The 72,089-nt window shown below is 37.6% G+C and overlaps 1 protein-coding gene across 2 annotated transcripts; it reads right to left on the bottom strand.

The window, feature by feature from the left end:
- Window positions 1-20,145: 20,145 nt before the first annotated feature.
- On the bottom strand, window positions 20,146-23,781 carry LOC131042469 (AP2/ERF and B3 domain-containing transcription factor ARF14). Of its 2 annotated transcripts, none has more exons than XM_057975763.2 (2): window positions 23,550-23,781; window positions 20,146-21,872 (listed from the first exon to the last, which is right to left on the bottom strand). In XM_057975763.2, the coding sequence occupies exons 1-2, from the start codon at window positions 23,637-23,639 to the stop codon at window positions 20,382-20,384; spliced, it is 1,581 nt and encodes a 526-aa protein (XP_057831746.1). In that variant the 5' UTR covers window positions 23,640-23,781; the 3' UTR covers window positions 20,146-20,381. The 2 variants fall into 2 exon arrangements, with proteins under 2 accessions (XP_057831746.1, XP_057831748.1); XM_057975765.1 differs by lacking the exon at window positions 23,550-23,781 and adding an exon at window positions 23,414-23,541.
- Between the last annotated feature and the right edge of the window lie 48,308 nt (window positions 23,782-72,089).

The raw sequence follows: 72,089 nt of genomic DNA on the forward strand, positions 1-72,089 counted from the left end.
TCTCAATAGTCTAGATTTATTGTTTTAAAAGTTTCCTTCTTTTCCCTTTCCTCCAAACCCATAAGGAAGAGACGACTTCTCAATCTCGGAGGTCATTCCGTGAAACCCACGCAACTGGTCCCCCATCACTGAATTTCCCATAAGGCTGTTTGTTTCCAAGGTAAAATTTAGAGTCAATAGTCTTCATACAAAGGTTGATGTCATCATGTAGGATTGTAAAAATGTCTTCATAATATCTTGATCATGGATGCCATCTTGAATGCTTGAAATTGGAATACTTGACCTCTCCTTCATTGCCTTGATTATGCTTGATCGCTTGCTCACTTGAATTCAAATAATTGAATGGAGAGATGTAAGGCTTTCTTTAATACTTCACCTCATGAAACATGCTTGAAATATTGAAGCAGGATGACATGAGAAGGGAATTCTTGTCTACACTCTTTGACCATTGAAGGGTTCAGAATTGGGCATCTTTAGGTTGGACAAGGGTGCCTAGGTGCCCTTGTCAAGCCTATCAGGGATGAACAAAGAACCACATGGAAAGGTGCAAATGAGGGTACTTGTGTGAATAGAATCAAACATAATTAGAGCATGGAAGGCTAGAATGATAAAGTGAGGCCTAAGTGAGTATGAAATTGTATAGGGATATAGTTCATGATGCTACAACTTGCGCATATGATAGTTTGTCTGCATAAAATTATTTTTATTTCTCATCAGACCAAGTATTGATTGGCCCACTCATTAATACTACACAAAATAATATATTGTAGCGATTCAACAAGGTTCATCCTATAAGGGTTTGTTGTTGTAGGATCTTTCAACCTTGAAATTAACTCCTCAAGTTCTTTTGTATTATTTTTTATTTTTCCTAATATGTTTTGTTGTGTTCCTGGAGGACATCTACGAATTGAGGGAGGCATTTGTTGTGGATTTTATTCAGGGGGGTTTTCATGAGGAGGTGATTGAACAATATCATCATTTGGGGATGCATTATCAAGTCCTGGACATTAAATAAATTTTAATTTAAAAACCTAATTGAATCTACCTATTTAATCCAAATTTGACACAAAGAAACTATTGGCATTATGTGAACTGGTATGAGGACATAATGATATTGTGTGTTGTCATTGATGTCAATATGATGAAGAGAAGAGAACCGGTATAACACTGTGAACCGGCATTTGTGCCAAAGTGAAGCGGTGTGTTTGTTCAAGGTGAACCGGCATATGATTATGGGAACCGGCACATGGAAGCATTGTATAACTACCAGTTGGTAGTCTCAACTTCAGGGTTTCCGGTTGAAGTGCTTCAAGCCTATGTGGCTCAACTGGTGATTTTGTGTGATGAGTTAGCATGGTAATGAAGAACAGATCATGTTGCCACGTAAGCCTTGTGTGCGTGAAGGATCGTGCATGAAGGAGATTGTTCCTATCTACCTTGGGAATGTGTGAAATCTATACATGGTGATAACGTGTGATGGGTTATCAACTGCCATGAAATTGGTGGAAAATGAACGATAGAGAATATCTTGAGATTGGATCAAGACTGTTGCATTTAATGTAGTGTGCTCAATGGTTAGGATTGAACCGTTTGAATTCCTTAACCTAACAGGTTTAGGGTTTAGGGTTTATGCTACCGACCTATCTGCTTTCCTATAAGGTCGATGTTGTGTTTCTTTTTGAGGTTGTTGGCAAAAGTTGTGTGTGTGTGTATCCAAGAGAAGAGATGCGTGATTCTTGCCAGACCAGAGGAGAGAAGTGATACCTGCAGAGTGTAAGTGCAGAAGGTGAAGAGGAGCTAAAGCGGATCTACATTGGCATTGAGTGTTGTTACCAGATCATTGTAATACCTATTGATCTCTAACCACCTCAACAGTTGGAAAATCCCTTAACAGGGTAGCTTTAACTGACTTGTTGTAAATCCTTTAACAGGGTGACTCAAAACCATTGAGTTCTTGAAATCCTCTAACAAGGTAACCTTTAACAGGGTTTAACCCTTAACCGGGTATTCTAGCCATCCCTTAACCGGGTGATCCCTAATAGGATCGGTTCCTAACAGAACCTATTGTATCAGTCTTTAACTGGACAAGGCTCCTAACAAAGTGGACTTCTAAAGAGTTCAAAAACAAGCTTGTGGGTATTCATCCCCATCGTGGTTTTTCCCAGTTGGGTTTCCACATGAAAAATATGTGTGTCATATGTGATGTCTTCTTCATGTGATGCTATGTTGTTTTCTGTCAAGCAGTGAATCATGTTAATGTAGTTGTTTATATATATATCTTTGATGATAGATTACCTATTCATGCATTAGGGCGAAATGGAAATGAAGTGTTAGATTGTATGAGAAGATAAGTGTCAACCGGTTTATGCTTGTCTCAGTTATTTTGAGTTTTGTCGGTTGTACTCTGTTTAAAGACCAATGTTACTGTTTGTCTATCAATGCACAGTGTCTGCTGACAAACCAGTTTAAGATTGTGTTTTTGTTTGTACTGATTCACCCCCCCCCCCCCTCAGTACCAGTTTGGTACTATCCATTCATCATTGAGTTATCAATTGGTATCAAAGCGTCCTCCAGGTCCTCTGTGTTATAAGCTTAACCGCTTGAGGTAAAGATCCCAGTCTAATGATGAAGAGGGAAGGCCCAAAGTTTAACAGAGAAAACTTCAGTATATGGAAAGACAGAAAGAAGATATACATCAGAAGCATGGGTGCTCAACACTGGAGCTATGTTGAGAATGCCTATATTGCCCCTACCAGTAATCTCACCGATGACCAAAAGAGAGAGATGCAGGAGAATGGGCAAGTCATGGAAGCCCTAATTAGTAGTTTATCTGATATTGAGTTTATTGATGTCCAAGATAAGGTAAATCCCAAAGAGGTATGGGATACTCTTGAAAATATCTATGGCGGTGATGAGCATGTAAAACAAGCTAAGGAAGAAATCCTTAGAGGGAAGTTTCAAGACATGCAGATGGTTGAAGGTGAGACCATTCAACAGTATGGAATAAGAATCAAAACCGTTGTTGGAGATATCAAGAGTGCAGGTGGTAAAATGGAAGATTCCACTGTGGTAAGCAAAGTCTTGAGATCCTTATTACCGGTCTATGCAATAAGGGTTGTTGTTATTCAGGAGCTGAGATCAATAAACAAGACTAAGGTATCCCTAGACTCCATCATTGCAAAGTTGATAGCCTATGAGCTAAACAGTTTTGATGGCAGTGTTCAAAAGACTGAATCAGCTTTCAAAGCTTTTGTTGTACCATCCAGAAAAGAAAAAGAAGCTAGCACTAGCGGTGAACCAAGACAGAGCAGAGAAATGGATGGTGAGGAGATTCTGATGGCATTTGAAGCTCTTCTTGCCAGGAAATTTCCTAATGGAACTGGCAAATACAGAGGTAAGCTTCCTTTGAAATGCTTTTCTTGTAACCGGATAGGACATATTGCTGTAAACTATCCTAATGGCGACAATAAGGACAAACCGGAAAGGTTCAAGAAATTCAAAGGAGGAAACTAGAGAAACTGTTTTGTGGCAGTTGATGAAGGTGTCACAGATGAAGAATCAGAAGATAAAGAAAATGAAGATATTGTGTTTTTTGTTGTCAAGGAAGATGTGTCAGACAAGAAGGCTCTTGTCTCCTGGTTTGATAATTCCAATGAGTGGATCATTGGCAATGGATGTTCTCACCATATGACTAGTGACCAGAGCAAGTTTCTATCCTTGGAAGAGTATGATAGTGGTGTGGTTCGCTTTGGTAATGATGCACCATGCATGGTCAAAGGTAGAGGGTCCATCTCTCTGAATGGAAAGAGTAGTGCTGACAATGTGTATTGGGTTGATGGTCTCAGACACAACCTTCTGAGTGTTGCCCAGCTAAATGACAGTGGTCTCACTCTGGAATTCAAGAATGGAGTGTGCAGAATCAAAGGAAAGAATGGTGAATTGGTGGCCACCGGCATGTAGACCAAAGGTAACCTATTTCAGCTAAATGTAAATATAAGTACATGTCTTATGGCTAAATTTGATGATAGTTGGATATGGCATAGGAGACTCTGCCATGTAAAATTTGATAACATTGTGAAGCCTGGTAAGATCAAGGTAGTTAGAGGGTTGCCGGTGCTAAGAAAACCGGATAATACCTTGTGCAGAGAGTGTCAATTGGGGAAAATGTCTTCCTCAACCTTTAAAGGTAAACCTTTCACTGCTGACAATTTGCTTGATCTTGTGCATACTGATCTGTGTGGTCCTATGAAAACTAGGAGTGTGCAGGGTGATAGGTACTTCATGATTCTCACTGATGACTGCTCAAGAAAGATGTGGGTCACATTCTTGAAAGATAAGTCTGAAGCTTTTGTAAAGTTCAAAGCTTTCAGAGCATTAGTGGATAAGGAAAGCGGTAAAAGGATCAAGTGCCTGAGAACTGATCAAGGAGGGGAATTCACTTCCGGTGAATTCAACAAGTATTGTGAATAACATGGCATCAAGAGGCAACTGTCTACCCCCCGGAATCCATAGTAGAATGGCCTAGCAGAGAGGAATAACCAGACTGTGGTTGAAGCAACTAGAACTATGTTGATTCAAGGAAAGGTAGCGCACACCTTTTAGAGAGAAGCAGTGAGCACTACAGTCTACACAATGAACTAGGTACTCATCAAGAAAGGCAAGGATAAAACTCCTTATGAGTATTGGACCGGTAAGACACCTGTGGTTAGCTACTTTAGAGTGTTTGGTAGTAAATGTTACATCAAGAGGAGCGAACACCAGAGCAAATTTGATGCGAAATGTGATGAGGGAATGTTCCTAGGGTATTCCACTAAGAGAAAAGCTCTCAAGTGTTTCAATAATAGGAATCAGAGAATTATGGAAAGCATCAATGTAAGAGTTGATGAAACCTCTGAGAAAGCTGAGGAAACCGGTAGTGAGCAAGTGGTAAATGAACTGGTTGTAACCTTCTGGGAACCGGTTGTCAGTCAACCGAGTACCAGTAATAGTGTTCCTACACCGGTAGATGTAGATGTTGATACTGATGGAGATGAGGATGAAGAAGAAAAGCAAGAGGAATCTATCAAGACCATTCCTCGGTATGTCAAGCTGAATCATGATCCTAAGTAGATCATAGGAGATAAGGATGCAGGAATCCTCACAAGAAGAAAGGTTAGAGAAAACTCACGTATGATCTCTGAATTTGAGCCTAAATCATTCAAAGAGGCACATAAAGATGAAGACTGGATCAAGGCAATGGAAGAGGAACTTGACTAGATAGAGAAAAATGGTACATGGTCTTTGGTACCCAGACCGAAGCATAAAAATGTCACTGGTACTAAATGGGTTTTCAGAAATAAGCTGAATGAGGATGGTACAGTGATTAAGAACAAAGCCAGATTGGTGTGCAAAGGATATGCCCAAGAAGAAGGAGAAGACTATGGAGAAACCTTTGCTCCTGTAGCTAGATTGGAAGGAGTTTGTATGCTTCTTGCATATGCAGCTTTTAAAGGATTCAAAGTATATCAAATGGATGTAAAATCTGCATTCCTAAATGGTGTACTTGAAGAGGAGGTGTATATAGAGCAACCAGATGGGTTTTCCCTATCTGAAGATAGTGACATGGTATGTAGGCTACATAAAGCCTTATATGGTCTAAAGCAGACACCTAGAGCATGGTATGAACGTCTGCATTCCCATCTTGTGAAGATTGGATTTGAGAGAACAAGCGAAGATAGCAATATCTTCTTGAAGTCTGAAGGAGATCATATCCTGGTCTGTGAGGTATTTGTTGATGACATTATCTTTGGTGGAGATGACAAGATGAGTCATGAGATTGCAGATGAGATGAAGAAAGAATTTGAGATGTCACTCATAGGGGAGATTAAGTTCTTCATTGGACTACAGATCCAGCAGATGAAAGATGGAATCTTTATCACTCAGTCCAAGTATGTCAAAGAGGTGTTGAAGACCTTTGGCATGGAAGATAGCAAAACGGTTGGTACATCGATGGTGACCGGTTGTAAACTATCCAAAGAGGATGACTTAGTATTGGTTGATGTGAAGGAATACCGATCAATGATTGGTAAGTTGCATTATGTAGTGCATAGAAAACCAGATATTGCACATGTAGTTGGCATTACTGCAAGGTTCCACAAAAGCCCAAGATAATCCCACTTGGTTGCAATCAAGCGGATTCTTAGGTATCTGAAGGGAACTATTGATTATGGATTGTGGTATCCATATAGCAAGGATTTCAACTTGAAAGTATACATAGATGTTGATTGGCCAGGTAATGTAGATGACCGGAAAAGCAACGCTTGCGGAGTCATACTTTAACATTTGTGCATTGTCTTATTTTAGGGTTTTTGCGTCGCATTAACATTTCTCCTATGTTGCGCACTTGGTCTTTATCATTTGCGAGCATCGAGTCCTTCTTCGGCATTCTTCATTTGTCTCTCTTTCGAATTTGGTCTTGTCGATAATAATCTTCAGTCATGATTTTGGTCGATCTTATCCTGTCGCATCAATGTGCATGCTCATTTAGCATATTTTGACATCGTCAATTCGATTTTGTTTTGGACATCATCAATCCTAATCGATGATAGAATTAGGGTTTTGTCCTCTGGTCAATCTTGTCACCTTGCGATCGATTCGCCATCGATCCTTGTCAATCTTGTCATTTTGTGATCGATTTGTCATCGATTGTTGTCATTTTCAATCTTGTCATTTTGCGATCGGTTTGTCATCGATCGTCATCCTTTTCAATCATGTCAATTTGGATCAATTAGTCATTGTTCCTCATCAATTGGCGCATTTATCAATCAAATCATTTGTCAGCATTGGTCCTTTGTCAGTTAGAATCATGATCAAATTGAATCGATTCAATTATCTTTCATCAAGACCTAATTGTCGTCCTTGCATTTCTAATTCATCTTCTAGGGTTTTTATGATTTGTTCATTTAACCTTGTTAGTCATTTTCCCTCTAGGTTAAATAATTTATTTATTTATCCTAAGTCTTCTTGTCACAATTAAATGATTTAATTGGCTAACTAATTTCTCCTCTCTTTGTGAATTAATTAATGAATGAAAAATTATTAATTAATTTACCTAATTTTCCAATTTACTAATTTCTCCTAATTCCTAATTTTCTAATTTTCATCAATTTTCTAATTTCCTAATTTCTAATTCATCTAATTTTCTATTTTCTCTAATATTTCTCCTAATTTCATGGGAATGACATTTCAATCTTGTCATAATTTGTCATAATTTGTCAATCAATCAATTTTGACATAGCAATTTGTCATAATTATCAATCAATCAATTCTGCATAGAAAGTGTCAATTTGTCATAATTTGTCATTCTTGATTTGAAATTTCCTTTCAAATCTCTTCATGCTAATCTTGTCATCTCTCCAATTTGTCTATAAATTGGATGAATTTCTTCAATCAAAGATCCCAATTGATCACATTTTTGAATCCCCGAATCAATCACGCTTCTAGTACTCTTGTGCTACCGTCTTGTCAATCTTGCTTTCACATTATGCTTATGCACTTGAAGGTGAGATCCACAAAACAAAGCTATTTGAAGGAGAAAGAAGGACAATGGAGAATCATGGAGGAGACATCTGCATTTGTGATGGTTTGTGTTTGAATTGAATGTTTCATTTCCATATCTCTATTGAATGTTTGTAGGTTTTGTTATCATTGCAATCTGGTTTTGTGATTGAGCTAGGCTAATGTTTATATTGCTTTGATGATTTCCAGATTCCTATCTACAGTTGGCATTACTGCAAGGTTCCACAAAAGCCCAAGATAATCCCACTTGGTTGCAGTCAAGCGGATTCTTAGGTATCTAAAGGGAACTGTTGATTATGGATTGTGGTATCCACATAGCAAGGATTTCAACTTGAAAGTATACATAGATACTGATTGGGCAGGTAATGTAGATGATCGGAAAAGCACAACCGGTGGTGCATTCTTTCTTGGTGGTAGACTGGTCTCATGGATGAGTAAGAAGCAGAGTATGTTGCAGCTTTCATGAACTGCACTCAGACAATTTGGATGAAGCATGTATTAAATGGCTTCAAAGTTCCTGTATCTGGACCAGTAAGTATATTTTGTGACAATACTAGTGCAATTAACATCTCCAAAAATCTGGTTTTACATTCTAGAACCAAGCACTTTGAGCTTAAGTATCATTTCTTGAGAGAAAAGGTTCAGAACAAAGAGATTGCACTAGAACATGTTTCCAGTAAGGAGCAGTTAGCAGACATATTCACCAAGCCTCTCCCAAAGGCTACATTTATGTACTTAAGAGGTGAATTAGGGGTGTTGCCCCTTCAGGAGGTAAACTAAAGGCATATGCTCCACATCAGTTAGGTATTGCATAGTCAAATTTTTTTTGGGATTGATGTTTTGAAGGATGCTACTCCTCAGGGGGAGCAGCATAATGGAACAGGGAAGCTTGTGCCTCCACTTTGGCATTGTTGTCAAAGGGGGAGAAGATGTGAAGTAGAGAAGATCTGTAGAAATTGGGGGAGAAGATGTGAAGCGGAGAGATATCTTTGTATATTGCCATCAATGCCAAAGGGGGAGATTGTTGGCATTATGTGAACCGGTATGAGGACATAATGACATTGTGTGTTGTCATTGATGTCAATATGATGAAGAGAAGAGAACCGGTATAACACTGTGAACCGGTATTTGTGCCAAAGTGAAGCGGTGTGTTTGTTCAAGGTGAACCGGCATATGATTATGGGAACCGGCACATGGAAGTGTTGTATAACTACCAGTTGGTAGTCTCAACTTCAGGGTTTCCGGTTGAAGTGCTTCAAGCCTGTGTGGCTCAACTGGTGATTCTGTGTGATGAGTTAGCATGGTAATGAAGAATAGATCGTGTTGCCATGTAAGCCTTGTGTACGTGAAGGATCGTGCATGAAGGAGATTGTTGCTATCTACCTCAGGAATGTGTGAAGTCTGTAAACGGTGATAACGTGTGATGGGTTATCAACCGCCATGAAATCGGTGGAAAATGAACGATAGAGAATGTCTTGAGATTGGATCAAGACTGTTGCATTTAATGCAGTGTGCTCAACGGTTAGAATTGAACCGTTTGAATTCCTTAACCTAATAGGTTTAGGGTTTAGGGTTTATGCTACCGACCTATCTGCTTTCCTATAAGGTCGATGTTGTGTTTCTTTTTGAGGTTGTTGGCAAAAGTTGTGTTTGTGTGTATCCAAGAGAAGAGATACGTGATTCTTGCCAGACCAGAGGAGAGAAGTGATACCTGTAGAGTGTAAGTGCAAAAGGTGAAGAGGAGCTAAAGCGGATCTGCATTGGCATTGAGTGTTGTTACCAAATCATTGTAATACCTATTGATCTCTAACCACCTCAACAGTTGGAAAATCCCTTAACAGGGTAGCTTTAACCGGCTTGTTGTAAATCCTTTAACAGGGTGACTCAAAACCATTGAGTTCTTAAAATCTTCTAACAAGGTAACCTTTAAAAGGGTTTAACCCTTAACCGGGTATTCTAGCCATCCCTTAACCGGGTGATCCCTAATAGGATCGGTTCCTAATAGAACCTATTGTATCAGTCTTTAACTAGCCAAGGCTCCTAACAGAGCGGACTTCTAAAGAGTTCAAAAACAAGCTTGTGGGTATTCATCCCCACCGTGGTTATTCCCAGTTGGGTTTCCATGTGAAAAATATGTGTGTCATATGTGATGTCTTATTCATGTGATGCTATGTTGTTTTCTGTCAAGCGGTGAATCATGTTGATCTAGTTGTTTATATATATATCTTTGATGATAGATTACCTGTCAATGCATTGTGTTTGCTGACAAACCGGTTTAAGATTGTGTTTTTGTCTGTACTAATCCACCCCCCCCCCCTCTTAGTACCGGTTTGGTACTATCCGTTCATCATTGAGTTATCAGAAACAAAAAATACTTCTTTGGCCTCCCTGACGTCTTGGCAACATCTTGATGATGACTTCAAAAAGATGAGATGAAAAATTGCCTTTGTACAAGAATGTGAGTGTGGAATACTAATGTGAAGTAACACGACCACGGATTGGGAACAACATAAATAAGAGGAAAAAATATATTTTTTCTTTTTATGTTCACTTTTACATAACACAAGAACATTATAATCCGCCCGTGTTATGCTCTACAATGACCAAGCCTAAGGTTCAACTACTCATAACTATAGCATGAGTGTTATGGTCCCATAAAGTGGAGTGACTACTTTTTAGTTCCCCACCTTGCTACATACACCCATACTCACAAAAGATCTCTTAGATTTATTATCAACAATGAGAAAACAAGGGTAGCACAAAGTGTCAATAGGCATATATGCTCACATGATGCAATCAAATCTCAATAAATTAAGATTGAAATATTGGTCTCTCCCCATCTATTTGCTTGACATCTCTTGTAATGTTTTTTTTTTCAAAAATGCTTCTAAAATTGAATATAACCTTTCAACATCCTTCCATTCCTTCCTAAAAATGAATTTTTAAATAATAATTAATTACCCATTCTCTCCCTACCTTTTGGGGTCTCTAAGCCATAACTTGTTGAAAGGGCTCTATTGTTTATACTGCATGGTGTGTGTTGTGACCATTTCACACATCGCCCCATTGGAATGGGGACCCCCTTTTTTTTTGCTTTTGTTTTGCTTTCTCTCTACTTGTTCTCCTTTCTGCTTTTGGAATTTTGAGTGAGTGATTGTTTGTCTGGGCTAGGGCTAATCCTTAAGGGTTCTTTTTTGGTATCATTCAAGCTAAGTCCAGTCAAATTTTGGAAAATTGTTAAATGTCTCCCTAGAGAATTGAGATTGTTAGAATGAGGTATACCTTTCAGGGGAGTAAAATAGGTCTCAGGTTAGGTCTAGATTGAATGAAGGTTTTTAGGGCAAAGTCCTGTTTGTTTTCGAGTCTGAGTCAGTTAAGCATGGTCAGTGAAGAAAGGGAGTCTAGTCGGCCAAGTGAAATAGGGAATGGAATAGATGATGCCTGAAAATGTTAAATTCGCTCCTGACCCTTGCTGAGGGTCCAGGGAAAAATTCTTTGTAGACTGGATTTCCTTCACAATTTTGATTAAGTATTGACATCTTTGAAGGTGAAATTGTGTGTTCTTGCCTGGAGAGGTTTTGATCGATTTTTTGAGAGCAAGATGATGCCTGAAATGGAAAATTCGCTCCTGACCCTCTCTGAAGGCCCGGGGCGAACTTCATCCTAAGCACAATTTCTTGTTTTGAGAAGACTTGCTAACTGGTTCCTGGCCTTGAAAATAACCTGACTTTGCCTTGTGAAGTGGTTTGAGACTTAAATTTTGAGCAGTTTAGCCTAAAATGAGGATTTCGCTCCTAACCCCTGCTGAGGGTCCAGAGTGAAAATGTTGTTTAAGCTTATTTGGCACTGACTTTGGCTAACTTGTTTTGTGCAGGGTCTCCCAGAAGGAAGATTGGACGTCACTTGATGCAATTGAAGGTTTGAAAGCATGCAAATTGATGATTTTTGGGCAACAAAGGCAAAATCGCTCCTGACCCTTGCTGAGGGCCCAGGGTGAAATTTTGATTTTCTTCATTTTGCAGTGAAAAAGGATCAAGCTTTAAACATGAATGGAAAATGAACAACTCCCTCTACCCGCCTGGAAAAGTTTTAACTTGAAATGATGAAGGAGTTGTCCTAAAACATCAAAATCGCTCCTGACCCTTGCTGAGGGTCCAGGGCGAAAATTCCTATTAGAGTCATTTCTGGCCTTGTTTGGTCAAATTGAGATATCAAAGGCATGGTGAATGGTGAAATGAGCATGATGAAGCCTCCAAACTTGTTTGAAGATCAAAGATGAAGGAGTTTTGCCCAGGAAAGGCAATTTCGCCCCTGACCCTTGGCGAGGGTCCAGGGCGAAATTCTTTATAAACACATTTTTTTGACCTTTCTTGGACATGAAATCCTATTCATAGCACAATACAAGATGAAATCTTCCTTAGCAAGGAGGTTTCAAGGTGAAAAGTGAAGCATTTTGGTCACAATTGCAAAATTTGCCCCTGACCCTCTCTGAAGGCCCAGGGCGAAAATTCTAAAAACCTACTTTTTCCTCCAAGTTTGAATGAAGCTAAGCCTAGGCATGAGTGTGAAATGATGTTCGAATTGCCTTGAAGAGAAGAAGGATTGTTGAGAGTGAGAGTTTTGAAGGCAATTATCAAAATCGCTCCTGACCCTTGCTGAAGGTCCAGAGCGAATTTCCAAGGTTCTCTCCTTTTTTTGTAGAATTAAGGCAAAATCTTGCTTGGATAGGAGAAGGACGTGATGTGTTATGCCTTAGAGGTGATTTGAAGTCAAAAGAGTGAAGGAATATGCTTGAAACCAAAAAGTCGCTCCTGACCCTTGCTGAGGGTCCAGGGCGAAAATCATAAAACCAACATGTTCCCTTCAAGGTTGTGCTAAGGCAAGGTTATACTAAGGTAAAAAAGGGCCTACAAAGACATGATGAATAAAGATTTGCTTCCAAAAATTGATGATCCTGGGCTAGGAAAGAAAAATTGCTCGTGACCCTTGCTGAGGGTCCAGGGCGAAAATTTGAAAACCGCTTATTCTACCTTGCAGAAACAAGACAAATTTGGATGGAGGGGATAAGGAAAGGCATTGCCTAGCGATGAGTGAAAGTTTCAAAGAAAAATGATGATGGATTGAGCCTAATTTGCAAAAATCGCTCCTGACCCTTGCTGAGGGTCCAAGGCGAAAAACTTGGAAAGAGGATTTTCTTGCTTAGTTTGGAGGCATAAACATGATCTTGCTTGGTGAAGAAGTTTTTAGATAAGGAAATGAGGATTTCTAGTCAAAGTTGCAAAAATCACTCCTGACCCTTGGAGAGGGTCCAGGGCGAAAAACACCAAAATCACACTTTTTCTCCTAAGTTGGATTGAGCTAAGTCTGGAATTCAGTGAGAAGACCTATTTGAGATGCCTTGAAGAGATTGTGAACTTTGAAAAATGACAATTTTGAGCCAAATTATGAAAATCGCTCCTGACCCTTAGAGAGGGTCTAGGGCGAAATTCCTCTAAAAGCATTATTTCCTTCAAGATTTTTGATGAAGTAACTTGGTGGTGCAAGGAAATTGATCTTGGAAATTGCGTTGAGAGTTCAACAATCAAAGCCAAGGTGGATTACAACCTAAAATGAAAAAATTGCTCCTGACCCTTGGAGAGGGTCCAAGGCGAAATCCACATTTTCACCTAAATTCCTCATGCAGAATGCCAAAACTTGAAATGCAAGACCTTAACTGGGTATGAAATCATCAAAGCTAAATTTGGAAAATCACTCCTGACCCTTGGAGAAGGTCCAGGGTGAAATCATCATGAAGCTTCATTAAGCCTTGTTTAAACATGGATATTCCCCAATTTGCACTAAATCGCCAAGGTACGAGATATTCAAAGCTAAATTTGGAAAATCACTCCTGACCCTTGGAGAAGGTCCAGGGTGAAATCATCATGAAACTTCATTAAGCCTTGTTTAAACATGGATATTCCCCAATTTGCACTAAATCGCCAAATTTGCTAAATTCGAAACATTTGGGAAAATTAAATTTAAATTCGCATTAATTTAAAAGCATTTTTGCATTTAATAAATTAATTTAACCTTGAAATAATCAAAATTTTACCTTGGAGGATTAAAATTAATTTTTTTAAATTTAAAATGAGCGCTCAAGGCATTATTTTGCAAGTCGGCCACCCTTTTTTGGATATTTTATTTATTTTTTTACCTCTTTTTTGCCAAGTCGGACTTGAAGGGAGTAGGGTGAGCACTCTATATAATGGAGGAGTGTTGCTTCACATTTCAAATCATTCATTCATTTCTTCTAAGTGTGAAATTGAAGAGCAAATTGGAGGAGCGAAATATAGCTTGTTTGGAGCGAATTTCTACTAAGCGTGGATACTAAGGAGGGTGGAATTTATTCTTTTTGAAGCTAGAGGAGGCGCAATTCATCCAAGAGAGGGCTATGATTTAAACCTTGCCTAGCAAAATCCATCTTTCTTGCATCATTTTCAAAGGTCTTAGAGTTTAGTACTCAAAAGGAGGTATGGCGAAATTATCCTAATATCCTTGTGTAAGACTTGATTTTTGGGCACTTTTTTTTAGAAAAGTCTAAGTGTTGATTAGGAAATGATAACTCTAGATTTATCATGAAGTTTCCTAATTAATATCTTAAATCTTCCTTTTGAGTCTTATTTTCTATCCTTTAATTCTCAAGGACTAATTTTGAAATGTTGTGTAGGTATCAAGATGGCGACTCCTAAGGCTAGAGTATCTACTAGTCGCTCGGCTCTCATCAAAGAAGATCAGAAGAATGACGAATTGGAGACCAGGATTGTGTCCAAATGGAGTAATATCGGAGACACCAAATTAGGAAACTTCAATGTGAAGAAGTTTCGAGAGGTACCCTACATTGGCAAGCCATCACCTATTGCGAAGAAGATAATTGAAAGTGGCATCATCAAGGCGGCAGGTTTCCCTCCAGCAGTCAAGTGTCATGAGCTGATGATCGAGTGTGCCTGCCACTATGACTCACAATCAAGGACGATCGTATCCAGGGAAGGGAACACCTTAGCTTACCTTTCAGAGGAAGCTATAAGTGAAGCCCTTCATCTTCCAGAGCATAAAGATATGATTTACAAAAGCCTAGAAGGAGCCAGGTCGATCTATGAAGATGATCCTGACACTTGTCTGAATCTCATCAATAAGAATTGGTTGCTCAAAAGTCGGCCTCACCTGAACAAGATTCCCAATACACCGCATAGGATCGACTTCCAGGAGGAATACAAAGATTTGATAACTTTGCTCAATCGAGTTACAGGGGCTCCTCAAGCCTTCTACTTTGAAAAGTGGGTGTTCTTCTTCATTCAAGTGATAGTCCAAGGAAAAGGAATGCTTCATTGGGCCAGAATTATTAGCAATAGTCTAGACGTGCAGTTGAGAAGGCTAAGACCCACCAAATCGTTCCACATGAGCTCATATGTTATGTATGCCTTAATTATGAGTTTCGAGTATGCAGGGCTACCTCACAGAGGAGTGATCGGAAGAGGACCCGAAGAAATGAGAGTTTGTGATTCCTATGTTCATCTGCATCATCCGCCTAGAAGTGACTACAAGTTAGTCAATGATACCTTCACGATGAACATTACTAGGATATTGCAAGGTGGGATTCATAATCAACTATCTCTGGATGCACAAGAACTTGTGAAGAAGTATGGTGCATGGTTCATCCAGTTTCAAAAGTTTACATACATTAGAGTTCATGGGTGTCCTTCACCTCCCTACATGTTGCCGAGGTATCCGACAGACAAGATAGTGCTACTTGAGGTAACTAGACAGTTGGCAGCTTATGCAAAGGTATCTAGACACAAGCATGGAAATGGAATTCCCATGCCCATCATACTAGGGAATTCACTTGAAGTATGTCCTAACACTCAAGCCTCAAAAGATGTAGAGAAGAAATTATCTTTATATTCATTCACATCCTTTGCCTCGCGGGAGAATTTTGATCCTCACGGTTATATGGAGGAGACAATTGGTAAGAAGTACAAACATGAGTTTCAGGTGGAGGACTTTTGGATGAATCTCCCAAGTGATTTAGAGGTTAGAAGAAAGATGCATTCCAGGCTACCTTTAGATTTCATCAGGAAATGCAAAGTTTATAGAGTAGCTTATCAAGCCCAAGATAATGGCAGATACCTCCAGTCGTCCTATGACAAAGAAGATAAAGGAGCGAAGATAGATTGGAATGAGCCTGAGGTTTTAGATTTGAGAGCTTTGATGGCTCCTGTTTTATCGTGTACTCGCAGATGGGTGGATGTACAGCATCAGAAGTTGAGAGAGCAGAATGTATCAATGACTTTTACTTTGGAGGCAAGACCAGAGGAAGGAGAAGCAAGCGTAAGTGAGAATACTTCTCATCCTAGAGGTGCAAAGAGGAAAGAAAGACCTGAGAAAAGGGAACCTTCCAAGAGGAAGCAAGAAGCCAATCGTGATCACCCATCAAGCACATCTTCTCGACATGAAAAGAAGGCAAGCCAAGGAGAAGATCAAGGGAAGATGGTACCTGAAGTTGATGAATCTATGGAATCCATGGTACAAAATGACAAGCCAGAAAAGGGACAGACGCCTCAACATTCATCAAGTCAATCTCCCCAAGTTGATGCTAATGAGCTACATGAAGAGAAGAATGATGATGAAGCGACATCTCCTCTCCGAGAGGATAGACCACTGCCTAAAGAAATACAAGTAAGAGAGACAAGATCTGCCATCCCAGATTGGTTAAAAGAGAGATTGACAAAGGTGATTGTGGTTGAAGAAGAAGAAGATGTATTTGATTTAGAAAGCCTCATAGGAAATTCTCAAGAGGTAATGGAAAAGAAGAAGGCCACAAAGATGTCCAAGGTAATAAGGGATGAAACATGATCCAGGAAATTGCAAATTGCTACACCGGTGGTGGACAAGTATGAGGGTGAGATTCTTGCATATGAGTATGACTTAGAAACATTTGAGCTTGGTCCACTTACCACCGAACAAGCGATGGAAGAGGCAACCGATTCATTTGAAGCACTTAAAGACAAACTTAAGGAAGAAATGGAAAAGAATAGGAAGCTTGAGAGAGAGAGAGGTGCTTGGAGAGGCTATTTTAGTCATCTCAATCAGCCCTTGAGACATCAGGATCTAGCAGTATCTCCTTTACAAGCACTTCCTCTTGAATCAGTTGGCGAAGCAGAAAGGGTTAAGAGCTTGGTTCAGCTTATGAGCTCTTGGATTGATAAATCCCACGCGGTAGCCATTGAATTTGCAACAAGAATGATGAAGACAATTCATCGAGCTATCCAAGTACTTGAGATTATCCATAATCTAATGATAACTGTAGTCACTTTCACTCACACTAGGGATGTTATCATTCCTGTCCTACAAGTAATAAGGCAAACACCAAGACGGAACCTAGCACAAGAAAAGATAATGGATGGAGGAACTCATAACCTCCTATAGTGGTCAGCTCTGCTCCAGATGAAAGAGGTCCTCTTTGAAGACATCAGCACCAAATGCAGTCAAGTTGAAGGTATCATCCATCCAATTCAAGATAAGATGTTCGAGGTGTTGTGTACCATTCTTGGCAGGCGGATCGAGATTGAGACAGATGTGGACATCCAAGAGTTGGAGGAGAGAGTCAAGGTTATCTTTTGCAAAGAGGAGAACGCCATCACAGATGATCAACGAGACCTAATGTTCACTACCATGTTCTTGATTGAGAAGATCAAAGAACTTGAACCTGGATGGGAGACAGTTCTTCTCACTGCCTTTGATCAGGTCATTCATTTGGAAGAACGGATGAAGAATCTTCCTGAGATTCCCATTGCTGAGATTGAGGGAATTGTGTCCAGATTCATTGGATATGCTAAGAAAGAGCATAGGAAAGGGAACAAAATTCTAGATGAAAAGTTGTTATAGGATGATGTGGCAGCTTAATTCCTATTGGTCTATGTTTCCTCGATATTTGTACCAATTAAATATTGGCTATGCATTTAATGATGTTTATCTAAATGGGGACCTTTTTTGTAACAAACCCTAATTAGGGTTTAGGTGTCAAAATCTCAGCCATTGATCTTCTTTCGATCTGGGCCATTCATTGTATTTGAGGATGCTATATATACCCTCACTCATTTTCATTTTGATAGTAGTTGAGAGTTAATAGTTAGAGCTTAGAGAAGAAAGTTATTGTGTAGCAAGATTGAGTAGTGAAGAAAGGATTTTGAACAATTGTTGTCTATTTGGCTTTGAGATCAATAAAATATTGAAGTTATGGTGTTTTATTGCAATACTTGTGGCTATCTTCATGGTTGTTTATCTTCTTGAATCATTCTCAGTCGAAGTAGTATTTAAGTTCAAGTTTGAAGGACTAAGTGTTGTGCTTGATCTTTGGTGAGATTCACGTTCCAAACCACTAGCTTCTTACTGATTGTAAGGACGCCTTGTGTGGTCAACTGGAGATATTGAGATTGCTTAAACATTCAATCATTGTTGAAATATTGATATGTATCTTTATGATAGTATCTATATCCTTGATGATTTGAAAATCACTAATCACCTTAGAAGATCGCATCAATTCCAGTAGAGTTGTAATTTCTTGGCAATATTGAAATTGGTAGAATCTTACCAAGTCTAGCCTACATTGAGTCATTTTTAGGATTAGATTAGCATTCATCTCTTGAAACCCTTATCTTTTGATCTTTTTTTGAGAATCTGTTAGTATTAGGAAAATCCTGTTCCTGCAGTCAAACGAGAGTAACACGGACCAACTTTCTCAGAAAGTGCGTAAGACCCCTTGAAGAAACAACATTTACAATGACCATTGGTGCTTATCCACACGTAGAGATCCTACAACGAAGAACCTTGAAGTCACCCTGATTGATCCTTTTCGCGATATCTTCAGCATTCAGAGGCTTTAATCAAGAGAGGATAAGGTACCATTTGGGTATTTTATTCTATGTTTGGTTGTGTACAAGATACATGTCAACAGTGTGGCACTTGAATCATGAGACTACTCCAATGCTCTCATCTTTTTCTCTTGCTTTTGGTTGCTAATGTTGTGAAGCAAGTTTATTCTCTTCTTATGATATTTTTTAACTTTCTATATTGTTCAATATCTATTTTATTTTGCAAAATCTACAGTTTTTTATTCTTATTTATCAAATAGTCACATGAGGGTATAGCTTCTTATAGAATATGAACTAATAGATTTCAATTTGGTTATCAAATCTTAGGGAGAGGTTGGCTCGATATGTGAATTATGGGCAAAACTTGGGCCAAAGGGGTTGTTTTTCATTGTATTCCATTTTTAATCTTTCTTATAATCTAATGATTAGGGGCATAAAGGTTTTGACTTTGATTTGTATGATGGATTGATTTTGATTTTAAGATTTCAAGGTTAGATGTGGATTGGTTTTAATTGTTTAGATTGATTTTTGATATAATATTTGGATAAGGTCTAGGATCTTGCATAACTTGATAGTAGAATTGATCAAGGTCAAGGACCTTGAGTAACTTGGTGTTTTGATCAAATTCACTAACTTGATAAGGATTGATTTTTTTATTTAAGGATGGTGACTTGATGACCATTTGATTTTGGTGCACAACTATCAATCTTACATTTTTTAGATCTTTTTGGAGGTAACATCTATGCAACCTTGAGAATGTAAATTTGACCATATTTGTTAATTAATTAAAATTTAAAAATGTTATATTATGATTTCCAATTAATTAATAAATGTGTGCATTATGGAGGTTAGATAGACAGTTGAAAAGTTCAAACACCAATATTATGGGTCATACATAATTGCAAAATGGATTGATGAAGAGACCTATGAGTTGTAGCTACCACCAAATAGCAGAATTCATAATGTTTTTCATGTGTCATGTTTGATCACATTTGGGGTTGGAGAGATGGTTGTCTTTTTGGATACCTCAACAAAAAGCATGCTTATACTTATATTGTATCATATTTGATGAAGCGGCCCTCAAACCTTAGTTATAAGTAGGGAAGAAAAGCTCAAACCTTAATATTATGGGTCATAAATAATTGCAAAGTGGATTGGTGAGGTGACCTATGAGTTGGAGCTACCACCAAGAGCATAATTCATAATGTTTTTCATGTGTCATGTTTGACCATAATTGGGGCCCGGATAGGTAATTGTCTTTTTGGATACCTCAACAAAATGCATGTTGACATTGCATGATATTTGATGAAGTGGCCTTGAAACTTTAGTTATAAGCAAGGAACTAGCTAAATAAGCAATAGTGGCCCTGAAACCTTAGTTATAAGCATGGAACTTGCTATATAAGTTATAGTTAACCCTAAAACCTTAGTTATAAGTAGACAACTTGCCAAATAAGTTATAGTGGCTCTGAAACTTAGGTTATAAGCAAGGGACTTGCTAAACAAGATGTTGTAAAACATGGAAATGGGTATCCAGCCATCAAGATGCACCATGATACTGATGGTTGGATGTTACATAACTGAAGTGATGAGGGCAGTACAGTGAACAAGTTACAAATGATCCTCATCAATGAGAACTCAAAACTTTAGCATCCAGCCATAATGCCATGGTACATTACTGATGACTAAATAATTGTTTATTATGTGAGGCATCCTAGAGACTGGATAGCCATTTCCATTTGAAATTGCTACATAAAATTTTAAAAAACGCGAAATTAAGATGCTCGAAACTGGAAAATACATTTGCCCATGTCTGTTCACAAAATTTTAGCAGCAAACATAGTGAATATACAGAACAATCCCGGATCATATCTCTATATCTTACAATTTACAGACAGAGATCTCCTTCGGAGATCGATCATGACCACACATGTCGGCACTGCTTTTTCTCGACCTGAAATTCAAACGGCTCCGCCCCTTTTCGCTTCCCACTCTGAGAATCCCTCCATTGCTCTTCCTCATCTACACTAGACGGAAAAAGATTCAATGTCAACAAAGGCATCGATCGACCCAAACTGGTACCAAACAGAGAAACACCCGAAGACGAAGAATTCTCCCTTCCAAGCTCCACAAATTCCAGCGACGAATTCCTCGCATCGATTGACAAAGAAAAACATTTCCCGTCCATTGACGACGATTTCATGGATGGAGACGGCTTCAAACAATCAAAACTAGAACAACCCGGTACTATGGGAATCGAACTGCGGGCGACAGCTGTCAGCCCGACCGGCGGCGGCGAGCAGAACGCCTGACTCCACTGCCGGTAGCCCGCGAAAGGCAGAAAAAACCCACCGGGAACCGCCAGTTTGGGCGGCGCAACCGCCGGCCGCCGGCGGAATCCGATAAATAGAAACCTGGCGCCGGCGGCGCGCTCGAAGCTCACGACATCACCAGCCTGGAGGCGCTTCTCCTTAACGTAACGGCTCCATCCCTTAGTGAGCACATAGCTCTGGCTGCTGTTCCAGTATGAATACCTGAACCGCCATGTTTTCTCTGTGGAGTCCTCAAAGCTCATCAAAATGCCTTTTCCGCCCGACCCAACATCCAGAGGAAAGTATTTTTCGGCGTGCTGCTTTGGAATCACGAGGCGGTTGAGTTTTCCCACGTCGCTGGGCGTAACGGTCTTGTCGAACATGTGTTCCCTCGGGAGAATTCCCATGTTTGCCCTTCGGGCGGGACTCGAACCCGTGGTCTGGGAGTCGGAGGTCGAGGAATTTCCATTCATGGTTGTGCTGGTTTTTTGGGTCGATTGGTTGAGCTCGTCTTGGAAGGTGTGTTTTCTGAGCATGTCGACGATTTCGGCCTTGGAATGGCGGCGGAGGAATTGGGCCTCTGGGTTGTGCTCGTCCAGAGGGGTGAAATTGGTAATGGCGTCCCGACCCCGGAATTTGAAGGCGGCTGTGTCGTATGCCCTGGCGGCTTCTTCTTCGCCGTTGAATGTGCCCAGCCAGACCCGCTGGTGTTTTTCGTAGATTTGGGCTCCCCAGCGGCCGTTTGGCTGAGGGACGACGCCTTTGTAATGGGAGGAGGGAAGTTTTCCTGGTTCTGTCCTGTGGACTGCTGGTTGTGAGGGGATATTATTGGGTGTTGTTGTGTTGTTCTTGTTGAGGGAGTCTCCTGAAACTACGCTGCTTATTCCGCTCCCCATTCGGTCTAGGAGGATGGATTCAGATGGGGGGTTGGAGTGGGAGTGGGAATGGGAGGAGGAGGAGGAGGAGTCTGTCATGCAGGTGCTTCCGCCCTCTTCTGCACTGCGCTCGCTGGTGGAGACCGTTGAGCTTTCGATCTCCACTACGCTGCAACAGCTCCCCAAGGTCAGGCCCACGTCTGGACATGGGTTCATGTTTTTCTGCAGAAACACACAAACCCAAATGTCAGTCAGGTAAGAGAGAACAGAAATGCTTTCTAGAAACACAACCTGATTAAAAAAAAAAAAACCTCACATAATCTAATCTAGAAGAATCTAGAAGTAGCAGTCATGAATGGAATATATGAGTTACTCTGGTCTGTTATTTGTGAATCTTTCTATTCTGATTGTTTTCTATCATTATGATGATGGATGAGTGTGATCCGAAATTTTGATGTAAAAAAACTTCACATAATCTATAATCTAAAAGCAGGAGTCATGAATGCAATACATTTGTTAAACTGTAACAAATTCGGAAACTCGGATTTGAATGGCATGAGAGAACATAAACAGCGATGAGCACAAATTGATTTGAAAACAAACTCTTAAACAATCTAATCTGCAGTGATGAACAAAAATACATTCAAGAAACAAAATCTGATTCGGAAGAAAACCCTCACACAATCTAATCTGCAGCAATGAACAGCTCTTTCTCACACAATCTATTCTGCAGCGGTGAATGAAAACATGTTAAACAATAGAGGGCTTGAAAACAGGAAGGTAATTACAGTAACGCCATCTTAAAATTGGAGCTTTTGAAGAAAAACAAATCCAAATCTCAACAGTATAAGAAAATATACAATTTGATTTCAGAAACAGAATTTGATTTGGAATAAAACTATCACACAATCTAATCTACAGCGAGATGAATGAAAAACTCACACAATCAAATCTAAAAGTAGCGGGAATGAACAAATACATTTTATTAAACATGTTAAACAATAGAAAGCTTAAAAATGGAAAGATAATAACAGTAATGCCATCTTAAAATTAGAGCTTTTGGAGAGAAAGTACAAATTCAAACATCAATAGCATAGCATAGGAGAGAGCACAAATACATTCCAAGAAACAAAGATCTGGTTCATAAAAAATTCTCACACAATCTAATTCAAAAACAATAACGAAATATAAACGAAAATATAATAACAATAATATCATCGGCTTTTTTATTTATTTTTTATTAAAAAGATTATTAATAGTATTTATTCAATGATATATTAAAAAATGGGATTCAGAAAACTGATTAAAAAATTTTATTTATTGACATCTTGGATCACACTGCACAATCTACATAGCATTCTTAATGGAGTGTGATCTAAATTGTTTCTATAAACATATCTAAACTAGAAATATGATGCTTCTGTAATCCATATGAGTAAATCTGAGTGCTTCAAGATTAAACTGCATGAATTTTCTTTAAAGAACATCTAAACTCACAATTTAACTGAGCTGCGCATTCTATTTCCATCCAAAATTATATTTATACTTTCATCCAAAATTCTATTTATACTTAAAAACATAACAAGTAATAATAGAATATGAACTATTTTTGCAATCCTATCATCATTTTGCTATGGCTCTGATAAAACAAACCACAAAACAAATCTTAAAACTGTAAAAGCACTCTTTCAATCTAATTAACTGTGAAAACCTCATATACAACAACACAGTCCACAATTCACAACAATGGCATCCACACCCACCTGGCTCATACTGACTATAACCAACAATCTAACAAATCATCATAGAAAAACACCTGTTCATCTTCACCAAAACAAACTCTCCCACAGACCACCATCACCAAAAACAAACCAACAACACAAACAACCCTTTACACACCTTGAACAGGAACCCTGATTTGGTCGGATCCATAACTTCTCCAGGCACAATCACCTCTCTTGTTTCCAGCGGACAAGGACGTATACTCATAAGGCTGCACACGAACTATGAGTGTGTATATTCAGGGAATATATACAAACACTCGGATAGTGCAATGATTTGAAGAAGAGACCAAAGGTTCCTTGAATACATCGCCAGCTATAAGGAAATACACCGTGACAGAAGGCTATATATAAGAAATTTCAAGAAATATCTACTTGTTGGTATTCATAACACACAGTTAGAGGTCAAACAGTTGCAGCAGCAGCCAGCAAGAAGGGACCCACAAACAATAATCCATGGTCGATGGGGCAAACGCTAAACTGGCCCAACTAAGTAGTAGCTCAATGTACGGGACGGTATGAATTCATTGCTAAATTGGACACTTGTTACACTAGAATATCTCTATGTATATAGACTGGCTAAGCAATAGAATACAATACAGCATTCAGCATGCTTTCATGGTGGGCCCAACTGGGTCAAGTTGCAGGATATGTGCGCCCTGCAACAAACAATGACCTGAAAACCATTGACAAGTTTACAGATCCCGCGGCACTGCCCTGTTTCTCAACACGGATCATTACTATTTGACTCTTCCTTGCTGACCTCACAATTTCTAAAGTTGTTATCTGAATTTGTGAAGTGAAGTGGATAATATTTTTTTCTCTCCCCACCGACTCTGTTGTTTATTCTGGAATATACATGTGTTTGTTTCACTCAAATTCTTCACAAAGTACAAACTCATGGAAGTTTATATGTTAATGTTTATTAAAATACATATGGGATGGGTTCCTCTCTTGTAAGTTCTGAGATTGATTTTTTTTTCTAAATTTATCTAATGGATGGTAACTTTAGATTCCGGTTTTTCATTCTGAAAGGTTTATGGATTAGAGAGAAGATTTCCATAGTGCATGGTAAATTCATATGTGCTTCTAGATTGAGTTGATGCAAATTAGTTCTACACAACTGAATCCAAAAGCACATATGAGGTTTAGGGATCCCTGTCTTGTCTAGGGGAAGCGTACCAATAGCCGTTATAGCTAACTTTGTGCACCCACAAATTCTAAACTGTATATTAGATTTTGATGATTCTTTTTTGGTTGTCTCTGCATACAACTTAACTACTTATAGCTATTGTTTTGGCTTATGGGTAGTAACGATGCATGCTATGGGATCTGTTACGCGTGCAAGGGTCGAAAAGTACACTTTTCAAAGTGTTCCCTGATACCTGTTTAAAGATGCCCCAATAACTGTGCACTTAAAATTGCCAATACTTATGCACAAATGCCCTAGTAGTTGTGTGCTATGGGTACCAATAAAAGTGCACAAACGGGCCAATTATGATCCCAAAAAAAAAAAAAACGAGCGGCTATTGGTACATGTGTAATCTATTAATGAATTTATAGTTATTTGTTTTTAGATTTTTTTAAAGCTAGTAATTGGGGGGTTGGGTGTGCAAGGAGTGAACGATTATTGGAACATGTGTTGTTCCCCTAGAGCTAAGTTCTAGATCAATGGGTTGTCTCTAATGTTTCCCCAAGAAAAAAGACATACACACAACACTGTAAGAAAGTATGACACTCAAGTGGATATGGATGGATAGAAACACTGGAATAGAGTTCATGGAATTGATATGTAACAAGTCTCCTCTTTTTATTGACTTGATGAACAATTAGGTAATTAATTGTTGTTGGTATTTAATTTAAAAAGTCTTAATGTTAAAGTGGATAAGGTAGAAATGTAGAAAAAAAATGAATAAGAATTAGAATAATGATTGTTAATCGATAAATTAAAATATCTTAGTCAATGTAGACATCTAACATGTATTATTGGCATCATTACATTAGATTTATCTTCTACATCCATTTGTAATATTAATTAAACAAATTATATCTGTTTAGTTGATCTTTTTTTATTATTGCAATATTATTTAAATAAATTACATTTATTTATTTAATTAAACCAATCATTTCCTTAATATTCTTTCATAAATTAAATAAATACATCATATTTATTTAATTAATCGAAAATTATCCTCAACATAAACTCAACCTTGAAGAAGGCTCCAAAAAGGTATATTATTTCAATCCTCATCTTCCATCAAAAGTAAGAAAAATCCCCACCCTCCATTTTTTTTTCAATTTTTTTCCTAATCACGTGCATGAATCACAATTTCCAACGTTTAGACATCTCATTCTCCCTTACAATATTGTCAAGTAGAAACCTAACATGTATTTGTCATCACATTTGATTTATCTTGGATGTTTCTTTGTAATATTAAGTAAATAAATTAATCAATTAGATTACTCTAATATTTTGATGTACAATTAGGTAATTAATTGTTGTATTTAATCTTAGGTAGTTAATTTTTAAAAAGGAAAAATTAATATTAATGTGGATATAGGTAGAAAAGTAAAAAAATAAATACATAAGAATTATAATAATTATTGGTAATCTATTCAAAAGTATCTTAGTCAATGTAGACATATAACATTAATTTTTGTCCTCGTCATTTCAAATTTATTTTGTACATTATTTTGTAATATTAATTAAGTAAATTATTTTTGTTTATTTAATTAATTAATTATTTTTCTTATAATATCTAAACAAATTGATTATTTAATTGAAAAGACTAAAGATTTTTGCTAGATATTAACTAAATGAATTACACTCATTTATTTAATCAATTAACTTAACAAAGTGAATAGAAACATTGAAATTAAGTTCATGAAATTTATATGTAATGAGTCTCCTCTTTTCATAGATTTGATGTACAACTAGGTAATTATGTCGAGAGGCATCTACAATGACATACAAATATCCATAAACAAAAAATTGATTTTGAGTAAATTTGACGTGTAGATGACAAGTAAATGCATGCATGTTTCAGTTTCTCTATAAGTATTATTTTATTACTTTGAATAAAATATAATCATTGCCACTTGTCTCTAAGTATATGAAATTGTTATATCTTTAATGAGAGTGAAAGAATGCAACATTATTCAGCTCCATGTCCTTCTTGACAACTAATAAACATGCAAGACAATTACATGATATCTCTCGGCATTATTTTACGTATATTTTTTTTAGAATATAGGTATACTAGTTAATTGTGATTGGTATTTAATCTTCCATGTCTAGAACAATTTTTTATCGATAGTTCATTACAAAAATATTTTATATTAAAGTGGATATAGATAGAAATTTTATATAGGTAGCTAATTACTAAAAAAAATATTTAATGTGGAAAATAAATATATGAAATTAGAATAATGATTGTTAATTGACAAAATAAATTATCTTAGTCAATGTAGACATCTAATATATATTTTTTCTCGCAATTGGACTCCAGTGTTCAGCTACGGCTAAACTGGCTCCAAAAAGTCACAATTTCTACATAACATGAAGGTTAGCCGAAAATTACAGATCTTGGTCGTGCTCGATAGAATTAGTTGCGTCTTTCGTTTTTAAGAAAAGTGTATAACACAAAGGTTAGTGAGTCATTTTGGAGCCAGATTAGCTGCATTCCCAGTGTTCTTAGAGTCTAATTGTGGATTCTAGTTGTGTTGGGTGTTTTGTGCCTAAATGTTCCAGTTGTGGGTGTTGTGGGTTGAGTAGTGGTGTTAAGTCCACCCGAACTCCACTTTGTCTCGTAAGAGCCATCCGATGACCCGATGTCACTCAACTTGACCCATTTTCACATGGTTTCATCAATTTCTCCTAATTCTAAGAACATATGTAGATTTCAACTTCACCAAGGGGTTTAGGGTGTTCGAGGCTTTGTATAGTCCAACCAAGAAGCTCTCTAGTTTTGGATGAACGCACATTTCAAGAACGTTAGTGTGAGTTCACTTGTCCAAGAGGATGCCAATGTATCCTAGGGATGCATGCACAAGTCAAGGACAACTATGCACCATGCTAGTATCCTTAATTCATGCTAGTGTCCTTTCAGGACACTTGTGCAAACTCACTCTAGTGTCTTCAAATGTGTAAGTCTCTTGCCTGTTTAACCCCATTTTTTATGCATTGTAAAGGTAGTGATGACAAGTAACCCTTAGGGGGGTATTGAATAGGTTTTGATTGAGTTTGGATGATGATGGGGGTGTCTATTTTCAATCAGGGTTTCACCAAAGCCTATTTGTGACACCTAGGACTTAGCAGTTTGTCCTATTTGACTAATCAAGCTTGGAAACTTTGGGGATGGTCATGTGTGATCCTAAACACCTCTCAGACCATGTCTTGGGCTTTGGAAGACCTTTCCCCTTGTTGTCTTGAAGTTTTTATCATTTAGTCTTCTACTTGTGCGTAGTTAGTTTGCGACAGTATGGCATAATCTTGAGGTTTGAGCATTGTTAACATATATGTTATGTATGTTCACACAATTAATTTTAAAAAATATTTCCATATATTCTTTTTTTGACTTTCTCATATCCTCTGGGGTTCCTTGGTAGGGTATTACATCTAGTATAATAGCCCATGTTCAAACGCTAGGAGCTATGATGTATATGTGCTCATTATGTTTGGCGCGAGTGATGTGTGTTTGCTAACTTTAATATGAATGTAAATTGATGCAAACAATGTAATTATTTTTTAATCGTATATTGAGAACACTCCAAGTGGAGATTGATGTAAAGAAACATATTGATATGATTAGAGTGGACTTTAGTGGACCGGTGTTGAAACTAGCCACCAAACATGACTATGTATGCTCCCCATTAATGAGCTATATTAAGAGGTTATCATAGGAACACTTCCATTGGAGATTTAAAATTTGCATAGTTGTGTGCCTTATAGTTGAATATTGATTTAGTCATCTCCTATTGTGATCATCAAATAGTGATCAAGATAGTGGGATTGAGCCCTTTAGAGCCAATCCGTGCTTAACTGAAAGCCACCTAGAGAGTATGCTTGGAGTATAATTATGGATTTTAGTTTTTTTGGTTGTTTTGTGATTGAATATGCTATTTGTTGGTGTTGTGGGTTGAGTAGTAGCGAAATGAGTCCACCCAGACTCTGACCTGTCTTGTAGGAGCCATTCGGTGACCCGATATCACTCAACTTAACCCATTTTTACACCATTTCAACAATTTATCCCAATTTTGAGAATGTGTGCATATTTTGACTTCACCAAGAGGTTTAGGGTTTTTGGGGCATCATACAATCCAACCAAGAAGCTCTCTAGTTTTGGATGAACACATGTCTTAGGGACATCAACGCAAGTTCACCAATCCAAAGGATACCAGTGCATCTCAGGGATCATGCATGCACGAGTCAAGGACACTTGTGCACCATGCTACTGTCCTCAATTTGTGTTAGTTTCCTTTCAAGACACTTATGCAGACTCACTCCAGTGTCCACAAATGCATAAGTGTCTTGCCTGTTTGACCCCTTTTTTATGTGTTGCAAAGGTAGCGATGTCACAGAACCCTCAGAGGGTCTTGAATAGGTTTTGAATGAGTTTTGGATGATGTTAAGGGTGTCAATTTGTATTTAGGGTTCCATCAGAGCCCATTTGTGACACCTAGGACTTAGCAATTTGTCATGTTTGACGAATCAAACTTGGCAACTTTGGGGATGGTCATGTATGATTGCAAACACCTCTTAGGCCATGTATTAGAGTTTTGAAGACCTTTCCCCTTGTTTTCTTGAATTTTTGAGTGTTTATTCTTTCGCTTGTGCATAGTCAATTTGTGATAGTTTGATCTAATCTTGAGGTTTGAGCATTGTTCATGCATATGTTATATATGTTCACACTTCATTACTTAAAAAAAGTTTCATGTATTCCTTGTTTGATTTTCTCATATCCTCTAGGGTTCCTTAGTGGGGTGTTTCATTGAGGGTATTAGATGTTGATGCATCCCTCTCTCTCTCTCCCTATCCCTATCCCTCTCCCTCTTCTCTTTCTCTTACCTATCTCACCCTCTCTAGGTCTATCCCTCTCTCCTCCATCTCTCCTTCTCTCCCTACCCCTCCCTCCTTACTCCCATCTCTCTTATTCTATCTTTGTCTCTTATTCTCTCTCTCTATTCTCTAGGTATCTCCCTCCCACACACACTCTCTCCCCCCTCTTTATAGGTCTCTCCCTCCCTCCCTCTCTACCTTGATCTACCTTTCTACCTCTCCATATCTATCTCATTACCCACCCCTCTCTCTCTTTCCCCCTCTCTCTATCTCACCTCTCTCCCCCCTCTAGGTCTCTCACCTCTATACCTCCCTTCCTCTATACATTGATATTCCCCTTTCTTCCTCCCTCTCTTCTCACTCTCACCTCTCTAATTCTCTCCATATGTATATTTTTTCTTCTTTCCCCCCTTCTTGAGCTCCCACCCTGGCTAGGGTTGAGGGTGTAGGTTTTAATTTTGAGGGTATTAGATAAATTATTATGGGTATAAGGTATAGGGTTTATGGTTGAGGGTACACAAATATGGGTTTGATGATATAGGGTTTAGGGTTCACAAAATTGGTATAGGTTATAGGGTTTAGGGTTGAGGGTATAGGATTTAGGGTTTAAGGTATAAGGTGTATGATTCATGGTTGAGGGTATTGATACAAGGTTTATGGTTTAGAGTATTGGATTTGTGGTTGGGGGTGTAAGGTATATGGTATACAATTGAGTACTTAACATACACGTTTATAGGGCATAAGGTATTGGTATAGAGTTTATGGTTTAGATTTTAGGGTTGAGGGTATAGGGTATAGTTTTAGGTTTTAGGGTTAAGGGAATTGGTTATAGAGTGGAGCATATTAGTATAAGGTTTTTTATTTTTGGGTTGAGGGTGTAGGGAGTAGGGTTTAGGGTTGAGGGTGGTTGTTATAGGGTTGAGTGTATTGGTTATAGGTCAAGGGTTAGGGTTTATGTTTGAGGGTATAAGATATACTTTCAAGGGTTGAGGGGATAACATACAAAGTTTACATTATAGGTTTGCGAGTATAGGATTTAGGGTTTTGGCTTTATGGTTGAGGGTGTAAGGTGTAGGGTTGAGGGTTGAGGGTTTATCATAGAGGGTGATAGGTTCAAGAGTATTGGTATAGGGTTTAAGTTTTAGGGTTGATTTTATAGGGTTTAGCATTTAGGGTATAAGGTTTAGGGTATACGATATATGGTATAGGGTTTAGGGTGTTGGGTATCAGTTATAGATTGAGGTTTTAGGGTTGAGGGTATCATTTATAGATTGAGGGTATAAGGTTTATGTTTGACAATATAAGGTATAAGTCTTAGTGTTGATAGGATAGTGTATAGGGTTTAGGGTACATGTTTAAGGGGTATAGTTTCTATGCTTTAGGGTATTGGCTTTATGGTTTAGTGTATAAGAAATAAGCTATATAGTTGATGGTTTCACATGTATGGTTCCAAGGTTGAGGCTATTGGTACAAGGTCTAGGGTATAAATCTTAGGTTTTAGGGTGTACCGTTTAGGTATGACAGAAGGGTCAAGGGTATTAGTATATGGTTTAAGATTTAGTGATGAGGGTATAGGGTATAAGGTTTAGGGTTTAGGATATTGGATTTATGGTTGAAGGTATAAGGTATAAGGCATAGGGTTGAGGTTTTAGTATATATGGTTATAGGGATAAGAGTGTTTGTATAGGGTTTAGGGTGTAGGGTTGAGGGTATTTGTTTTAGGATTTAGGGTTGAGGGTATTGCTATAGGGTTGATGGTATTGAAAGGAAGCTAAGATGTGGAAATAATTCCTAACACTAATTTAGTGGGGGAGATAATACAAATTTTCTTACAAATCTTAAACTATTATAGAATAAGAAACACATACATAAGGAGACATACAACATGCAAATATACTAACAATAAACACAAGTTATATCACGGGGAAAACCCTTTCAAGAAAAAAAACCCCATGCTCCAATAGTCATCCAATATATTATTTTAAAATATACAACAAAAACCAATATACTTACAAAGAAATACTCATAGGATTATCACCAACTAGATGTCTAGAGGTATCTCAATAGTTATAAGACTCATAGGAGATACAAGACATGGAATTGTCAAACTATATTACAAAACCATGAGCTAAAACTACCCAAAAAGTGGCACCCAACTTAACTATAATCCAAGATTCCATACGATGTGTTAAAACACACACCAACATGTGTAACCTCCTTTTACAACTCATTTATGTGTCATGTTTTTATATTTCTTATTTCAACAAACCTAGCTTTCAAAGGCCATAACTTTTGAATTGGGTGTTCGATTGACAAACTGTTTGAAAGGTCAGAAATCTTGTGAAGCATTTTATCAAGCTATAACCCACTTTTCCAAGTACAAATCCACTTTCAATCTATTTTGGAGCCTCTAAGGCCTTTAAGATTGACTTTGAAACTTTCATTCACAACTTTCCAAAATGGAAACTTTAAGATCTTAAAATCTTGACATGATCTTGCAACAAAAATTTATTGGTATGCTTATTTAGCCAATCCGTAACTTAAATATAAAATTATTATAAATTTGTAACCAATAAATAATCTTATTATAAATAGTAACCTTTTGTAAATGCATGATTGAGATACCATTTTCCTAACATTTTCCCACTTGTCAAACACCTTGCAAGAGCAAGGGGACTATATACACCATAATTTAATTGGTAGGGGCAATGAGGCCCATAGACTTTCAACAAGATCTAAACTTATCTATGCTCACTAGTTTTGTCAATGCATTTGCAACATTCATCATAGTGTCAACCTTCTCCAATTCTACCCTCTCATCCTCTACCATATCTTGAAAAAATAAAATCAAACATTAATGTGTTTTGTTCTAGCATGGAAAGTTGGATTCTTTGCTAAGAAAATGGCACTCTGACTATCACAATAGATAGGTATCAATTCTAGATCGAACCCAATATCTAAACACAACCATCTAAGATAAATGTCTTCCTTACAAACATGAGTAGATGTGATATACTCTACCTATGTTGTGGACAAAGTGACTACAAATTGCCACTTATTCATCTAGCTAATATTACCACCATACATAGTGAATGGAGTGCTAAGGTACTACCTCTCCACCAAGAAAAAGTGCAAGATCAATAATAAGAGCTATGCGAGCTCGATCATATTGGTCTTGAACAAATTCTTTAAAATCTTTACAATTTCCAAGAGAATGAGAATAACTACGATGAAAAAGACAATGTTTATCACCTTCTTTGTTCTTATAATTATAGGTAAGTCTTATGAAGGGAAAAACAACATTCTTATCCTACTTCAATCTCCAAAATATTCTTGTGGCTATTTTTTCTTGACTGTCAATAGGAGTAGGTCTTGTCTCTTGAGATATGGGACAAGGTATGCTAGAAGAAGAAGAATTATCTTCTATGATTTTGATAATTCCATCATCAATGAGTCCTTGTATTCCCTTTTGAAAATATAGACGATCATTTGGATGATGATCATTAGTTTGATGATATGAGAAAAAAGGATTATTTGAGGAAGAAGAACCTTTAGATGGACAATAGAGCTTATGTCTCCCAAAACACTCCTTAAGCTTATGGGAGATAATCCATAGGTGAATGATAAGATTGTCCTATATCTTTTGTACTAGCTTGTAAAGGAGGGTTTATAGGGACTTTGATTCCTTATTCATATTTTCCAAGTTATTGTCCACTATAACCTTGTTTTGAGATTATATTATCACTACTCCTATAAGTTCATGTTTCAATTGTGAATAAGAAGGACCATTATCATGAATATATTTAAAATTTGTAGTTTAAGGACATATAGAAGGGTCAAAGAGAGAATTATATGAAGAAGGAAACTCCTTTGTAGGGGGATTCTCCTTTCTATCACCATTATTCATATCCTCTTTGGTTGGTTGATAAGGAGGGTCCTTACAATCTAAGGCTTCATCTTTGCTTAATATTGTTGGCATTATTGTCATTGATGTCAACAAGTGCTACAGGGATGCCAAGAGGATGCAGAGAAACAAGTGTGAGAAGATTGTTGGCATTATTGTCATTGATGTCAACACGTGTTGTAGGGATGCCAAGAGGATGCAGAGAAACAAGTGTTGTGCAAGTGATATTGCATGTTTTGCAGGTTGTAGAAGTGATCATATCGAGATGGAAATGTCGAATACCAAAACAAAACTACACATCAGAATAGATGAACATAGGCAAAATAGCAATTCTGTGTGATATCGATAGACAAATTGATATGATATCACTATATTGGTATAGCTCGGCCGAAACAGAAAATTGGGGTACCTATCGGAATAATCGACAAAGGTGGAATGACAAATTCTTACAATGATGATAGTGTAAGCTACTCTGATAGAGGAAGAATGAAGTGAAGACCCCTTGGCATGATCATCGACATAACTCATAGCGACAAAACAAAGGATTCACAAGGCCATATCTGTGGAAGCTTGCTTAATTAGAATAACATATGCCGATATGGAGAAGGTCTTTTGAGTTGTGATTTCAGAGTAGCTATGATGATGCTGGTTTATGTTGGAACATCGGAATATGGGTTAGTGTCCAGATGTTAATCCAACAGTTTTGGCTATTCCGATGGAAATGCATTTCGGGATACCTATGTCATTAAAGGGAGGTTGACAACAAGTCATCAGAATGAATTTTTCTGTCGATCTAGCATGTTTTTCCTATGTTGGTAGTTGTGGTAATTCTGATATGTGGTCGTTTTAGCTTGAAGTCTTTCACTTCAGGGTAACTTATGTCGAAGGTTTGTCAACATGGAAATTGTGTTTCGGGATAGCTTATGATGATAAGGGAAATCAAATGCAAGGTTCTCATCAGAGTAACTCATGCTGACGAAGGCATCACATGGTCATCGAGATAAGTTGTGAAGGAAGAGTAGATGTGAGATGTCAACCCGATAGTTAAAGCTATACTGATAGAGCCTTGAGGAATTGTATCAGAATGAGTCAACCCGATATGTGCAACATGTTTGTATAACTTGAAGGTTAGTCACAACATGGAGTTCAACTGATCAGAGAAACCCAATAGTCCACGTGGATGATTGACCTAGTTTGTTCAAGTGACCTGGATGCAAATTGAGGAGAATTTGAGGATATATTGCATGCTGACAAACACAGGGATGATTTGGTGCGTGAAACGACCACAATGACGATTATGATCAAGTCCTCCTAGTTGAATCTTGCAGATCAACGACTTAGATTCAAAGTTGATCATGAACATAGGTTGGCGCATCTAGAAACTTGAACTGTTTACTGGCTAAATACAAACTGACTAAGTGAACAATCTACAAGTTGCATTGGAAATTGTACAGATCATGGGGCATGACAATGAGGAAGAACAACGGTTGTCCTAGGTGTGATGAGTTATGATCCAACCAATTGTTTGAAGGTGATGTGTGTTTTATGAACTCAATGATGGACATAGTGTAATGTTGCTGAAATAGATGCAGAGGAGTTAAACTTGAGAAAAGAAGCAGAGCCAAATCAAAGAATTAATTGCAGAAGAAAGAGGCAGAAAATTGAGCAAAAACATAAGACTTATTTTGAAAAGACAAGAAGGCAGATATAGAGAGACAAAGATGAAGTATCATTAAGGTACATCTTTTAGAGTAATAGATAGGTGTTAAAAAACTCATTTTTAACAAGGTTTCTATAAATGTAATAAATTGTTTATTGAATCATTGTGTATCTCTAAGTGGGTGCTTAGAATAGGGGTAGGTGCTCCTTGAGTTGGTGCTCAAAATATTAGGGGTTGGTGCTCCTTGGGTCGGTTCTCTAAAACATATTGTAATTGTGATTTACTTGTGACGTTGGATTGGAGCAGTAGACTCCAACAACTATTCTCACCGAGGTTTTTCCCACATTGGGTTTTCCTCGTAATTACTGGTGTTATGTGATATGTCCTTGTGTGTATGATTCTAGTTTTGTTTTTATTTGCACACACACTAGATTGAAGTTTTAGATTATCATCGATTCACCCCCCCTCAGTGTTCACTTGTGTTCTTCAAATATTATGTGAGGATATAGATATTGAATAAAATGCATAACATCATCTTTTTCTAAAAATATGTTGATGATTAAGATAAGCTCTAGGAGAATAAGGAGGATCTAAGATTGATAAACCAACATTTTGATCTTACACCTCTTGCACTAGACTATGCATATGAGAAGAGGATCATGTCACATTTCTCTTCAATGATTTATCTCCATTGGAAAGATCATTGATAGGTGTATTTATTATTTCCTCATTCACATTAGATATCCTAGGAGAGGTACAAGTGTTAGCTTTTTCAATGTCATCTCTAGGATTATCATTTTCTACGAAAGCTTTTATGTCATCTACACATGTAATGCATGTTCTCAAAAATACCATCATGAAACAACATATAACATGGATAAAATCTTTGAGAGATGATTTGCAAGTAGGAAATATCTTTGAAGCCCTAAAGATGCAAGATGCAAGAGTACTATGAATGATAAGAAGTAATGTAAAGTGAAAGAAACCATTAACCAACACATGATTTTGATAAATGTAACTAAAAATCAATGTAATCATATGTTTAATGACAAACAAATCATATTTAGTAAATTCCATTATGAAAAACCCTAAATCAGATCTAAAACACAATTGAAAAATTATGCAACCCACAAGTCAATTTTAGAATAATAAATTAGGGTTTATATGAATCTAACCACTAAATTTATGCAATTTAATTAAAAATATGATTTATGAGTGCAAAATTTAATGTTTAATACCTACAAATCAGATCTGAGGCCATAAATAAAAAATAAGCATGAAATAAGTCGAGTTCACCAAAATGTATTAATAGAAATTTGGACCTAGCATTTAAATTAAGATAGTAAAACCACTAACACGCCAAATTTATCATTACATTGAAAAAGGGGTGAGTCTAATAGATCTAGCCACAATCCAAGTAAGGAAAGGGTTGAAGTTCTAATTAGATTCATTGGTTATTTGTTTGCCCCCTCTTTTGAGTTGAAGAGTGGATATGATTTGTGAAATTAGGGTAAAATAAGGAATAATTGATTTAAATTGTCAAAAATAGATTGCTACGGATATCCCATAGAGTCACAAATTGAGATTTGGGCAAGATAAGATATTTAAAACATGTTCCCAAAATTTGAGTCTAATTTTTTGAGACTAGGTAGTACAAATTTTCTCTGGTTTTTTGAATTTTACTTCGTCAAAATCCGAACTTGTTCATCACTATTGACTCTATCAGAATCCTAGAGTACATCTCTTGAGCCTATTCTCTACACACAAAAAGAAAGGAAATAGGGTTGTCAATAGGGGTTTTCCTTAGGTCAAACCTTGGTTTAGGAATTAACCTTGAATTGAATAATGTAAATATTGAAGTAAATGTTAAGGAGATATACTTCAGATCTACAATTGTTGATGATGATGCAATTCTCTCTGAATGTAATAAAAAATATTAAATGTAATGGCATGAAAAACACATGAACATGAAAAAACCCTAATGACACACACATTCGTGCATGAATATTGATGCAAATTTTCTCCACAATGCTTGAAGGATGAAATGCATTCTTGAATCTCTGAAAATGCTTGATTATGAATGATTCGTGGATGCACAATGATAGGGTATATGGATGATGTCATAATTAATTGATAGTATATCTTTATATAGGGTTCCCTATGTGAATTATTGATTAGACCAACCTCCAATAGTCAAGTGTCACCACAGGGACCAAAATCTATTAGGGAGGGGTAGTATCTGCCCCATTTCAAATTGGGTCCACATTAAGAGGAACCAAGGTGTTTTGGGACGCCCTAGTCCAAGACCAAGGAACTCTATGCCTTGGTTCTCCAAAATCAAGACCTACCAATTAGGAAATAGGGGAGGACAACCTTTGAGACAGGGCCCACCTAGTGGTGTCAACATGTAGCATCAGGGTTGGAGAAAAATGGGGCCAAAATAGGCACAAGAGGGATGAAAATGAGACACGCTAAAATAGGAGCACAAATATGAGGTGTAAATTGGACTGGTTACAATTTATGATGCTACACTTCCTAAGTCTATGACCAAAACATATTACTAAGTCTATGATCACCCTAATTTTGTTTTGTTTTACAACTTCCTTTGCTTCTTGACTTATCTTTAATTTATAATATTCTATGGTCTAGTTTTTGTTGCACTTTTCTAGGTTTGTTAGGACTATCCTAGGATCATTAGGTCATTGATTAGGATTGTCCTAGGTTCGTTAGGATTGACCTAAGTTCATTAGGACTTCCATACATTCATCAAGATTGTCCTGGGATCATTTAGACATTTGATTAGGTCTATCCTAGGTTAATTAGTGATGTCCTACATCCATTAGCCAAATAAAGTGTATTATAAAAGTATATGTTACCATCAATTAAGAATTGGCTATGTGAAGGAAAAGTATCCAAATATTTATCTCAATTTATCCTTATGTTAAAGAAAGGTTATCATTATGCTCATCACCATACATGAAGGAAGGTAAATAAAGTGAATCTATGACCTAAAGTACAAGCATTTTACTTGGAAGAAGATCTTTCTCAAGATACCTGTAGCATCAGAATTAGGAATCATCAAAGCAAGTATAAAAGGACATATTATTCATTATTAGCTCAATCACACATTGCAATGATCTAATCCTAAGCACACTCAATAGAGACATAAAAACAAAGCATTCAAAAGCAAATATCATGCAAACCAGATAACAATTTGGATGCTTCTTCCATGCGGCTCCATTGTTCTTCTTTCCTCTTCAAATGGATTTGTGGATCTCACCTACAAGTGCACATACAATTGAAAGCAAGATTGACTTTGATGAAAAGCTCAAGAGTACTAGAAGCATAAGTTCGATAGTCTGATAGGAATTAGCGGCTAGGGATTTGATTGAAGAAATTCATCCAATTTATAGACAAATTGGAGAAATGACAAGATTAGCATGAAATTGATATTTAGGCAATTGATTTCAAAAATAGGAAAATTGAGTGGAAAGAAGAAGGTTATGACACCTTCTATGTCATGAATTATGACATATTGCCAATGCAAAGCTTAGAGAACTAGAACCTTATGACATCTTGCTATGCCAAGAGTATGACGCATGAAGCACAAAAATAGGGAGCACTAAAGACAAGTTAATTAGGTGGAAATTGAAATTAGGAATTTAGAAAATTAAGAAAATTAGGAAATTAGAAAATGAGAAATTAGGAATTTAGTGAATTAATTAATAATGTGTCATTTATTAATTAATTCACAAAAGAGGAATAATTAGCCAATTAAATTAAACATTTAATTGCAATGAGAAGACTTAGGATAAATAAACAATTTATTAATCCTAAAGGAAGAAATGACACACACAAGGTTAAATGATTAAATCACGAAACCCTAGAAGATGAATTAGGTCTTGATGAAAGATAATTGACTCAATTTGATTTGATTTTGGATTTAACAAAGGACCAATGTGACAAATGATTTGATTGATAAATTCGCCAATTGACGAGGAACAATGACAAATTGATCCAAATTGACATAATTGTGACAGACAATGATCGATAGCGAAATGATCGCAAAATGACAAAATTGACAAGAGGACAAGGATTGATGACAAAATAGATTGCAAGATGACAAGATTGAAACTGACCACGATCAATGACAAATTGATCGCAAAATGACAAGATCGAACATGACAACGACCGATGACAAATCGATCGTTAAACGACAAGATTGAAAATGATAAAGATTAATGACAAATCGATAAGAGGACAAAACCCTAATTAGGATTGATGATGTCCAAAATGATGACAAATAAGCACGCACATTGATGCAACAAGATAAGATCGATCCAAATCATGACTGGATAATGTTGTCGACAAGACCAAATTTGAGGACGAGATGATTGAAGAATGTAGAAGAATGACTCGATGTTCGCAAATGATAAAGACCAAGTGCGTGACATAGGAGAAATGTTAATGCAACGCAAAAACCTAAAATGAGGCAATGCGCAAATGTTAAAGTATGACTTCGCAAGCGTTGACCATTTTTGGGTGTCTACATTTTGCCCCTCTTTGAGACAATGCGATTTTAAGCTGTAGCGTCGTAAATTGTACGCACTCGCTAGGGTGGTACAATTTCACACCTAGTTTTGCACCCGCCTTAGTGCATTTTACATTCTGCATTGCATTTCTCCTTAAGCACTTAATTAATCAAATTAATTAGGTCTAAGGTTCCTATTTCATCATTCTCTACATCATAAAGTTGGGCCCTTTCACTAAAGCGCGCCCTTCGCATTTTATTCCTCCAATACATCACTTAATCAAAAACCCTAATTAAGTCCTATTCCGAACTTGGGGGCTTGGTTTCGGGGTCAAAACATCTCGAAATCACCTGTAACTTCGGGATTCTCTCTAAAATCATCATATCCGACGGCCCTGAAAATTTGGTGAAAAGTTGCCGGGACCGTGGCGCCCGGTGCACATGGTCCCGGACATTTTTCCCGAAATTTTAGGAGCGCGATCCAATCATAAAATAAAGCTTAACCCCAAGAAATTGGCAGGATATTCAATCTCTAGGTTGGCCAAAATACGAATTTACGACCTAGGGTTTCATACATAAGAGCTCTCTTTCTTCATTTGGAAGGATCGGATTTTTGTTTCCGGGAACTTCATATGCAGCGAAAGAGCAGATCTTTGAGGACTTCAACAACATTCAACATCATTCTATCAAGCATCTATCAAATTCATTCATCCATTTAGGGCTTGGAAGACATTGAAGAACAATAGGAGATTACCGACTGAAGATTGGCTTGTACTCCTCCCTTGAGGGTTGGGTATGATTTCGTATTGTTTTCATGTCTTTGCATAAGCTTTGATACATCATTTATTCATGCTTTAGATCACATTGCATCTTGATTTAGAGAATTTACATTATCATTTGCAAGCAATTAGGGTTTACTTTCTAGGTTGCTCTAGTTTGCTTTCTTGCATTTTGGACCTTGCACACACACTAGGTCTGCACACACAATACATTTTACAAAACAACTTGGCTATTCGTGGAGGTGGAAATCACCGAAGCGGGGGTTTGACTAAGGCAAAACCCTATATAGCCATCCCTCCCCCTTTTCAGATATTATTGCAGGTTTCGAGATTCAGACGACGCCGCGGGATACAGATCCGGAGAGAGAAAGTTGGGACAACACTCTGTGTGAAATTGCAGAGAAGAAGACCGGGACAGGGGCGCTGGGGGCCCTGGTCCTGCCAGGACAGGGGCGCTGGGCGCCCTGGTCCCTGGGATAGAGGCGTTGGGCGCCCTGGTCCTCCGGACAGACAGTTTACAAACAATTTCCAGACAGTGTTTCAGAGTGCAGAACAGTGGTTTCCGGTGCAGTTTTCAGGACAGTGGCGCCCGCGCCCCCGTCCTGAACATTTTCAGTCCGATTTTGACTCTGGGTACATATCTGCATTCTTATTTCATCCTTGTACTTACAGCTGTTCATTGTTTAATCTCAATTCTGCAATCTTGTTATTAGTTCATACTTGCATTTTGAGATTACGGTTTGAACTTGCATTACTTGATCTTACAATTTCAACAAGGGAATAGGAATCCTAATAGATATCCCGTGGCTCTCTCTTTCACCAAAAGAAGTAGCCAATTGTGCGATATCTCTAGGCTCTTTCGTATTCCGTAATGTGTGTCAAAGAGTAGGATTAGGGTTTGTTGACCTAGTCTCGCTTTTTCCCCCACACATTTTGGTGAACCCGACGTGAATCTATCATTACTTCCTCTTGCATTACATTTGTTAGATCTAGATCTAGATTTAGTGTGTTTTCATTTCATTTTCATTAAAAGAGAAAAAAAAAAAAAAAAAGAGTGTGTTTCTTTGCATTGTGTGTTTAAATTTTATGCAATCTTTTCAAAATGTCAGATTTTTATTTACAAAATGTTCATGCTTTTGATGATTATTATGAGTATAGCCATGATGAATTAGATGAAGCTTTAGATGAGTTTTTAAACCCTAAGGATGCTAAACCTTCATTTTACCAAAAACTCATAAACCTTGTTACTATGCCATTTAGGTGTGATGAGAAAGATAAGTCGAATGGTTCCTCTCAAGGATACATTCCTATCCACTCTTCCCCTGAATCTAGTAACATGGTTGTTTTCAATAATCCCCTCTATGAGGAGATGTCTCCTTTTGAATCAAAAGACAAACCTTTTAACCGATATGATCATGCTTTGTTGGATGATGCTCTTGATGACTTTGTGGCTTTGTCGAAACCTTTAAACAAAAACAAGACCTCTAAATTGGTTAACATGATAAATTTGAATGAATATAACAAGCCTCTCTTTCAAGTCCAAGGTGCTTATCCTTCTCCCACCTTTCAAATTCCTAAAACTCCTCTCCTTACTGTCCAAGGAAGGTATGATCATGATTCCTTTCGTACTCCGAATAAACCAATCATCACTATGCAAGGAAGAAAACCTATAAGTCCTTACAATTATGCTTAAGCAAATAACTAGAGAGAGTTATCATGCGGTTGCCCATACCTATCATACCAGAAATAATAGGCAACCTAATCCTCCTCCTGTTATTCCAGTCTCTCTTCCTAATCCTCAACCAATTCTTCCTCAAGCTCCCCGTATTTCGCAAGTTATGGGTAAGGAATATGATCTCATAGAACAACTTAAAGCTACCCCTGCTAAGATATCCCTTTGGGATTTGATTCAAACTTCTTCCGCTTATCATGGAATGTTACAAGATGCCTTGAAAGATTTGAATGTTCCTCCACCGAATACATCTAGTAATATAGCATCTTTTGTTAACTCTGTGATGAATCCTAAAGCTCAAATTGTGTTTACCCAAGATGAGTTGCCTACTAGTGAAATTCAACAACAATATGATCCCTTGATGATTGTGGTTGTCATGAAAGACACTGCTATAAGACGAACACTAGTAGATAATGGCTTTGGGCTTAATGTGTGTAGCATTAATTTATTGCATAAGATGAATGTGGATACATCTCTTATGGAGCTTGACTCCCGTCCCATTCGTGGCTTTGACAATGTGGCTAAGACTTCATTAGGTATCATCACCTTACCTCTCACAGTGGGACCTGTTACTTTGCCTACTCCTATCCATGTTATGCCAGGGAATTTAACATATAACTTGTTATTAGGGAGGCCTTGGATTCACAGCATGCAAGCTGTCCCCTCTACATTGCATAGACAAGTTAAATTCGTTTATAACAATAAGACATACACTTTGATGGGTGATACTAATTTTCAAGCTTGTCTACAAACATCTAATTCCAAAGGAGAGTCTTCTAAGCCATCCTCGTCTAGTGATGACTCTTTAAACAAGAAACCTATCGCTGAGTCCTCGCTCTTTGATGATCAAAATCCTTTGGATGAGCCTGGAACTCCTGAAGAAGATCCTTCTCGACTTGAAAATACACATGAAAAGGATTTTGATCCTGAGAAGGTTCTCGCAGAAGATGATTGGGGATCTCTTGATTTTAACCCTACCTTTGTAGGTGAATATAAGGTTCCTTCTAGAGAAATTAAAATTGAAAAGAAGGAAGAAGCTGAAAATCATAAAGTTGAAAAGAAAGAAGAAACTAAAAGTCAATCAACTTTACCTGAATCTATGAGTAATAATTTTGTCGCTGCTTCTCAAACTTCTTCTCCTCACATCTATAATTATGAAGAGTTTGATTCTTTGTCTTATGAAAAACCACCTTCTCTTCCTGAAATGGCTGATCGTTATGGTCATGGTTTTCGCATTTTCGCTAAGCATGGGTATCATGGAAAAGGTTGTGGTGCTAATGAACAAGGGATAAGAGTTCCTCTAGAGACTAATTTTCACAATTATGCCTTTGGACTTGGCTTTAATCCCTGCAGACGTACTAAAGCTTCTAAAGGACCATGCATTAGTGTTAATTCTATTTCTACATCTCTATCAATACAACACCCTGAGTATATTGACGAGGATTCTTTGGGTGATTGTGCTTTGGATATCTTCCCTACCGACGACGCTTTAGCTGAGTTCTTGGGAGCCTATGACACTCTTCCTCGTTATCATCACAATAGGGGACTCTCTTATTGTTTGAACACCGAAGCCTATTTTGGAGAAGAGATTGATAACGATAAGATTGTGAAAGAATTCCCTCAGTTAAAAGATACTCCTCAACAAAGTAATCTTCTCATAAGTGACACTACTGATGTTAAGATGGATCCTTGCAACAAAGAGAAAGTCATTAAAATTGGGAAATGTTTGGATGAAGAGGAACAGAAACAATATGAAGAACTATTGCATGAATTCCCTAAGATCTTTGCTTGGACATATTCTGACATGCCTGGTATAGATCCTAAGATCGTTACTCATAATATTGTCTTAGTTCTTGACGCTAAGCCCGTGAAACAAAAGATTCGAAAAATGAATCCTAAGGTGGCTCTGCTTGTTAAAGCTGAGATTGAAAAATTATTGGAGGTTGGATTTATCCGCCCTATTGACTATTCCCCATGGATTTCAAATATTGTTGCTGTGGCTAAACCAGATAACAAAATAAGAATGTGTACTGACTTTCGAGATTTGAATAAAGCTTCCTTGAAAGATGATTTCCCTCTTCCAAACATTGACATGATAGTTGACTCTACGGCAGGACATGCCTTGCTATCCTTCATGGATGGTTTTTCAGGCTACAATCAAATTTTCATAAACCCTCAAGATCAATTCAAAACTGCTTTCACTACTCCTTGGGGTACGTTTTGTTGGATAATGATGCCTTTTGGACTTAAAAACGCTGGTGCAACTTATCAACGAGCGATGACCCTTATCTTTCATGATTATATGCATAAGATTTTAGAGGATTATGTTGATGATATTTTGGCCAAATCCTTTCTTCGCATGGATCATGTTAAAGTCCTCCGTCAAATCTTTGAAAGAATTCGTAAATATCACATGCGCTTGAATCCCCGAAAATGTGTTTTTGGTGTGGATAGTGGAAAACTATTAGGGTTCATAGTTTCGCATCGTGGGATTGAGGTGGATACTAAGAAAATAGATGCTATTGTCAACATGCCACCTCCTAGAAATGTGTCTCAACTTAAAAGCTTACAAGGAAAGATTCAAGCTATTCGTAGGTTCGTGTCTCAGCTTGCGGATCGTACCTTTCCTTTTACTCAACTTCTTAAAAAGGATATCACTTTTCAATGGAATGAGGTTTGTCAGCAAGCATTTGAAGATTTAAAAGTGTATTTGGCTAGTCCTCCTATTCTTCAACCGGCCGAACCTTCTAAACCCTTTCTTTTGTATACAGCTGCTTCTTCTCATGCTCTCGCAGCATTGTTGGCACAACATGATAAAGATGGTAAGGAATGTCCGGTTTATTACATAAGTCGTACCTTACTCGATTATGAGACCCGATATTCTGCGATAGAAAGACAATGCTTGGCCGTGGTGTTTGCGACTCAGAAATTGAGACATTATCTTTTAAATTCAGAAGTCCACGTCATGGTTAAGTTTGATCCTTTGAAGCATCTTTTCTCTAAAACTGATTTATCAGGTCGTCTAGCTAAGTGGGTTATGATGTTAACTGAATTTGACCTTAAATTTGTTTCACAAAGAGCAATTAAAGGACAAGCGTTGACTGATCACTTAGTTGAGGCCCCTTCGCCTTTCTCCTTCCCTAACCCTGAATCCTTTCCTGACGACTTCATTCTTTCTATAGAGAAAGATGAAACTTGGGAGTTATACTTTGATGGCTCTAAGTGTCGTACGGGATCGGGGGCAGGTGTTGTTCTGATTTCTCCTACAAAGAAGTCCATTCCTTTATCATATCGTCTAAATTTCCTGTGTACCAATAACATTGCTGAGTATGAGGCTCTTATAGCGGGAATAAAGGCAGCCTTGGCTCTGAATATAAAACACATACATATCTATGGAGATTCGCAATTGATTATAAGACAAGTAACAGGAATATATCAAGCAAAACAAGACAAATTATCACAATATAAAGATCTCGCTATCTTTTTATTACAAAATTTCGATTCTTATACCATGGAACCCGTTCCTCGAAAAGATAATCGACATGCAGATGCAATGGCATGTGTGGCTTCTCTAGTATCTTTAGAGGACCCTATGGTCGATCTTAATTTCGTTATTCACAATCTTATTTCTCCGGCTATTGAAGATGATTCTAGCTTGATAACATGTTGTGACTTTGTAGACTCAGATGAATGGTTCTCGCATATCATAAGATATTTGACCGATGGTACCTTTCCTGATTCCGCTAATAGGAACACTAGGGCTAGAATCCACAAGCTGTCTGCTAGATATATCATCCTTTCTAATGTCCTTTATCGAAGGGGTTATGATGGTCTTCTCCTTCGTTGTCTTAACAAGTTGGAAATCCCTGTTGCTCTTGAAGAGGCACATTCAAGTGCCTGTGGGGGGCATTTTGGGGGCAAATCCTTGGTTCATAGATTGCTTCGTATGGGATACTATTGGCAAACTATGCAGAAGGATTCCTTTTCATTTGTTAAAAAATGTCATCAATGTCAACAACACAATAATCTGATTCATGCTCCTGCCCAAGAACTTCGTTCTCAAGTAGCTTCTTGGCCTTTCTCCGCATGGGGTTTGGATCTTATTGGAAAAATTTCTCCTCCTTCATCTCAAGGACACACCTTCATTATAACTGCAACAGATTACTTTACGAAGTGGGTAGAAGCTATTCCTCTTCGCTCTACTACTGCTGAAGTGATTTGTCAATTTCTTCTAGAAAACATCATTTCTCGATTTGGGATACCTTCCACTATTATCTCAGATAATGGGACATCGTTTAAAAACAAGGATGTGAAGAAGTTCCTCGAGAAGTATCATATCAAACATCGATTTTCTACACCATATTATCCTCAATCAAATGGCCAAGCCGAATCATCCAATAAGATAATTGAACAAATTCTTCGTAAAACCGTGAATAAGCATGGTAAGGATTGGAGTAACCAGCTGATCTATGCTCTTTGGGCCTACCGAACGAGTGTACGAATTGCTACGGGAACTACTCCTTATAATCTTGTTTATGGTGCTGATGCTATTATGCCCTTAGAATTAGAGATTCCATCACTTAGGGTTTCTCTCAAAGGTATAGTAGATGATGACTCTTATAGAGAACAACGACTTCAACAGCTTGAGATGCTTGATGAACAGTGCATAAACGCTCTTGAGCATATTCAAGCGTATCACAAAACTCTACAACGAAGCTATAATGACAAGGTTATTCAATGTTCCTTCTCAGTAGGTGAGTTAGTCCTTTATGAGAATCAGCGCAATGTGAATGCCTTGCCTGCAGAAAAGGGAAAATTTAGTCCTAATTGGCTTGGACCATATATCGTTATTGAGGATTATGGATCAGGTGCTTACAAAATAGCGGATGTAGATGGTATGCCTCTAAAAGAACCTATTAATGCTATGCACTTGCGTAGATATTATGCTTAATTCTTCATTCTTCATCTATCTTCTTTTTCAATTCTTCAACATTGGATAATATGTTAGTATCTCTTAATTAAAGCAAAATAGAATTAAATGTTATGTTAATCTATATTGCTTCGTTCCTGACAAGCATGTCTTCTTACTTTATAGTTTGTCTTGAATTCATTTATGTAAATTGTAAAAGATTTACATTATGCTAGCATATTATACAATGTCTTTATGTGTTAAGTAGAATCGTATCATGTTGTGTTTAAGTTCAAAATTAAATCACATTAGTTATATGATTCTTAGACTTAATGCATATTTCTTCCTTATCATCAATGTCGTACTTGATTAAATATTTTAATTAAGTCACACATGTATCAATTTAATCATGGAGCATTGAGAAATCAATCACATGGAAATTAAATTCTGAACATACATGTACATTTACCAAATGTATTAGATTTAATCAAAACAAAATATACATTGTTTTAGGCATTAAAGATAACACATTTGAGACAAAAAGAGAAGCATGTATATATACATATATATGTGTGAATCGTATACAAACATAGGTCACTGTATATCCAAAATGTGACCTCTCCTACATCATACAATCATCTCCTATCCCTAGGGCTAGTGGCTGGAGAGTGTCGACTGGATGCTCCCTCCTGATCTGGCCGTGGAGGTGGACCCATGGGTGTGTAGCGCGATACAGATCGTGAGTGACTCCGAGAGGAACTCCTACGATCCCTATCCATAAGGATCGCACGATAGGTGGTAGCCTCGGTCTGGGCCGCTACTAGATCTCGCCGCACCTGCTGGAGGTCCTCTGATAGGACTCTCTCTCTCTGCCGCGCCTGCTGGAGGTCCTCTGATAGGACTCTCTCTCTCTCCCTCCATATATCTACCTGTACTCGGAATGGGAAAAACAAATCCCCATGCGGACCCGCGTTCCCCTGAGGCCTATAGGCAATCTGTGAGGAACTGGGGATTTGTGCTATCATGGAAATGTCTGTCATTGCCTGCTGAATCAAGGAACGCCATTCCTGCACATTAGCTGTGGCAGTAGAACAGATTTTTGTTAGTACCATTCTTTGTCATCAAAACATTAATCAATCAATATAAACCTACTATACCTGGATCTCCCTCGCGCCAGTAGGGATCATGATATGGTAGTATCTGCGACTGAGAACCGCTAGGCTCCCCTCGCTCGTATACTCTATCCACGATGGGTGTAGGCTGGACGGTATTGGTGACAGGTCTCCGTATCGCCTCCTGTTCCCCCTGTTGGGGAATAAGAGGTGGATCCAGAGCTATGGTATCGTCTCCTGAATGGTGGGGAGCTGCATCCAACTCCTCCTCATCATCTCTATCCTCCTCCTCGTCGTCCTCCTCGTCATCATCATCCTCGTCCTCATCCGCATCATCACCTGCATCCTCCTCGTCCTCCTCTCTATCTGCATCCTCATCCTCCTCCTCCTCGTCACTGGGCTGATCGCCTGTAGGTGGATCAGGATCTCCCGCCTCCTCGTGACCCTCTCCCTCCTCTGACTCCTTTGACCTGGATCCCTCATCCTCGTCTCGGTCTCCATGTCTCCATGGGCCTGGATAGCCTGTCGGATGATCTGGTGGAAAGATAGGACCTAGATATGATCTCATGAACCATGAAACATATCTACGCTGTGCTCCAGGCTCTGCAGAATAGTCGGTGACTACATCCTGATCAGATCCCTCTAAGTCTATCATCTCAATATCATCTACCGTCGGTCTCGCTACTGCTCCGGGTCTGGGAAGGACCCGTGAGTGTCGAGTATAGATGGGCACATCGGCTGGAACACACTTCTCTAGTCCGAACTGCCTCCGTACTCGGTCAAAGTAGAAAGGGACTATGATGTGTGCATATCGTCCTCGCAGTAGGCGGTTCCTCTGTAGACATGCTAACTGTCTCTACATACCATCCCATCTGTGCATCAGTAGGTAAGGTCTCCACACTATCACCTCGGATGTCAGTCTGTCAACAATCACTCTCCAATATAACAAGTCGCCAAATCTCCACTCTCTGGTAAGTGGATAAGCGAACACCCTAGGTCGCTCGCTCGCTGTACTCAGTGGAAAGCCGACGGGCCTGGTGCATGTGAAGTGCTCTAAAATCCACACCTGTAGAAGTGTGCATGTCATCAAACTACAACCCTGTCCGAATACATACTCCCCAAGGTCGTGATAGAGATGCGCAAGCATACTCCGACCCCAAGCATACACTCTCCTGTGTCTCTCCATCGCTCTGATACACCATGTGAGGCCCCCATGCATGTGTGTCCCTCGCCCATTAGGGCAGACGGCTAGTGCTATGATGGCTATCATAAGGCGTCTCAGAAGTGGTACCTCCCCTGTAGGATGTAAGAGCCAGCTGACCATGATGCGACCTCTAGTCTCGCTCGACATGACTCTCCCTATGCAATACACCTGCTCTCTCTGATGATCCTCCGCTGACCGATCGGTCGCGTATGTAACTGTCGCTCCTCTGATAGGAAGACGAAGTATACGGTACACATCCTCGAGTGTGACCGTCAGCTCTCCTACTAGAAGGTGAAAGGTGCATGTGTCAGGATCCCATCGCTCCATCAAGGCCATCAGCATCGCAGGATGAAATCGAATGGCCGGAATCAAAATCACGTACCACAATCCTACAATCGATAGTGTGTCTCTCTTCGACTGAGTCAGTCGCGGAATCTGATCTCGCAAAGTGCGAAGAATATGTCCCGCTGTGTGCTCTCTCATGTACGGGAGACCCTGCAAACGAAAACATGACGATAATCAGTACTCGATCATTGAAATCACAAATGCAAACCGTCGCACATCGTATGCAAGCCCCGAACCCCTCGCCAGGCCCTGATTGGGGACCATGGCGCCCTGTCAGGGACCATGGCGCCTTGTCAGGGACTATGGCGCCCTGAGGGGACCATGGCGCCCTGCAGGGACCATGGCGCCCCTGTCAGGGACCATGGCGCCCTGGGGGGATCAGGGCGCCCCTCAGGGACCATGGCGCCCTGGGTGGGCCCCGGTCAGCCTTCGAGGCCCGCATACGATCACAGAAAAGTCAAACATGCGAAAAATCAAAAGTCAAACGTTCAGTCAACTCACCTCGTCCAGTGGCTCATCGTCGATCACGGCCTGGCGCAGGATCTCGATCCTCGTGGGACGCTCCGGTCGTCGTGAAGGCATGGTGATGGCTAGGTGGGCTCCGCTACACTGAATAGTATCCTGAAATTGACAAAGTGATGAATACAAGTGTCACTTTCCAGGTATATACTCTCGTTTGCTTGTTCTTACTTTTTGAAACCCTAATTTTTCCTCTGTCATTCATCTTATCATAACTTGAGTTTGGGAGATGTGATTTTCGAGCCGTTTGTTGTGTTGAAATCGTACTTTCCTTCCCCTACTCTCGGGATGTTCCAAAAAGTGCTCTGATGAAGCCTATTTAGTGAACACCCCTCATCAATACTCTCTTACACAATTTGTCGCAAGTAAACATGCTACCCTGTTTCACCTCCCTAATAAGCAAGTCGAAACAGGGGGGGGCATACAGCTACTCACAGATTTCATCACTTTCCCTAGTAAGCATTAGGTGATTTTGTGATCTAACGTTTGTTTTGTAGGGTGCGGTTCCTAACTGTGTACTGCAGATACTGTTGGGGGCTTTGTCTGACAACTTATGGATATATCCTTTTTTCAAATGATGTTTACTTTTCTGTACTTTAGCTTGCATATGCACGTAGTACTCATATGACCGCTAAAGTGGGGGCTAAATGTAGCGTTGTAAATTGTACGCACTCGCTAGGGTGGTACAATTTCACACCTAGTTTAGCACCCGCCTTAGTGCATTTTACATTCTGCATTGCATTTCTCCTTAAGCACTTAATTAATCAAATTAATTAGGTCTAAGGTTCCTATTTCATCATTCTCTACATCATAAAGTTGGGCCCTTTCACTAAAGCGCGCCCTTCGCATTTTATTCCTCCAATACATCACTTAATCAAAAACCCTAATTAAGTCCTATTCTGAACTTGGGGGCTTGGTTTCGGGGTCAAAACATCTTGAAATCACCTGTAACTTCGGGATTCTCTCTAAAATCATCATATCCGACGGCCCTGAAAATTTGGTGAAAAGTTGCCGGGACCGTGGCGCCTGGTGCACATGGTCCTGGACATTTTTCCTGAAATTTTAGGAGCGCGATCCAATCATAAAATAAAGCTTAACCCCAAGAAATTGGCGGGATATTCAATCTCTAGGTCGGCCAAAATACGAATTTACGACCTAGGGTTTCATACATAAGAGCTCTCTTTCTTCATTTGGAAGGATCGGATTTTTGTTTCCGGGAACTTCATATGCAGTGAAAGAGCAGATCTTTGAGGACTTCAACAACATTCAACATCATTCTATCAAGCATCTATCAAATTCATTCATCCATTTAGGGCTTGGAAGATATTGAAGAACAATAGGAGATTACCGACTGAAGATTGGCTTGTACTCCTCCCTTGAGGGTTGGGTATGATTTCGTATTGTTTTCATGTCTTTGCATAAGCTTTGATACATCATTTATTCATGCTTTAGATCACATTGCATCTTGATTTAGAGCATTTACATTATCATTTGCAAGCAATTAGGGTTTACTTTCTAGGTTGCTCTAGTTTGCTTTCTTGCATTTTGGACCTTGCACACACACTAGGTCTGCACACACAATACATTTTACAAAACAACTTGGCTATTCGTGGAGGTGGAAATCACCGAAGTGGGGGTTTGACTAAGGAAAAACCCTATATAGCTGCCCCTCCCCCTTTTCAGATATTATTGTAGGTTTCGAGATTCGGACGACGCCGCGGGATACAGATCCGGAGAGAGAAAGTTGGGACAACACTCTGTGTGAAATTGCAGAGCAGAAGACCGGGACAGGGGCGCTGGGCGCCCTGGTCCTACTAGGACAGGGGTGCTGGGCACCCTGGTCCCTGGGATAGAGGCGCTGGGGGCCCTGGTCCTCCGGACAGACAGTTTACAAACAGTTTCCAGACAGTGTTTCAGAGTACAGAACAGTGGTTTCCGGTGCAGTTTTCAGGACAGTGGCGCCTGCGCCCTCGTCCCGAACTTTTTCAGTCCGATTTTGACTCCGGGTACATATCTGCATTCTTATTTCATCCTTGTACTTACAGCTGTTCATTGTTTAATCTCAATTCTGCAATCTTGTTATTAGTTCATACTTGCATTTTGAGATTAGGGTTTGAACTTGCATTACTTGATCTTACAATTTCAACAAGGGAATAGGAATCCTAATAGATATCCCGTGGCTCTCTCTTTCACCAAAAGAAGTAGCCAATTGTGCGATATCTCTAGGCTCTTTCGTATTCCGTAATGTGTGTCAAAGAGTAGGATTAGGGTTTGTTGACCTAGTCTCGCTTTTTCCTCCACACATAAGCTTTGTTTCAAAGAACAATAACTAAAATGCCCCAGACAATAATAATGACATATGCATGCCCCCTCGAGGAATTGGCCGGAAACATGCACAAAAGAGGCCAATTGATCGATAAGAATGATAGAACATGATAGGATCAAATGGACTGCCAAGACTGATGGAAGAAATGTTAGTAAGAAGAAATTAGATAGAGGATAGTTAGAGATGAAGGAAAACTTGCTTTCACAAATGCACATAAGTAGGTGAGAACCTTTATTTGATATAGCAAAATGGATGTGTAGCATCATGGCATTGAAGGCCTGAGCTGAAATGCAACCCTTTTTGCAAAAGACAGACACATCATAGACAAGTAACAATCACAATCAAAAAGAAAGGGATCATGAGCCATCCCGGTCACTCTAAATCACTCAGTGACATCATCGAGCAACATAGGAACATGACCGAAGCCAAAGATAAATCAATAAAAATATAAGATGCACAAATTCCAACAAATCAAACAAACATCTTGATCTTGATTGTCAAAAGTTGAAAGTGCTGATAAGACAATCATGCTATCTGGTTTCAGGACATGCGGTACCCCGTCTAAGACAGGACACAGTCTGGTTTCGAGTATACCACACCCTGTATAAGACCCATGATAGTGCGCCAAGGATGAATGATTTCGAGGTTGATTGATATGACAATTCGGATCAGTTTGAATGTTTGGTTTGAGTAACAATTTCATCTGTTAATGCGTGATTTCATTAAAGCGCAGTGTTGGATTGCGAGTTGTTGGATGTATGCTTAGGGATCTGTTTGATGCACAGAGGGGTTATTTATTGCAAAAAAAATGCTTGTTTTTGGATTTTAATGTTTTTGAAATGTTTTTGTGTTCATTTTTTCAGGACTTTTTATGATTTTTAGGGATTTTCATTTTTTCAGTTTTTAGATATTTTTTTCAGGACTTTTTTGATTTTTTTTTTTTAGAGATTTTTTTTCAGGACATTTTTCAATTTTTTTTTTTGAATTTTTTCAGGACATTATTCGATTTTTTTTTTGAATTTTTTAAGGACATTTTACAATTTTTTATGATTTTGCCCCCAGTGTCTAGCAAGGCAAGGAATATGACAGGAGAATAAATAGGCTTGCTGAAATGTTGGTGGATAGAGGGAAGACAAAGGCCTTTTATTATGGAGACAATGTGGATGCAATTTTCAAGGCTATGGCGTGATGGGACAAGAGACTGGATATAACAATGTAAAGCAGTGACATGGCATGAGGGACATGTCAAGAGGTGTTTGAAACCATGTTTAAATTTTGCATCCTTATGTCAAATCAAGATCAAGGAATGAAAAAGAGTGTATCAATAGTGATAAGATATGGATAGGATAAGAAAGACCAAGAATGGATTAGGGACATGGACTGAGGGTTGAGGTAGGATACGGGATAGGCTAAGGGATAGTGGCAGAAAGTTGCAATAAGACAGGGAATATGGATGAAAGGTTATAATAAGCAAATGGATAAATGATCAAAAGCTATGATAGACGGAAAGCTGCAAACAAGATGCATGATGCTCATGATGATCTTCAGCCTTGTCAAGATCAAAGGTGGAAAGAGGAAACTGGACATGAGGGACAATAGGATATGAAGGGTAATGATAGGGGTTTGATAGGATAGTGAAGGGCAATAAGATATGGAGGAAACCTGCCCCCAAGTGTGGTGTGCAAGAAGTTCATAAATTACGCATGACGCCTGTTTGCCAGGTTTTCATCACGGTACTTGCCCAAGGCGCCTGTTTACCAGGTTTTCACTAGTGGACGAATTATTTTTCTTTTGTCTCTTTCTTTTCACTTTTTTTTTTTTTTGACTTTTTTTTTTGAGCTTTTTCAATAGAAGATGGACATATGATAGGGGATGGAAGAAGGACTCAAGCGTCTTTTTTTTTGGATAGTAGCTTTGAAAAAAAATGGACCATGACCTTTAAAAGTATGCTCAAAGACATTGGTAGGATAAGGACATGGAAAAAGAGATGAAACTAAGGCAAGGATTTATGCAAAGGATTGGACCAGAGGGATGGAAGGATGGAAAATATGCATTGGATAATGGATGGGGTATTGGAAGAATTGGGCTTCAGTGGATGGAAATGAAGGCAAGATAGACATTGGCACACACCTTGAGAGGTGATGGACTGATGGAGGAAAGACGTATTTTGGATATTGAGATTTTGATGAAGGAACGACTATGGATTTTGGGACGTAAGGGCCCAAAACGGATGGAGGAATAGACTTGGATGGTTTGGATGGAGGAATAGAAATTTTGGATGCCAAGTTGGATGTCTCTTTAGGCTTTTGTGCTTCAAGGAGCTTCTTAGGGATCCACATGGTTTTTGATTTCTCATGCTTTTGTGGTTCCTTGGAGTGCATTGCTAACACAAGGGATTTAGGAACCCATATATATTTTGACTTTGCTTTATTTTGCTTAGTGGGCCTTTGTGGCCTTTTGGATATTTCTTTTTCTTTATAGATCATATTTTTCTTTGTTTTGACATGTCGATTATATTGGACATGTTGATCCTTGAATACATGTGGATTTCTAGACTTACGACTTTTATACTTGGCATCCAAATTGCTTGGAGGGGGAAAGGAATGCATGGATGGATAGGAATGAAATGGACTTATTTTGGATGGATGGAAGGTTCTCCAAGATGTGTGCCTTTGCTGATGTTGCATAGGAGATGGAGGGATATAGGGACCTAGAATGGATGGAAGCGATGATGGAGAAGGTGGACATTTGGATTTTGACTTTGAAGGGATACCAATGCCTTGAGTGTGAGCTCTGTAGCCATGACCATTAGTATATTCTTTGATATGAAGAGATTCTTGCTTATGGAGATCTACTCCTTTGCCTTTATGAATATCTTGACTTGTAGGATACTCTTTGCTTTGGGAAGAAGACGCGAGTCCATTATGAGGTGGATATGGTATGAGAGAAATAATGAGATCTTGAAGTGGATCGGATTTCACCAAAGTGGAAGAACCCATTATGCATGTCGAGGGTTCATGAACATCTTGCACTGACATGTTAGAATCATGAGGGGGACTAGGATTGTGTGGTGGACATGGTTCAATGATAGGCTCTTCAAGAGATGGAATGGGAGAAATAATGGGATCATCAAAAGAAATGTGATCTTGGGGTGTATATGGAGCATTAAGACGTGAAGATGGAGGAACAAAAGGATCTTGTGGAGGATCTGAAGAAATGATAGGGTCTTGTGTTGGAAATGAATTTGGAAGGATACTTTGATCTTGACAAGGAGGAAGATCATTGGAATCCTCTTTAAAGGTGCTTTTCTCTTGACTTTCAATGGGATCATTGGAAAGGATGGAAGGGATATCTTGATCTTTCTTAGGAAGTGGAATGTCAATGGGATTTGAAAGGACATTGTTTTCATGAAATGGAAGGGGACCGTTTGGGATTGGATGAACTGGGATATCTTGATCTTGCTCGGGGAATGGAGTGTCAATAGGATTTGAAAGGACATTGTGTTCTTGGATAGAATTGACAGGAATAGGGGAATTGTCATGAGTGTTTGGGAAGATGGGGTCCTGGTCAACAATTGGATGGGATGATAAGGTTTCAGGATCTTGATCTTGATCTGTTTTAACACGCGTTTCTTTATGGTCTAAACTATCCTCTTGACATGAGGTTGGACTTTTGATATGCATGGAGGATTCTGACAAGGGATCAATGGTTTGGCATGAAGGAAATGCACTTTGAACATTTGTGATGGATTTTGGCAAGGAATCAATGCTTGAACATAAGGAAGAGGGACTTTGAATGGGGTCCTCTAAAATAGGTAATGGATATAAAGTGCATGGTGGCATTGGGTCTTGTATTTATGAAACATGACAAGGATGGGCATCATGAATTGGATTATCTTGGCAATCAATTATGGATAGCTCTTGGATAATTTCATCCTTGGGTGTATTGTTTGATGAGGATAATATGGAAGGTTCTTGTGAAACTTCTAGAGGTGTAGGGATAGATGCCACTAGAGAATCAATTTGCTTGTGAGGGGATGAGGCATTGCTAGACATGGTTGTATTATCTTGATCTTCCTCAAAGAACTCACTTGGTAATTTCCTTAAGATCATTGCAATAAAGCCACCTTTCTTTCGAGGTTTTGACATGGTTGTATTTGGAATTTGAACTTGTTTAGAAAGAATTTGGTTCTGATTTGATGTCATGTTTTGATATTGGACTTGGTTCAATTGTTCTGACATGTTTGAAACTTGGGTTGGTGTGTGCTGCAACCTTTGTTTTTGAATGTTTGGTTGGTGTTGTTGACATTGATATTCCACCATTGGTTGAACCATTTGTGGACATTGTATAGTTGGTTGGACATATTGTTGAAATTGGACCATTGGTTGTGTTGGTTGTATATGTTGGACAATTGGTTGAACCATTGGTTGTATCTGTTGGAAATGTTGGAGCTGTTGAACAATTGGTTGTGATGATTGAAAATCTTCTTGATAGTAAACACCTTCTTGTTCTTGTTGTGGAGGCACATAATGTTGAAATTGATGTTGTCTCCTTTCTTGAAATTGTTTCATCATCTCTATTTGGGAGAGGAGAGCTGGTATGTCTGATCGTTCAAGAAGAGATCTTACATCAATTGGCTCAATATTTGGATTTCGACCTGGAAATTTTCGAAACACTTTGGACATTTGTGATCTATTCTTCGCAATGTTTTTCACTCTTTGTTCCAAAATCTCATTTTCTTGAGCTAGTTTCTCCTCTAGTTTTTGTATTTGGAGACTTGTTTCATCATGATAAGTTTGATCGATATTGCCTTCTTGTTGGGTTGGATAAAATTGTGATTGCCTTGGATTAAAATTTGATTGCATTGTCAGTTGATACGTCAAACTTTGTTGCATCATTGGTGCTTGGAACCTTGTTTCAATAGACAAGTCACTATGCAAATGCGATATTTTTGGAATTTTTCAAGGATAATGTATGATATGCAACTAAATGCAAACTAAATAGATGAAAATGCAATCTATGGAAAGAGTGCAATCTATGTTTTTGGTTGTTTTTCAAGATTTTGACAAACTTTTTGGAATGCAAATCTAAAAGAGACCCTTAGGAAATTGAAATGATGTCTAGACATCAAAGGACAAAAGGACCAAGTGACAAAAGGACAAAATGACAAAGTCTCCCCTATATGCTTGGATACTAAGCTAGGTTTGACCAAATGATATTGATGACAAAAAGACAAAAGGATTTAATAAGGTCTAGATCTCCTAACAATGACTTAGGGTTTATATCAAAGATTTGGATTACTCAAGTATGACAAAACCTAGCTTTGAGACTATATGCAAAAGGGACAATCAATATGCAAGTGACCCTAATATGATATGATAATGACCCAAGCTTAATGAAGAGACCTAGGGTATGCAAATATGAATGACAATGGTATGACTTGAGTGCAATAGGACATATGCAAATGGATAACCCTTATTGAAAAGAGTATGACTTAGGTGAAACCTAACCTTGGTAATTGACAATGACTTTTGCAAAATGCAACCTAGGATGAACCTAAATGTAAGTGATAGGCTTCTTGAGACAAGATCTTGAACAATATTTGACAACCATGTTTGAAGATGAGTTTTAAACTTTGTTGAACCTTTGTTGGATGAATGTCTTTTGTGTTTAATCTTATGTTGGATCAATTTGTTTTGCTCTTTGAAATGGGATGCAATTCAACTTTTGACAAGCAAAGAATACAAGATATTGCAACTTAGACTCAAGACAATCATGCTCATTTCCACATTTCTTATGGTAGGCAAAGACATTAGGTACTTGAGAGGTAGACTCATTATGGGATTCAAGGAGAATACATAGATGCTTGACCCCACGGGCTCCCCTCCACGACACTCACTTCTCAGGGTAGCCAAGCATCAGTCCCCATGGAATCTCCCCATGGTGAACTTAGTATCTTTTCCAAGTATCCGAATTTGTCCTTCTCAAGCAACTAGAAGTGTTTTTGGCCTTTAAAAAACAAGGTGTTTAGTAAGGATTTCTGTTAAGCGTTACTCCTTGATGTCACGCAAGCGTGATTGAGACATTAAGCCCATCAAGATACCAAACAAATGTAGTCGTGCAAGCATGATTTAGACCAAGAGGCCCTACTTAGATGTTGATATGAGAAAGAGTCCAAGGGTCATCACTTCCCAAGTAACTGCAATTCCCACGTAATACTTCCTTCCAAGCTTTCGCTCATCGGGTATTTTTTTATAGTGAGTTAGAATGCAAAGGAATTCTAGCCGTACTCACTTTGGGTCATTCCCTTCTCACGATTATCACTTGCTTGCAAAAGCAAAGTGGTCGGGAAGGCAGGCCCTCTAAATGTGACACACAATCAACAACACAAGCATGGTATCGAAGATCTGGATTTCTGATCACCCTAAGAAGGATGAGAGCATACTCTCCTACTCCAATGTCACACTTAAAAATCAAAGCAAACAAATGTTTATTCCAACCTATTTAAAAAATCACTAAGTGCCTAATTAAAAATCTCAAACACACAGTTTGGTTGTTTCTCCAAGGCAACCTGCAAAACTCGAGTTAGAGGTTTGATTTGTTGTCTTTGACTATCGATTCTGCATAACACATGTTAGTAGTTTGATTTGTAGCCTTTGCCATGCATATGCCAAGATTCTGCACAAATAATTAGTACCAAAATCCAAAGCACAGAAAACAGAATGCAAAAACACCAAAAATTTCAAGTAAAAACTGCATTTTTCACCTCTGTTCTGGACTTTACACAGGCGCAGAAGTCATGACACAAGCGCAGAATGTCTGACACAAGCGCAGAATGTTGCCTACACAAGCGCAGAATGTCTGACACAGGCGCAAGTTGTCTTACACAGGCGCAGAAGTCTCCAGAATACCCTGCACGGCCCTGTTTTTGGGTTTTTGACCTGCAAAATCAACTTGAAAGCACTCCAAAACATAGTAAAGGGGTTAGAAGGTTAGTTTTCACGTCGGGCTCATCAATTAATGTAGCATCGGAATTAGGAATCATCAAAGCAAGTATAAAAGGACATATTATTCATTATTAGCTCAATCACACATTGCAATGATCTAATCCTAAGCACACTCAATAGAGACATAAAAACAAAGCATTCAAAAGCAAATATCATGCAAACCAGATAACAATTTGGATGCTTCTTCCATGCGGCTCCATTGTTCTTCTTTCCTCTTCAAATGGATTTGTGGATCTCACCTACAAGTGCACATACAATTGAAAGCAAGATTGACTTTGATGAAAAGCTCAAGAGTACTAGAAGCATAAGTTCGATAGTCTGATAGGAATTAGCGGCTAGGGATTTGATTGAAGAAATTCATCCAATTTATAGACAAATTGGAGAAATGACAAGATTAGCATGAAATTGATATTTAGGCAATTGATTTCAAAAATAGGAAAATTGAGTGGAAAGAAGAAGGTTATGACACCTTCTATGTCATGAATTATGACATATTGCCAATGCAAAGCTTAGAGAACTAGAACCTTATGACATCTTGCTATGCCAAGAGTATGACGCATGAAGCACAAAAATAGGGAGCACTAAAGACAAGTTAATTAGGTGGAAATTGAAATTAGGAATTTAGAAAATTAAGAAAATTAGGAAATTAGAAAATGAGAAATTAGGAATTTAGTGAATTAATTAATAATGTGTCATTTATTAATTAATTCACAAAAGAGGAATAATTAGCCAATTAAATTAAACATTTAATTGCAATGAGAAGACTTAGGATAAATAAACAATTTATTAATCCTAAAGGAAGAAATGACACACACAAGGTTAAATGATTAAATCACGAAACCCTAGAAGATGAATTAGGTCTTGATGAAAGATAATTGACTCAATTCGATTTGATTTTGGATTTAACAAAGGACCAATGTGACAAATGATTTGATTGATAAATGCGCCAATTGACGAGGAACAATGACAAATTGATCCAAATTGACATAATTGTGACAGACAATGATCGATAGCGAAATGATCGCAAAATGACAAAATTGACAAGAGGACAAGGATTGATGACAAAATAGATTGCAAGATGACAAGATTGAAACTGACCACGATCAATGACAAATTGATCGCAAAATGACAAGATCGAACATGACAACGACCGATGACAAATCGATCGTTAAATGACAAGATTGAAAATGATAAAGATTAATGACAAATCGATAAGAGGACAAAACCCTAATTAGGATTGACGATGTCCAAAATGATGACAAATAAGCATGCACATTGATGCAACAAGATAAGATCGATCCAAATCATGACTGGATAATGTTGTCGATAATACCAAATTTGAGGACGAGATGATTGAAGAATGTAGAAGAATGACTCGATGACCAAGTGCGTGACATAGGAGAAATGTTAATGCGACGCAAAAACCTAAAATGAGGCAATGCGCAAATGTTAAAGTATGACTTCGCAAGCGTTGACCATTTTTGGGTGTCTATAATACCAACTTCTTAATTTTTTAATTACCATCCTTGATTCTTATAGTCTTGCAAATAAAATATTACCAATCTTGAATAGTAATGAAATATATTGTCAATCTTACTTAAAGTTAGTCAACCTTTCTATAATATTCTATGGTCTAGTTTTTGTTAGACAGTTCAAATAACCAGAAGACAACTAAGAGGGGGGCGTGGGGGGGTGAATCAGTTGTCACCAGATTACCAGAACCTTAAGAAATTTAAACTTTAATACCATAACCCAAAATATCATTACCAAAATGCATAAACCAAATACTGAAATAGCAAATAAACCAATTAAGCATAAACAATAAGTAGAGAATAAATATCATCCACATGATACCAAGATTTATATGTGGAAAACCTGGTAAAGGGAAAACCATGGTGGGAAGCCTACCCACAGTCAGATAATACTTTTGTAGTAAGTATGTGAACTACAATTGAGGGGCCTGCACTTGCAGGAAGGCCAACACCCTAGAGTGCACTGCTCATCACAAAAGGAGTCTCACTAACTGTATAGAAATCCAAAACAACTAATGTTGACATCAATGACAAAACATCAATGCAACACATAATCAATTCCTCCAAATGGCCAACAGTTTTTTGTTGCACTTTCCTTGGTTCATTAGGACTATCCTAGGTTCATTAGGATTGTTGTACATTCACTAGGACTATCCTAGGTTTATTAGGACTGTCCTATGATCATTAGGACACTCATTAGAACTATCCTATTTTCATTTGAACTGTCCTAGGTTCATTAGGATAATCTTGCATTTATTAGGACTATCATAGGTTCATTAGGACTGTCATAAATGCATTAAAATTGTCCTAGGATCATTAGGACATTGATTAGGACTATTTGAGATTCACTAGCACTATCCTACATTCATTAAGACTATCTTAGGTTTATTAGGGTCCTGACCTACGTTCATTAGGACTATCCTAGGTTTATTAGGTATGTCCCCCATCCATTAGCCAATAAAGTATCCAAACATTTATCTCGGGTTATCATTATTCTCATCATCGTGCATGAAGGAAGGAAAAGCATGTGAATTTATGACCTAAAGTACAAATCTATGATTGAAGAATATCTTTATCAAGATGCCACCTTTTGAAAGTTTCTATGATAATCACAAAAGATATGTTCTATCCAAGAAACAATGATAACCCACTTTCCTTAACTAATATTCTTCCATCCTCTAAGGTCATATTACAAAACTATAACACAATATATTTTTTAATTGTTTGAGTAGTATATTTATCATTCATAATGAACCTATTGTCCTACATTCATTACGACTATCCTAATGAATTTATTATTGTCCTAAAGAGGCCATGAGTGTCCAGCATTCATTAGGACTACCTTATTGAAGTTATGATAATCTCAATGAATTTATGATAGTCCCAATGAAGCTATGAGTATCATAAATTCATTAGAATTTCCCTAATAAAGTTATGATAGTATAAATAAAGATAAAAGTTATGATTGTCCTATGATGGTATGATGAAAGAATAAGTATCTGGTAGAATACTGAGAGGGGGGGTGAATCAATATACTTAAAAACTGATACAAACTCCCAAACTCAACAATAAACTTATCAACAAGTAACTCAGTCAAGATAATATCTCAAAGATTACCAACATCAACAGATTTGATTGTTATGACAACTTAACAGTAAACAACTTCAATCTTGTAAACATAAAAAATGCTTAATAATATGTCAACATATTCATCTCTCAATGCTTCCAATTATCATGTCTTATTAGAATAGTTGAGTAGTTAATCAAATCAACAAATAAGATCATAACCACAAAAGCATTCACCACTTGACACAAATATTTATATGTGGAAAACCCAAATAGGTAAAAACCACGGTGAGATGAGACTCACAAGGATAGCTATCTGAACTCTTTTGAAGTTCGCCCTATTAGGATCCAAGCTTGTTAAAGCTTTTACAATAAGTCCTGTTAAGAACTAATTCTGGTTAGGAATCACCCGGTTAAGGGATTTACAAATATGCCTTGATGAAAAGCACAATACCCTGTTAGGAGTAACCTCACTAGAGGATTTGAGAATCCAAACTAATGGACCACCTTGTTAGAGGATTTAGAAAGTAACCAAGCTTGTTAGAGCTTACCTGGTTAGGGGATTTCAATTTCTGCTATAAATGTTAGAAAACAAAAGGTTTTCTTGATCTATCTAAATAGCACTACATCTGCTTGATTAGATCCTTCTTAAGCTTCAATATGCCTTTACTCAAACTGCAAATCCATCCACTGGTTAGGCAACCACACACTCAACTAGTTTCTGCCAATCTTGTCAACTTTGCCAACACTTAACAAAATAATATCATCGACCTTAAATACAAATCAACTAGGTCGGTAACACAACAAAAACCTAATTCTCATCATCAAGATTACAAACAAGTCGGTACAATCTTGACCGTTAGAAATCATAACAATCTCTTCACATTCTTCAAGAAAATTCCAACCGCACCATGATCACCACTTCATCGGACTTTGTAACTCATCATGCTCTATGCATTAGATGCAATCCACTTTTCTCCTTTCCAAGATAACAAATGCACCAAAACAATCTAAACTAATCCTCATACAATGATCACATGTGTCTCCATCGTTACTGCTCAACATTAGATCTTAAACCAACAAACTTGATCAGTTAGGGTTTAACAGAAAACAAACGGTAGGGTTTACCAGTTACATAACATAGAAAGGTTTAACCCTTTACACCGATTCAACTTACAAACTACCATATACCAGTTTACAACATCTTCCTTAAAGTTTATCATACCGGTTACAAGACAATAGCAATAGCAACAATAACATCAACAATATCATGAATACCATTCACCGGTTCAATTGACATTAATGACAACATATCATTAATGCAATCTATATGCAAAATGCCAACAATCTAAAAATGCAAGCATCCTAAAGAGTCTATGACTGTACTAATGAAGTTGTGACTATCTTAATAAACCTATCACTATCCTAAGAACAACATACAAGATTCCTAATGAATTGTGATTATCCTAAGACATTTATGACAATCCTAATGATGAAGCTAAGACAATCCTATTGTAGTTATGATAGTCCTAGAATTTAATGAAAAAATATATGTCTTATTTATGCATACATGTATAATTCATCATCATGCCAAGGAAATGACCAAAGAATCTAACACTCAATGAGTGTGAAGCTAAGAATACAAAGAAAAAAGAAGGAATGAGGAAACCTTGGGAAGGAAAGAAATGGAACACCATACAATAAGACATTCTAATTCGAGAGGAACATGAGACTTTCACACAATGTAAGAGAGATATGGAATTGGTGGCACAAAGAAAATAAATGTAAACCTCCATGAAATGAGATGTAATTGAATCCCGAAGTTGGGGGGACATCATTTCCCACATGTCAAGTTGAAGGCGCACCATCTATGACATCTCACATTGAAAGTTCATCACCATTCACATCTCAAGTTGGAGACACTCCATATTTCACATCTCAAGTTGAAGGTAAACCATCTATGACCTATCAATTCAAGTTACATCATATTTTCATCTCTAGTTGATTGTATGTCATCTATCTCTAATTTTGTTGGAATTCATAATGTTGAGGCAACTTTACCTTTGAGCCTTGTCAAGATAATCAATCTTATATTTAAGTGTTGATGACCTACTTTCAATAAAAATAAAATAATAAATATAAAAAATAATTAAAATTTTAAAAGAGATATATTTTGGAATATTCACTTGTATATTTATAAAAGGGTATTTTTACATTTCAAAAAAAATATTATTTATAAGAGTAGGATTTGTTGAAACATTGAGTTTTTCAAAAAATATATTTTTGGTAATTAGACCCAAAGTGATATAAAATATACATTTAGTAGACACTTCCAATTGGAATAGTTTTGGTCCATATATAACTTATCTATAATGAATCTATATAGACCATATGTTTGACTAAAATTAATTTTTAGTTAGAAAAACTTAAATTCACTTTTGTTGATAAGTTGGCCTGAAATGTGACACAGTATTGTAAATTTACCCAAAGTTAAGTATAATTTTAATTCTTGAGCATTCTTAAATCCTAATGATGGATCACAGAGCGTGATCTGAAATGTTGATGCAAAAAACTACACACAATCAAACCAGAAGCATTAACTAGCAACTATGATGGATTGTGGAAAAATAATTTGTTTCAAGTATAATTTTATTGAGAGACAACACCTCCTAGATTTTTGAATAGAAAACCTAAGTTTTTTATTGATATTAATGAGAAGTTTTTGAAACCAATGGTTGATAAGGTTCTAAAGTATACTTTATCAAAGATATGCTAAGAGGACATGGAGATTATTTTTTCAAAATTCAAATGAAACCAGAAGGTGTCAACTATTTGTTGAAATGATGAGAGATCTAGAATTTAGGCCCATTATGAAGACCTTGGGCTAAGAAAATTAGATGTTTCGAGTGAGAGATCTATTTTAAAGAATATAATGAGTGCATATGAGAGTATGGTTTCCATCTCATGTACCAAAGATAGTAACGTCACATGATGTGTCATTGAATCAATAATAGTAAGCAATCAAACAAAGAAATCTCACCTCATTAGAAAGACAAAGCAATCCTAAACTTCTCTTTCTTATCAATGTTAGGGAAGTTAGCAACAATATGACCAATTTACTACAAGAGAAAAACTTGAAAGGTAGCTTTCCTTTATACTTATCGGCGCCTCTTGGAAATATTTTTGCCATCAGTGCCTCAAGTTCCATCACTTGATCTTCATTGTCTTCATTTACCCGGTTACTTCCATGAATTGACCTGCACTCATGATTTTGACATATATCTTTTCCTTTTCTAGCAGATGAACTAATAACATAAGCTTTAAAGACAGATTCAATATATTTTGTCACACTATTGTCAAAACCATTTAACTCAAAAGTTGTAAGCTTACCAATCATTGAATCAACAATTACCTTATACTTAGAAATAGATCTAAGTTCTTGGATTGCAGATACTCTTATAGCATACTGAGGTTGAAGAGTTCTAAGTATTTTACTTACTATTGCATCATCTTCCATTTTACCTCCATCACTCTTTATGCCACCAACAACTTATTTGATTCTCTTCCCATACTATGCAATATTTTCTCCTTCAAGAATTCTCATGTCATCGAACTTTCCTCTCAAGCTTTCCTATTTGGCTCTTTGAATATGCTCATCTGCTCCATAGATTAAACCTAACTTTTCCCAAACCTCACCTCCAGTTTCCAATTCTTGAACATCAATATATTCTAAATCAGATAAAGTACTAACAATAGCTTCTAAGGCTTCCATGTTATCTTGCTTCTCTTTGAGTTCATCTGGTGTTAAGGAAGTAGTAGTAGGAGCAACATATTTTGTTTCAACTTGCTTCCAATATTGTGCACCAAGAACTTTTATGTAGATCTTCATTGTCTTTCCAGATCTTGTAGTTATCCTTGTTGAACTTGGGACCCTCTTTCTTCATTATCATGACTTCCTCAGAATCTTTCCCTCAAGTGGTTAGGCTTTCTGCACACAGAGGGCCAAATCTCTGATACCAATTGTTAATCCTATGGGGATCCAGTTAATACTGAGAGGGGAGTGAATCAGTATTAATAATAATTTAAAATATTAAGGAAAAATCAAACTTATATCATATCTGAAATCATTTATCAAAATATCTCAACTTCTTTGATCGGATCTAACAACCTCTTTATAAGATTTGCTAACACATTAATGAAATCATTTACCACATCTATCAATTATTTCACCACTTAAGAAATCATATAAATTTGATTATTTACCAACTCATTATCCTCATCTATCAGATCAAACACTTTCTCTACCAACTCTTATCAGTACCGGTAACCTTTGATAAGCCTCTGATAAAACATCATAACTGATGTCCTAAGAAATAGTGCATGAAATGTAACATAAACAAGAACATCACATGAAAATAATTCCACACATGAACACCATAATTTTTTTGACGTGGAAACCCAAATAGGGAAAAACCACAGTGGGAGTTCGTACCCACAAATATTTGTACTCTTTTGAAGTACGCCCCGTTAGGAGCAAACCCTGTTAGGAGTCACCCAATTAAGGGATTTGCCTAGTAGCCCAATTAGGAGCTTGATGATCTATTAGGATCAACCTTGTGAGAGGATTTACCACTCTTTTGAGAGTTGCCCTATTAGGGGACTTAAATATTTAAGGCTTGTTAGGACCTACTCGATTAAGGGATTTAACCTGTTGCAACTATTAGGGAACAATAGTGAAAAAGTGATATGTTACTTGCACTTCTCAACATGCTAGATTGGATCTAGAATATGCTTAGCACTTTGCAACTCTCAAGAAGATCTCACACTAATCTTGGATGGCTCAACACATTCTCTTAAGACCACCGACATAATAAACATCAATTGTGCCATCCTAAATAGCCATCTCAACTAGGTTATCCACTAAACCCTAATTACATCATGAAATTACAATACAAATCATAAGAGATCATCTTAGATCAATATGCAGATCATTACATCAAATTACAATGCAATATCAACTGTTGGTTGATATTGCCCATCACGAAAATCCGATCTATACCAAAGTGAAAACCTCAAAACACTCCACTAAACGTTTCGGTGTTTCCCAAGAAATTATTCCTTGAATCGTGCCAAAAAAATAATCAAACATTTCATGCATGTTGTTCCATGTTACCACCTTCATGTAGACTCGTCATTGATCACTTCCATAACAAAAATCATTACCAGTTTGATGATTTCTTCATTGGTCCTTAAACCCTACTAAAACCCTAACAAAACTTCATCAAAAATTTGAAACAAGCCTTCCAGTAGTCATCACGAGTTTCAGTTCTGGTCAGATACTCATTTCCATGATACAAGATCACATTCCAAACTGCAAAACACCAATCATCGCCAATCGTCCAATTCAACCAAAACATCTCTGCTTTACCGGTTAAAGTCCTAATTCACAATCTTTTGTTCTTTGTCGGTAAACCCTATCTTCTGGTAAACCAAATCACTTAGATGACAAAACAAAATATCAGGAACATCAGTAATCATCATTTGACATCAGTTGCCATCAATGACAACACAAATAATTGATCAAGTCATCTAATCATAAAATCTCAATCTCTTCATCACAAATAGTCTTATATCCTCTACTGGTTCAGTCATCCATCTTCAACTGCATCACCTGCATCATCTCATTCTGCATCACTTATGCCAAATGCCAACATTCTCCCCCTTTGGCATTGATGGAAACACCAATCAGATATTCAATCAAACTAACATCATCATCTGCAACTTGCTTGCTAGTATGACATCATCTGACGGTTCTCCTCCTTTTGTCTTCTCCCCCTTAACCAATCCTTCTCTCAATTTGATCTTCAAGTTCTCCCATATCTTATTTCTTTTCTTCTCCCCCTTTGACAACATTTTCAAAGGTATAAATGCATCACTTGTCTTCAATTGTGTTGTTTCCTCTTCCATCATCTATGCTAATCAAATTAGAAAAATTATATTAGAGCATTAAATCAGAGCTTTACATCAGACTTACTCCCCCAAAGGAGTAGCCTGCACCTTCATCAATCCTTAGTAAAAGATAAACATGAAATCCATAGGCTTGATGCATCTCCATCATTCTAGTTCTTCTGGTGAAGGGGTCTAACCCCCTAGTTTACCTCTAAGAAACTCAAAGGTAGCCTTTGGTAAGGGCTTAGTAAAGATATCAGCTAACCGATCTTTACTCTTCACATATTCCATTTTCACCTATTTTTCTTGAACTCTTTCCCTTAAGAAATGATACTTCAATTCAATGTGGCTGGTTCTAGCATGAAGTACAAGATTCTTAGAAATGTTTATTGCACTTGTATTATCACAATAGATAGTTAGAAGTTCAAACATATCTATCTTCAATCCTACTAGCACATGTCTCATCCATATTGCATGAGTGCAATTCATGGATGAAACTACATGCTCTGATTTAGCTATAGATTGAGAAACACATGTTTGTTTCTTGCTCGTCCATGCCACTAATCTTCCACCAAGTAGAAAAGCTCCACTGGTTGTGCTTTTCTAATCATCCACATTACCTGCCCAATCGACATCAGTAAAGACATTCAAAGTAAAATCTCCTTTATAGGGATACCATAAATCATAGTTTACTGTGCCTTTGAGATACTAAAAAATTCTCTTGACAGCTACAATGTGACTCTCCTTAGGCTCTTTTTGAAATCTAGCCACTAATCCAACATCATGAGCAATGTCTGGTCTACTATGAACAACATAATGTAGCTTACCAATCATAGATCTATACTCTTTTTCACTAACAGTAGGGGAATCATCTTTCTTTGATAACTTAAAGCCTGTTACCATCGATGTTCCTACTAGTTTGTAGTCTTCCATACTGAAAGTCTTTAGCACCTCTTTGATATACTTGGTCTGACAAATAAAGATACCACCATCTAGTTGTTGGACCTGTAACCCAATAGCAAACTTTATTTCACTGATTAGAGACATTTCAAATTCCTTTTTCATTATATCAGCAAAATCCATACACATATCATCATTTCCATCAAAAAATATGTCATCTACAAACACTTATGCTATCAACATCTTGTCTCCATCAGTCTTCAAATAAATGTTGGTGTCCTCACCGGTACGTTGGAATCCAATTTTGACCAAATGTGCATGTAATCTCTCATACCATGCTCTCGGTGCCTGCTTTAGACCATATAGTGCTTTATGCAATTTATACACCATGTCCTTATCATTAGTCAAGGAAAATCCACCGAGCTGTCAAATGTAGACTTCTTCTTCTAGAATTCCATTCAGAAAGGTTGATTTGACATCCATTTGATAAATTTGAATCCCTTATATGTAGCAAATGCTAACATCATTCTCACTCCTTCTGATCTAGCAACTAGTGCAAATGTTTCACCATAATCCTCACCTTCTTCTTGAGCATACCCTTTGCAAACCAACCTCACCTTGTTTCTTACAATTTTTCCTTCTTCATCCAATTTATTCCTAAAGACCCATTTTGTTCCAATTACATTCTTATCCTTCGGTCTAAGAACAATTGACCATGTCTAATTCTTCTCAATTTGATCTATTTCTTCATTCATTGCATTCACCCAATTGTCATCCTTTCTAGTGCTTCCTTAACTGTCTTGGGTTCTATTGTAGAAATCAAAGATAAGTTCTCTCAGATCTTTCTCCTGGTTTGCACACCTGCACTCTTATCACCAATTATCTACTATTGTGAATGGTTCAATCTGACATATCTAGGTATTACCTATGCCAGTTTTGCATCTTCTGCATCAGGTTCTTCATTTTCTTCCTCACTGTCATCACTTACTGGTTGAACATCTAATTTTGCATTTGTCGAATCTTCATTATTCTTTGCCTCCAGTTCAATGATCACAAGTTTTTCTTCATTATCATCATTTTCAGGTTTTGATCTGCTTGTACCTTCAAACTTATCAAATAGATCATCAACTTTTACATTAGCACTTTCAACAATTTTCTTAGTTCTCTTGTTGTAACATTTATACGCCTTACTCTTAGAAGAGTAACCAAGAAAAATTCCTTCAGAAGATTTTGTACCAAATTTCTCAGTGTAGTTATCTCTCTTAATAAAACATTGACTTCCAAAAATTTTAAAATTACTTACACAAGGAGTTTTTCCATATCATAGCTCATAGAGTGTCTTATTGTTACCTCTCTTCACTAGTACCCGATTTAAAGTGTATACAGTAGTACTAACCGCTTCTCTCCAAAACATTTTGGATACATCACCCTATAATAACATGGTTCTAGCAGCATCAATTATTGTTATGTTCATCCTTTCTATTGTGGTGTCCTCGGAGCAGACATCTGTCTCTTGATACCCCATTCATCACAATACTTAACAAATTCATCAAATGTGAATTTGCCTCCCTGGTTTGATCTTAAACACTTTAGGTTCTTACCAGTTTCATTCTCAACCAAATCTTTAAATGATTTTAATTTACTAAAAGCTTCTGATTTCTCCTTAAAAAATGTTACCCTGCATCATTTTAGAATAGACATCAATGAAAATCATGAAATAACTATCACCGTAATAACTCTTTGTTCTCATAGGGCCACAAAGATTAGTATGTACCGAATCTAAAATATTCTCAGAAATACAATTCTTTCTCTTGAAAGAAATAGAGGTCATCTTACCAATTTGACAATCTTTACATATCACATTATCCGGTTTGACAAGTTGAGGCAATTCTCTTACAACACTTGACTTTCTTATCTTAACCAAATTATTAAAATTAACATGACAAAATCTTTTATGCCACAACCAACTATCTTCCATTTTTCCAACTAGACAATTATTAATAGTACTATTCAAATAGAATAAGTTACCTCTAGTTTGCTTCCCGGTAGCAATCAATTCACCATTACCTCCAAGAATTCTACAGACTCCACTTTTAAACTCAAGAAAATAACCTTTATCATTGCGCTAGCCAACACTTATAAGATTATGCTTTATACCATCATTCCAAAACACATCATCAACATTACTCTTCCCATTTAGAGAAATTGAACCTTTACCTTTCAGCATGCAGGGAGAGTTATTTCCAAATCTAACAACACCTATATCAAATTCATCAAGGGTTATAAGCTTACTTTTGTCTCCGGTCATGTGGTGTGAGCAACCACTATCTATAATACATTCATCACTATTCTCCGTATGAGATACTAGTGCCTTTTCATCTGCCTGTTCCTCCTTCATGGCTACAAACACAATTTCCTCATTGTCAACTTCATCTTTAGACTCTTCATCAGTCACACCTTCATCTACTGCAACATAACAATGTTTCTTTCCCTTTCCTTTGAATCTCCTAAACTTCTCTTTCTTATCAATGTTAGTGTAGTTAGCAACAATATGACCAATTATACTACAAGAGAAACACTTCAAAGGTAACTGTCCTTTATACTTACTAGTGCCTCTTGGAAATT

Source organism: Cryptomeria japonica, chromosome 1, assembly GCF_030272615.1.
Source record: "Cryptomeria japonica chromosome 1, Sugi_1.0, whole genome shotgun sequence".
Lineage (NCBI taxonomy): Eukaryota > Viridiplantae > Streptophyta > Pinopsida > Cupressales > Cupressaceae > Cryptomeria > Cryptomeria japonica.

Bases quoted from the DNA above. Each gene is read 5' to 3' on its own strand.
- LOC131042469 (XM_057975763.2), bottom strand. From the start codon at position 23,639: ATGAGTATACGTCCTTGTCCGCTGGAAACAAGAGAGGTGATTGTGCCT. The intron at 21,873-23,549 runs GTGTGTAAAGGG...GTGTTTCTGCAG, and splicing joins AATCAGGGTTCCTGTTCAAG to AAAAACATGAACCCATGTCC.